At 41.9% G+C, this 58110-nt stretch overlaps 1 protein-coding gene across 1 annotated transcript; it reads left to right on the top strand.

Moving 5' to 3' along the window:
- Positions 1–22101: 22101 nt before the first annotated feature.
- On the top strand, positions 22102–37819 carry gss.L (glutathione synthetase L homeolog; the record flags this gene model as incomplete). The annotated part of the gene is given in 13 exon segments (NM_001087544.1): positions 22102–22138; positions 26531–26666; positions 27230–27375; positions 28935–29010; positions 29177–29316; positions 29405–29521; positions 30012–30092; positions 31086–31163; positions 31451–31517; positions 33098–33292; positions 33999–34080; positions 35205–35394; positions 36689–37819. Coding segments are annotated over 12 exon segments (1425 nt in total). The 5' UTR covers positions 22102–22138; positions 26531–26537.
- Positions 37820–58110: the final 20291 nt, after the last annotated feature.

The raw sequence follows: 58110 nt of genomic DNA, 5'->3' as shown, positions 1-58110 counted from the left end.
CCCGCCAGCACTACGCTATCCGCACCAGGAAGGACCTCCCTCCCTGTGCAGGTAGTGCAGTGCTGGCGGGGGGCATTTTTTAAAAACAAAAACAAACTACTGTTAACCCCAACCGAAATGCGGGCTCTATTAGCTGCACTTTGATTGGGGATAACATTTTTACCCAACAGGTGCCCTTCTGAAAAAATAATATGGAAAATCACTGGGTGGGGGGTGCCAAATGTTAGATACCTACCACTGATTCTAATGACTTACCTGATACGCCAGGCCTGTGCTCATGTTAGCATTAAACTGTACTGTCCCAGAGTTCTTCTGTGCAAGCACTGTGCTACATCCGCATCTTCCGCTTCTTCCTCTTCTTCCAATTTTCTTGGGCAGACACATGACCAGCCAGCTTTTTTGTTACAGGTTAGCTTATAGGCAGAGTCAGACTGGGCCGCACCCTGCGGCTAATGTTATCTTCCTGCCATAACCGTGGCAAAGACACAGTGCAAGTGACCGCAGCGGGGGGTGACCCTGAGGCAGCAGCCACGGTAAGCCCCCCAGTCCAACCCTGCTTCTGGGTAACTGAACATACACATCAGGCACAAAGAAAGAAGAAGCTCTGTGGTGCTCGCTGAGACCCTGGTGCAGTTTTCTGCTAACAGGAGCACTGGCCCGGGGTATCAGGTAAAATTTGGTACCTCCCCAGTAATTTTAATTTTTCTTCTCATTTAAAGACACATCAAAATTTGAGCCTAAAAAACACAAGTGAGATAAAGAAGTGATTTGTGCTTTTTTACTTTCTTTTACCTGTTAATAATAAATCTGCCTCCATGTTTCCATTCTCTTTTCTGTGATTTACATTCACCCAGATCCCCATGAAGTGTATGTTCAGCAGCTGCCAGTGTATCACAAGGCCTACACAGAGTATAATAACCTACACAAGTACATATATCATCTCTAATCTAAGCTTTTGTCATGTCTCAGTTGTCCTCCAGTTCAAAATGATAACAGACAGGAGCCAGATTTTGTTAGATTTACCCCCCAGGGCTGTACAAAAAACTATTTTGTGAAATGACTTTAAAGCTATTACAGGGACAGATCAGAACCCCTTTAGTTTTGTGTATCAGATTTCCCAGTGTATTTTCAGAAAATGCTTGAAGGTGATGACAGGTAAGACAAGACTTTAATTGTGGTGGGAATGTTACAAACTCTCAGACAATAACCCCATTGTACTGGGGCTGCCACCACTCAGGCCTCTGCACATGGCAAATGATTAAACAGTTTCTTTTACCTGGTACAAAAAACGAACCAAAAATTTAAAAAAAATAAGTATTTTTTGCTATGTGATTGTAAAGTTCTTATCCAATTTAGATTTGTTAAAAGGATAAGTAACCTTCTATTTCTAAGAACAGAATATATATAGTAAATATATAAATAGATGCATATTGTAATTATGTTACACAAAATAATTGCATATTTAAATTAGCAATATATTCAGTATAACAATATAATATATAATATATATTTTTCTCTTACTCTTTTCTCTATTTCTCACTCTATCTTTCTTTCTTGTGAGATTAGAGCTCAACACAGTGAAGCGTATTTAGCAATGAGTGAAAGTTAGGGGGTTAGTTACTAAAATCCAAATGTATCTCATATTTTATTTGAAAAAAAAAAACCACAACATAACTCCCATGCTCGATGTGACCTTATTTATTAATAAAATAACAAGAATTAGTTGGATCATGGAAAAAATCAAGAAAATTGAGCGAAAACCTAAATTGTGTGATTTTTTCATGCTTTTCTCCTGAAAAGCCAGATTTTATTTTGCGTTTTTGACGGAAAACCCCAAATTCATTGAATTATCAGGCTAAAAACCATTATACCTTCAAAGTGACTTATACATGACCTCAACAGGTCTAAGATGGGCGATTTTCAGATTCAGGCTTTTTGAAGCATCGGGGTATAATAAATCTCGAAAAATTCAAGATTTTTTTCTGAGTAAAATTCGAGTTTTTGCGCCAAAAAGCCTGACCAGAAAAAATCGAGGTTAAGTAAATAACGCCCTAAGAGTTCACGATTTCATAAATACGCCACTAAAAACCACATTTTTGTTGTGGTGGAGATATTTAAAGAAATTTTTTTTAAATGATTTTTATTTGAGGAGTAATTATACCATCTCCACATTGATCGAATATCACATTTCCACTGCATCAGGACAATTAAGGAAATATGGCGGAAAATATGTGATCCTTATATTGTGAACCTATTGTTACCATTATTGCTCAATCTTCCCAATATAGTCCAGGAGATGGGATGTTTAATACAATTGGTCATAGCAACATGTTATTGCTTTTATTTCTATAACCATTAAGCATAAAAAAAGGAGTAAAGAAAAAGAATTAAACAATAACAGTGGTTATAAGAAAAAAATGGTCACATCAGATACTCTTTATGTCTTTATATGGTTTCCAATATCTCCGAAAAGACTAAGGGGATTATTTACTAAACTCGGAATGCTAAAATCATGAAAAATTCATGATTTTTGTTTTTTATAAAATCACAAATTTTTCGGAATTTATCAAACCACGAAGATGTTAAAGTCAGAATCAGAAAATCCGGCACCTCAGACCTGTCAAGGTTGTATATAAGTAAATGGGAGAAGTCCCAATGATTTTTTGATATGCGCTGGGATTCGTGCAATACCCCAATGTTCTTGGAATTTTTGGGCAAAAATCTGAGTTTTCTGGGGGAAAATCAGAAAAAAACCCTTTAAATCTGATTTTTTTTCCCCGCAAAACAAATATTAGGGAAAATGTAATAATAAATTTGATCGGAGTTTGTAGCAGAAAATATTGAGATAAATTTGGATTTTGATAAATAACCCCCTTAGTTTGGAAGGCCTTTTTATTTGTCACTAGGGGGCAGATTTATTAGGTTCGAATGGTAAATTCAAATTCAAATTTTTTAAAAAATGTTTGTGTCAAAACTCACAAATTCGAATTTAAAAGCACCAACTCGAATATAAATTTGAATGTGAGATTTATCACATCTCGACCATGAAAACAGTTCTGATTCGAATATTCTCCACCTAAAATCAATGGCAGAGGTCAGTTGACCCATTTGAAGATGTTAATAGCCTTCCTGTCATTCAAGTTTTTTTTCGGATTCGATTTGACTTTTCGGGTCAGTAACACTTGTTCGAATTTTATATGTTTGAATTTTTTCTTAAAGGAAAAGGAAAGTCTTCGTGCACTTGGGTGCCAAATGTTAGGTACCCCCAAGTGATTGTATTTACTTATCTGAAACCCCAGGCCGGTGCTCCTATCAGCAGAAAACTGCAAAGGCCCGGGGTTATACCAGTGAGCACCACGGAGCAATCCTCTTCCGTCTTCCTCTTTCTTTGCGCGGCTGCGCATGCACAGTAGAACGAAAAGCTGATCTTTAACTAAAGAGTCAACTATTTTTTCTACTGCGCACACGTTTGCCCCGGAAAAGAAGAAAGAAGAAGCCGGAAAAGAAGCGATCCATGGTGCTCACTGGTATAACGCCCGGCCGGTGCCATATTTATCATGTTAAGGTTACATAATAAATATATGTTTAAATATAACAGTGTACATTTTCTCATAAATCAATATTTAAGTAATATTTTTCCCAGAGTGCTAACAATGCTTCTATTGGTGTATATCATAATGGGACAATACCACTGAAAGTAGATCCTGCGTTAGTAAAGTATGGGCACTCCTGTGCTAGAGGGAAGGGTGTGCCAAAGCTGCCTGTATGCTTCTAGTAGTGTTTCCAGGTCTAGTTCTGATATGTCTACAGTCCATTTTCTTTAGGTTAGCATAGTCTAAGTTGTCCTGTAAAATCCTGTAATTGTGGGATATAGCTCCCTTTGTGAAGTTGACTTTTAGGAGAAAATTGTCTAGGGTGTTGTCCCAGTCTGTGGCTGATAAAAGTCGATTAGTTCTACTAGTGTATGTTTGGGTCTGCAGAAAGGAAAATATATTGCTGACAAGAAGGGGGTGTTTATCTTGTAACAGTGTTAGTGTGAGGGGTTTGAGGTCTCTGGCATTTGTTAGTTGACGTATGGCTGTCACACCTTCCCCCTGCTAACCCTGATATATCATAGGTGTTTGCCCACTCTGAAGGTCTGGGTTGAGTAGGAGGGCTAGGCAAAGAGAGTGGTAGCTATTTAGGTTATGTTGTCGATTTGTGGCGCCGATATTTTGCTGGATAAAATGCAGGGCCGGAACTAGGGGTAGGCAGAAGAGGCACCTGCCTAGGGTGCAACAATAGGGGGGCTATAGGCAGGTACCTTTTATCCCCCTATTCCATTTTCGCAGACCTCTTAAGTATTCACCCTTCCTCCTCTCCCTTCTGCCGCTCCTACGCCCTCACCTCCGTCACTTTCCTCCCCTCCATTGCTCTCCCACCTCAGTTGCCTCCCCTCTGTCTCCCATCCAGCCATCTGTACACAAAGTTGCATTCGGGCGTGGGTACCCGCACATTTGCACATGCACGGGAGAGAGCGGGGGTGGCCAACTGGCCAGGTTGCCTAGGGTGGCCGGCTGGCTTGGCCCGGCCCTGACAAAATGTCATTCAAATGTTATGGGTATGACTAATTCTCCAAAAAATGTTGTACCTATGATGCAAAGATAGCCGTACCCCATTTTAATTGCGTCCTTTTGAAAAATTGTAAGCGGAGGCAGAAACATGTAGGAAAAGCCATCCTATATATACAATACACGCTATGATATCTAAACACAAAAGAAAATCCAATGCAATCCATTCTTGGTTAGGAGATGAAATAAGATCTATTTTTATAGAGGTATCCCACTGGCCCATTGGAAGTTTTATTAAGGCCCTGGTGCTCATAATCTGCTAATAGACAATAGCATTGTTACTGACAGCACCAGATGAGCAACTATTTATACATTCACACACAATCTTCCTTTGTGCATGTCTAAAATGGAATTTCTGTGATTCATATAAAATATATACGTAATATATATATATATATATATATATATATATATATATATATATATATATATATATATATATATATATATATATATATATATATATACAGCCTATTCCTGCTGGCAAAAAAAAGGAAGTAAAACTTCAAAACTTTTCAATGATGCTGAACATTTTGAATAACACTAGCGTAGGTATGGGATCCGTTATCTGGAAACCCATTATCCAGAAAGCTCCAAGTTATGGGACGGACATCTTCCATCTTCCCATTTTAATCAAATCATTTTTAACTTTTTAAAAATGGATTTCCCTTTTATACTTTTTCTCTGTAATAACAAAACAGTACCTTATATTTGAGCCCAACTAATATATAATTTATCCTTTTTAGAGGCAAAATCATTCTATTGGGTTTCATAAACTTTGAGATTTAGCGGACTTAAGGTATGGAGATCCAAATTAAGGAAGGGTCACTTATCTGGAAAACTCACAGCATTCTGGATAACAGGTACCTGACATACTATTTATTTCTATCCTTTACCTGTACTTTAGATTATTCATATTAATTAAGTTCCCCCGAATACCCTACCAGAAAACTCCTGGTATTTTGAATTAAAAATAACATGCAAAATAGGAAAATGTTCATTTCCTTGAGTTACTGGCCACCCTAAGAGGAAAGAAGAGAAGAGCAGACATCTCTGCAGAGGAACTAATTGGACACAATATGCCAGTCATTTAGAACATGGCATTGTGGCTTGCCCTTTATGCCGAGATGTCTATTCTTCTGACAAATGGATGCAGTGGATAGTAAACTGGATCATATATCCAGCTTTCATGTTGTTCCAGACAATGGAATTCTTTTCCCAGTGGGAAGCAAGACAATGGATACAATGGAGCCATGTTTAACTCATTCAGTATCTCTGCTATGTAGGCTGTTAAAATAAATATAGAAAAACCTTATTGAAAGATTTAAAAGAAAAGTATATAAAACCTTGAATAATAAGAAATAAAAGTTTGATGGCACAGACCTGCCTTCTTTCTTTTTGAAGTGAGTGCTGGTTTAGGGTACGGGAGAGAAGGTCCCTAAGTATTAAACGGGCCACACACACGTTGATTCACTCAGTTGGTCAGATGACTAGATAGTTGCCCAATATAGCCACCTTAAAGGAGAACTAAACCCTAAAAATTAATATAGCTAAAAATGACATCTTTTATAATCTGAATTTATTGCACCAGTGTAAAGTTTCAGCTTGTCAATAGCAGCAATGATCCAGGACTTCAAACTTGTCACAGGGGGTCACCATCTTGGAAAGTGTCTGTGACACTCACATGCTCAGTGGGCTCTGAGCAGCTGTTGAGAAGCTAAGCTTAGGGGTTGTCCCAAATTATCAATCAGAAAATTAGGTTGCTCTGTAATATAAACTGATGCTAAAGTGCTCATTATTAAATTCTGATACTAGTTACACTGGTTTCTGTGCCATGTAGTAGTTATCTGTATTAATTACTAATCAGCTTTATATGGTGACATTTATATGATATATATACAGTATTTTGTGTGTAGGTCCCTAATCTCAGTAAGTGACAGCAGCACAGAGCATGTGCAGTGAATCAGCAGAAAAGAAGATGAGGAGCTACTGGGGCATCTTTGGAGACACAGATCTTTAATGCTAAAGGGCTGTGGTTGCCTTGGGCTGGTACAGAAGCCCAAAACATAATGTACAACATTTCTAGAATAATTCTTTAGTTAAGTGGGGCCCCCATGCAGACCTGCCAGGAAAATACCACATCTATGGGCCAATGAGGTCTTCTGCTCATGGTATTTTACAGGCTTCCTTGTCAATTTCTGGGCACCAGTCAGATGTTGGTTAGGAAAGCTAGGAAAGGTCCTGCATATACAAAAAAACAACACTAACCTGCAATATGCCGAGCCCTGACAATCTCAGCTGTCCGGTTGATGTCCTAACTGGCTTTCCTACAAAAATCTAAAGCTCCAAATCCATGCAGACTTCATGACCAAATGTGGCCTTCCATCTGTAATTGTAATAAAATAGATCCGACGATTTCCTTTATCAAAGATGGGGCTCTTGTTTGGGAGTTCCTTCGACAGGGGGGTAACAACCTAATTTGGAACCTGGGATTCCTTTATAATGCATTAATTCTTGTCTCTGTGCCATGGCATAGACACTGATGATTAATATCCACCAGGGGACGGTTACAGCTGCTACGCATGACACACTGTTCCACAAACGGGAAGGCAATACAGACAGAAATGAAACAACACATTGGTTCCATTTTTGCTGCACTTGGGTAGATAAAGATGGGAATAGTCAACTTGCACCTCTCTGGGTGTTTGTAAACTATAACTCAAACTACAACTCCCTCCACTCCCCCCTTGCCAGAACAAGAAACATTTACAAATGCAATTGGAAAACAGTTGGATGCATCGTGTACAAGTTAGACCAGCTAGTGGGTCCCCGCTATTTGTCTTAAAAAAAATATGATGATATGCTTGTAAAAAAGCACTTTGCGCTGCATTTAAAGCACACTCATTTTTGGCCACAACTTGCATCCAATTCATCAAAAGCATGCACAATTGTGTTCATTTTGACATCCACAAAATTGCTTTGAAAAGTACTGAATGATAACTCGAGGTTAGAATTTTTTTTTTTCAAACGATGCCAAATTTTGGGGGATTTTGCTCAAATTTTAAAATGCAAAGAAAGGTATGGATTCAGTATGGAATTTGATCAAATCTATTGTGAAGGATAGAGTACAAGTTCACCCCTAAACTGAACCAGAGATGTTTTTTGTGGTTCATGTTCTCCTATGAGGCACAATAGTTAGTCAGGATTTTTTTATCAGACAGTTGCAAACGTTGCTGTATTTGACATTTGGAGGTAGTAACAAAGATATCTAGTGAGCCATAGGCTAAGATTCCCAGTGTATGCAGAACAGAAAAAAAGCATTGTGTGCCAATCTCTCCCTAACTAGTCTTCAGTTACTGCTCTAGGCCCCCCAATTTGGGAACCACTCAACTAACATAACTATTTAGTAAATTCTTCCAACATCGTTACTAAAGACACACCTAATCCAAAATGTTTGGATTAGGCCAAATACCAAATCCTCTACAATGTTCATTTTGTTGTAAGTCCAGGGCTATGTTTTTAACCGGATCAGACTGCTCCCACCCCCTTTTGCAGTTGGTGCAGGCACAGTAGGGTTTGCATACTACACATGCGCTGATTGCCGATACCTAAGGCCCCAGCCCTGTTGGGTATTCATGCCCTGAACCTTTACACCCAATATGCATAGCTGATTCAGTCATTACTAAGGGGGTTATTTATCAAAGTCCGAATTTATCTCAATATTTTCTGCTACAAATTCCGATCAAATCCGCTTGGGTTCTTGCGCTTATTTATTATTAAATTTTCCCGAAAATTTACTTTGTACGAGAAAAAAAATCAGCTCTTCGCGATTTTTTCCGATTTTTCATCAGATTTTCACGATTTTTTAACAAAAACTCAGATTTTTGCCCGAAAACTCTGAAGACTTCAGGGTATTGCACGAAACCCAACGCACATCAAAAAATCATTGGGACTTCTTCCATTTACTTATATGCAACCTAGACAGGTCTGAGATGCCGGATTTTCTAATTCGGACTTTTCCATCCTCAGGGTTTAATAAATTCCGAAAAATTTGTGATATTTTAAAAGTCGGATTTTATATAAAAAAAATCATGAATTTTTCGTGATTTTTTGCATTCAGAGTTTAGTAAATAACCCTGTAGGTGTTGGTAAGGGGCCCACTGTATTGCTTTCTGTGAGTGCCTATGACACACAACTTAGGGGACATGTAGGGGGGAGACTAAATGCTTCCTCCTGCCCCTTATGTATACAGCACTGCCAACTCAGGCCACACTATATTAATTGGGCTCACACAGCTTTCTGTGCTCCAGTGCAGACCCCTCTGCCAATTTAGAAGAAGCACTTTTAAACTGAGCACACTTCAGTTTTATAGCCCTTGCATTGAACATTCCATCACACAAAGACAATCATAAGGGTTCATTCACTAATGGATCGCAAGCTTATTTTTTGCTCACAATGCACCCTGCCACCTACCTGCTTGCCCATGACAACGTAAGTGCTAGAATGAAGTGCAAAGAGCCTTATTCTCTGTCTTTCTCTAAATATGGCATTGGTTCATGGGCATTCCTTGGCATGTTCCTACTTTGTGTGTCAATCAGTCTAGAGCAAGGCATAGGCATATTGGCAGCATTGGCAGGGCTGGACTGAATTGCACTCTCTACACTAGTGTCCTGGACCCCTGTGCACCCCTCCTCTGACATCATGGATCCTACCTCAACCCCCTCGAGTGCAAAAAGGTGAACACATTAGGGGGGTGGCAGCAGCAAGCTGCATCAGGCAGCGGAGAAGCCAGAATCTTGTGCTCTGCCCAGTGTTGGACTGGGAAACCAGGGGCCCAACCAAAAACCTTTGACCAGGGGCCCACCAATTAATCTTAGACCAGGGGCCCACTCTTAGTACTATTTTTCTTCCTCTCCTCACTCAACCTCTATTCTCCTAGTCTCTTTTCTTTACATACTATAATACTATAATCTATTTTTCCATCTATTTAACCTCTTCTCATAGAAATAGGGAATGGCCATGAAATATGCCAAATGTTTAGTAGCATGAGGGCCCAATGACACCTTGGCCCACTGGAACTTTTCCTGGTATCCCTGTGGCTCTGCCCCCTGACCTCACGCCCAGCCCCTATTGTGCCCATGAGAAGAGGAAATAAGGTGCTCACTGGTGGGACATAGGGGGTTGTGGCTGGGTGGGGAGCTCAGGAAGGTGTGTTGCCCTGTGAAGCGGCAACGCCGATGGGCTCAGGAACACCCAGTCTGACACGGAATAAAAAAAATTTGCTTCCTAACCCATACACTTAGCCAATGTCGGACTGGGCTGGAAAAAACCCGGTGGGCCCCCATCCACTCCTGTGCGGCTGGCAGAGCCGCTTCCTTCCTGGCTTACCCCTCCTGACCGCAGCGTGAATCAGTAAATGAAGGAGGTACACACTGGGGGTAAGGGGGGACAGAGGGGGATTTCCCCCTGGGGGTAGTGGAGGGGGGGGCCGGGCCCTTGGGAGGTTGCAGGTCCTTGATGTGGCAGCCCACACCCCTCCAGTCCAACGCTGCACTTAGCAATTTTTGTCCTTTTAAAGGCTATTATATAGCTATATACAGCTATTATATATTTATATTGTTTAATGCATCCATTTCAGCGCTAAATCCATCTGGGGCATTCCTAACAGCACTGCACTAAATGTTAATGACCCTTTCAGATAAGAACGTTGGCACAGGGGCTGATTTTGGGCATTTTGCCCAGCACTTTTCCTACATTGCATATTCTAACTTACTTTTTTTTACTGGTTACAGAGAAACACAAGCCTCCATTCTCTTCCACTCAGCTGTTGAATTTCACCTGTTGGCTTCTTTATCTACCAATCCCCAAATGTCCGTCAGTGATGTATTTTCATGCCGCTCATAGGCTACCTATGAGTCTTTGATCTCTGGGGATTATGCTCTATAAAATCTGGCACACGTACAGACCGCTGGCACCATTCTACATGTCTTATCTCGCTATTGTTTTTCCATGACTTAATGGGCTTATGAAAGCTGACCTATAACAAGAACCTTATCTCTTGGGCAGCTTTGTTGGTGGATCAAAACTGTAGAACAACTGAGGGTCCAGGAAACAAATGCCTCACATAGCTTTAGTGACATTATGATGTTAGGCTGACAAGTGCACATGCCAGGCTTCGCTTCTTTGTGTCAATGTATGGAGGTGCCTAAGGCACAACTGCTGCCACACAACAAGGATTCTGTGAGCAATGCTGCTGGGATGAGTTGTTGGAGTTACTGGAGACTACAGCAGAGGAGTTAAAAAGAGCAAGTTAAAAAAAGGTGTTATGGGAGCAGAAGGTAAAAGCTGTAGTTATGGAAGTAGTTGGTGCATTTTGGCACAATTCTTTGTAATTGTTGGGTTCAAGGATAAAATCCATATTGGTGGCCACACAATCCTATTGTGTTTATTTAAATGTTTTTTAGTAGACTAAAGGCAGGGGTCCCCAACTTTTTTTTACCCGTGAGCCACATTCAAATGTAAAAAAAGTTGGAGAGCAACACAAGCATGAAAAATGTTCCTTGTGTGCCAAATATGGGCTGTGATTGGCTTATTGGTAGCCTCTATGTGGGCTGGCAGCCTACAGGAGCCTCTGTTTGGCAATACACATGGTTTGTATGCAACTAAAACTTGCCTTCAAGCCAGGAACTCAAAAATAAGCACCTGCTTTAAGGCAACTGAGTGCAACATCCAAGGGGTTGGAGAACAACATGTTGCTCATGAGCCACTGGTTGGGGATCACTGCCTGAAGGTATGGTGCTCCAAACTACGAAAAACTAAAAAATTTTCTCATTATGCCACATAATGCCACCTTCTGGGTGGCGATAAAAACTGCCGGCAATAGTTTTTGGTAAACTGTGCACAAAAGGTTGTGTAATGTGGATGTGATCATAATTAATAATTTGATATGTGTGTCAGAAAATCCGCAATGACAGAAGCGTTTGCAGTTCAGTAAACCAGCGCTGATGTTTTTTCTGATGCCTGTCATTTTCGCCATCAACACCCCTTTAATAAATGGATGCCTATATCTCCACAACACAAACTGTTCTCCTTACTTCTTGCTCTGCCTCTGATAATGCTCTGAGTTCTACCCATTTTGGTTTATATTCGGTTGGGTCAATGGTTTTCAGTGGAGGGGATTAACAACAATTTAAGGGCAATTCAGAGAAAGAGGACGCAAGGGGTCAGGCTTATTCAGATTGATAAATTGCCCCCTGCAGCTGGTCACAGGTGGGTGTGGGGATACTTTCTGTTAGCGCAGCCCGTGTGACTTTCTCTGCCACTTCTGATGGGTGAAACTGATTGTCGCTGTAGTTCATATAGTCATGCCCATGGGCCCCCTGCATGACAGAGGTTGGCAGGTTGGGGTATTTATATTATCACAGCACATCTAGATTGGAATCTTTTTCCTGGTCCCACCAGTGCCTCTGATGTGGCCCTGATTTCATTTTTGCCCAAAGCTGTTTGCATTATTGCATCAATCAGGAGACTTGAAGATTCATTCTTGAGGCACGTGTCAGGGGGAGCAACTAGCCAGTTCTTAGGACAAGCAGTAAGGACAGGGCCTCAATGCAGTCTGCACCTCATACCTCTCTGTACAGTGCACATCTGAATGAGTTCTACGTGCTTCCTCGCGGCTATTCCTCTTGAATAGTGCGCTGACTAACACAGGCAGCATTTCATTCACTGAACAGTCCGCAGGCCTGAGCTATTTGCACAATCCCCCAGCCTTTTATTTGCACACTGCATGAGGCATTGTATTCGAGCCCTTTAATGTTCACCCAGTGACTATTGCAGTTTTTTGTAGATGTAGGCCACCTAGTGGTCATCTGCCTAACAGCATACAATGAAATCCTAAATTATATAAAAAGTTATTGATGAAATTCCCATCAAATAGTTTTTACTTCAACACAGTTGCATCCCCATTGCATGCTATGCTGCCTTCAGGGTCAGACTGGGGGGCCAACCAGGGCTGCTGTCTCCCCCACCCTGCCGCAAAGCCCGATCTAGTCTCCCTGCCCCAACCCCAAGAAAACCCCAGCTGCCCCGTACCCTTTCCTTTCAGTGACTGGGGCAGGCAGAGTGAGGTAGGTTGGAGGCAATGGTGACAGATTTGGGCAGGGAGTGGGTCTGCCCCGGTGGGGTCCACAAGAGCTGGGGCCCACAGGTTTTTTTCCCAGTGTCCTGCCAGCCCAGGATGATCCTGGCTGCCTTTCCCTAGTTCTGGATACGAAAGCACTAGGGATGCACTGAATCCACTATTTTGGATTCGGCCAAATCCCCGAATCCTTCGTGGAAGATTTGGCCGAATACCGAACCGAATCTGCATATGCAAATAAGGAGTGGGAAGGGGAAACATTTTTACTTCCTTGTTTTGCGATTTCCCTCCCCACCTTAAATTTGCATATGCAAATTCGGATTCAGTTAAGCCAGGCAGAAGGATTCGACCGAAAAAGGCCGAATCCTGAACCGAATCCTGGATTCGGTGCATCCCTAGAAAGCACCTGTTAGATACATGCTGCCTACAAACTACATTCAATTAAATGAAACATCTATATCATCCAAAGAATCTGAGTGTGAAGTGAATCACATAGGGGTAAAATACTGGAGAATCTATATTACAAATAAGTGCAGAACAATGTGGGCTACAATATTCAAAATATCTCCAAACATAGATAATGGGACTATCTACATAATCACTGGATTTGCTAAACATTACTGGCAGAGTAGTATTAATATTCTTTGTGTTATTGAAAGTGTCGGACATATAAAATAAGTTATAAGTCACTGTTTTGTTTGCCAACTCAGTAAACACACAGATAGATGGTTACTGCAGCCCTTTATTAGAATTTGATTACAAAATTTGCAATTTAATTAACATGGGATAGTACCCAGGATGTCTTTATCCAGGCACGTTTCAGGGGCTGCTGCCGCCTGAGGCAGCAGCCCCAATGCCGCCCCTCCTCCTGCTCCACTCTTCTAACTACCAGCGTCGGAGCGGGTGGAGGAGGGGCCGCATCGCTAGTGCAGTGAGCGCTATAGCGCTCGCTGCGCTAGAAGAGCCGAATTTCCGTTTTAAAAAACGGAAATTCGGCTCTTAAAGTTACCAGAGGCGGCTTTTTGCCGCCCCTGGTAACTGGCCGCTCCGTGCCGCCTGAGGCAAGATTCTCACCTTGCCTCATGGCCGGAGCGGCCCTGTCTTTATCTTATTTTCTGTCTTAATTTTGGAAATGGATGATAGACACACAAGCAGCTAATATATGTTGTTGAATGTGGGTTACTGAAGGTTTGGGACCCCTGTTGCAGCTAGGGTTGCCGGTATTTTACCGGCCTAGCCAGTAAAACACCTGCCAAGGCCGGGGCCGGTATTACAAAATTACCGGCCCTCCCCTGGAAACGTACATTTTCTCTGTCTTCTGGCCATCACGCAGAGTGGCTCTGCCCCCTTTTGCATCATGGCCCGCAACTCCACTCCCTTTAATAAATAGAATATGTTATAGATAATGTTTTTAAAACGTTATTAAATAAGAGGCTTTTGGCAGAGAGCACAGAATACTCAGCACCTGCATTTTGATACATTTGTAACTATTTAAAATAAGCAGATATACAATTGTAACTATTTAAGATAAACAGGTCTCTTGGGAGACATGAGACTTGCAGCTTAAAGGGCAATTCATCTTCATTTGCAAAATTATAATAACACATAAAACATGGCCCTAAAACCCCCAGAAATGTGTTCAAATGTCCCCTAACCTGCCAAATTTTGTAATATGAATGTGGTATTTAGGGGGTGTGGTCACAAAATGCGCAGCACAGCAGAACTTTGTATCCCTCTTTCTGAATTTCAAATGTTAAGGAGGCATGTACTGTTCCATTAAAGTCCACTCCTGCAATAAGAGAAATTGTATCATACTTACCGTAATTTTCCTTTCCTGGACATACTCCATATCAGAACTCACCGGGATATCACTGCCCCCATGCCCCATCAGAAGGACCCTCCCCAAAGCTTTAAAAGCCACCCCACCCCCTCTATGGCGTCTTTGTTACTAGCTTTAAGACAATCATTGTAGAAGGGATGGGAACGTGCTGATATGGAGTATGTCCAGGAAAGGAAAATTACGGTAAGTATGATGCAATTTTCCCTTTTCCCTAGACATACTCCATATCAGAACTCACCGGGACATAGCAAGCTTAATGCCCAGTTGGGAGGGAACTAGGCTCTAACAGACTCCTGGATAATATTGCAATACTTACTGTTGTGAAGTACAGCACTTAACATGGTATCAGCTCCAGGTGCAGAACCTAGTAATGTACAGGAGACATCTTATAGGATTAGCTGATCTCAACTCCAATCCTAGAGGAAGAGAGCAATGAACAATTATACTTAGTGGAAGAAAATCCTGTTAGGACCCAGTCCTAAAAGAGAACTCACACTGAGACTGACCATCTCATATCCCTATAGGAAAATATACAAAGAGGAAGAAAATCCTGCTAGGACCCAGTCCTAAAAGGGAACTCACCCTGGGACAGACCATCTCACATCACTATAGCGAGAGGTGGATAGTGTCAACCAATTATAGGACCAACATACAGAACTTATTTATGAAGAGGCATACCAAGAACAGATTGAAATGCATCACAATTGGAATATACTGATTATCCTAAGCAGGTATCCAAGTCTCTAAACATATAACCTAGAGAACTAGCAGTTCTGTGCAAAGAATACCATATAAACTAAAATGTTAATTGTGAACAGAACCAAATCTGATAAGATATCAGGTGGGTAACAATATGATAGAAGACCCCAAAGGCTACATAAATATTACCTCATAGGAGAATACTGTAGGCAGAGAACCTGAACATCCCTGTCAGACCTTCAAGAGGCCTATATGTGCTTATGCTAGCCTCTTGACCAGTACACTGTACATCCACACAGTTTGCCAGGGCCCGCTAAAAGGTTACCATTATGCCAAAAAGGTAACCTTACTCTAATTACCCTGTGGATAACCTTTTTCCAGGAAGCTCCCTCATACAGGCATCACAATATCTAGACAAACCGTCCCTAATTTGGGCTGTATCACACATTAATAAGGCAACCATGTTTTGAATGATAACTGCCATAATAAGAGACAAGCAGGACAACCAATGCCTCATTACCACCTGTTCTTTAGGTAAGCACCAAGAACAGTCTAATTGCCCCTGCACCTACATGAATGACATGAGAACAGGAAGGCACATTCCCAGCCAACATAGGCGCTCAGCAGGAACAAAAGTATCCGTCCCCAACTAGGACCAAGGTCACACATGCTCTTCCTAAGCAATGCATTAGTCCCTTATCCTGATGGAACCCACAAAAAACCACTTGTTCCAACCTTCCCAGCTAGAGACACGCTGAATATACTGTACTTCAGGGCAAGGGGTAGACTATTACTCAAGCAATAGCCTGGACTAATCAATTAGGCAGGAAGATATACCCCCAACTCCAGACTATGATTGCAGATCATATCATGTCCACCACTGTGGATGTGACTCTCTTGTCAGGAACACCTTTCATAGAATGGCAACTGTTGCAAATCATGTAAACCCATTCCTTTAATATAAGCATTATGCGGCTCCAAGACGGTAATCTTAACCACACATCCAATACAATTGTAAGCGTAACATCCCTGAACACCACAAGCAACAATAGCTTAGCGAGGGTAATACAAGGGAATGTATATGTGCCCCATTTGTTTGTTGCTACCAGGCAACTTACTCCTGCCAACAACAACAACAGTACAGAATAGTTTCAAGAACAAGCCCCAGCTGTACAGCTATTCTCAAGGCAGAGGAGATGCAACCTAATTAAGATGTGTTTTACAAGCCTTTTAATTCCTTGCTTGTAATACAGAAGATGCCAATGAGACCAGCTGCCACCTGCCAGCCTTTAGGCAAAACCAACAAACATTACTGTACAGCTCAAACTCAGAGAGCCCTGTGGTACAAGTCAAATGCTGTTTACCAAGTGTGTAAACCACCAAGTAGTGACTCTCTGCAGTGCAGAGAAAACCATATTCAGATTAGCATACTGCTAAACTCTAGAATCCCTGCAAAACTCAGAGGAACACAGTTAGGCAGTCTATATAAACATTGGTTATACCACAGTCCAATCATTACTGCAGGCCCAGTGACACTATAGTTCAACTGCAACCTATCACCCTATCCATAGGTTAAGCTGTAGTTATATATCCATCTTGTATATAACAAGGCACAAGAAACATGCAATTGGGTTACAGCTAAACACATCCATACTGTATGGCCTTAGAAAAATTGCAAGGGCCTACAACCCCTGAACTGGTACCAGCCTATAGCGCATACCAACAACAGGACACCATTAACAGTTCATGCTGCAGATTTAGGCATGCTAATACCACAGATTTAAAACACAGTATGGTATTAAAACATAAATATAGCCTGAATGTTAACACAATGTAATACATTCAGATAGGCAGAGTACATACCTCCCAACATTTTGGAAGTAAAAAGAGGGACAAAAATTTTTTTCCACACGTAGCGCAGCAATTTTTTGACCACACACCTTTCTGTGGCCACACCCCCTAATGATCATGTTTGTTTTACAAAATTTGGCAGGTTATGAAAGTTTGAAAATATTTCTCCTTATCTAAACTGTGTTTTTGTGTCTCAAAATTGTTACAAAGTATCTTATTTGCACCTGTTAGCTGTTCTGGGCTCTCTGCTAAAAGCCAATTAAGTGAGAAACTTTGTTTCTTTTTCTGGCTGTTCAGTGCAGAGAAAAGAGGGACTTTCCAGTACAAATGAGGGACTGCGGGTTGAGCTGTCAAAAGAGGGACTGCCCCTCCGAAAAAGGGACAGTTGGGAGGTATGAGAGTACTGATCGTAAATTCTGCCTAGCACACACCCCCTAAGGTCTGGAACCTCCAGAGCATGTCAAAGAACAAGAACAGCAATGTGCAAGATCATAACATTACTCACCTTTTGAGTATTCCAAATACAGGCCTCAAATACCTATTGCATATGGCTTCCTAAAACAACAGCCATATAACCCACCTTGGGCTCCTGTATATTAAAGAAAAGACCCCCAAAGGAGGAGTACTTAGAATAAAACAACAGAGCATACTACCTAGCCTCTGAAGCTATATGCTGGAAGCGAAGGTTTCACCACACCTCTAGTTGGTCACATGATTACATTCAGCAGAGGCTGCTCAGGTATGCCCCAATTAGCCAGAGTGTTCACTACTACAATCTAAATGTGGCCATACACGGGCCGATAAAAGCTGCCCACAGACCGTGTCTGCAGCTTATTTTCCCGTGTATGGGCCCCCCCCCCCCCGATAGAGATCTGGCCAAAAGTCGGGCAGATTTCGATCGGATGGGACGAAAAATCCAGTCGGATCGCGGCCGCATCTATTCGTTGATGTGGTCCTGCAATCCGACCGCCCATTACTATTCGTTAGGATCCGATCATTGGGCCCTAGGGCCCACGTTCGGATCAGCCTGATATTGCCCACCTGGTGGGCATATCAGGGAGAGATCCGCTCGTTTGGGGACATCGCCAAACGAGCGGATCTCTCAGTGTATGGCCACCTTAAGTTGCATAATGACATATACAGTCAATTTGCTACTAACTAGGCACATGACCCATTCTAAGCATGGAGCACATTTGATAGCAAGAAGAAAGGATTCAGGTCATACCCAGTGTAGCAGCAGCAGCAGCCATAACACGACTGAAGCAATTCTTTGGAAGCTCAGGTAGTGAGTAGTTAATCACATATCTACATTCAGGTGAGGCTACTCAGGTATGCATCCAATTAGCCAGTTCCCAGATTATTACCTGACTCTGCACTGTAACATAACATATAACATAATGCAGAGTCATCTGAAAAGTTCAGAGCACTACCCAGATCAGGAGGAATATTCTGGAAGGTCAGGTAGTGTAGTTGATCACATGATTATATTCAGATGATGCTAATCTGGTATGCATCTCATTAGCCAGGTCTGAGAGGTTGCCATTTAACTCTGCACTAGTTACTATAACACTTTCCATAGCAACAATAGTGCTATCAAGTAGACACTTGATAAAGGGTTCTTATAACCAAAACTTGTTGTGTCAATAATGCACATTGCAGTTATTCCGCCTTTGGCCGTATCTTTTCCTATTATACAATACCGAAATAGAGGTAGGAGCCATAACCCAGGACTGGAGATATTCTCTGGAAAACCCCGAGTTTGGCTGACCACATAACATTCAGGTATATTCAGGTGAAAACAGCCAATTGCAATAAAATTGGGCAACTTACCTCTCAGTAGTACACCACACCAGCCCAGCCCAAAGTTTTGACACAGTGGAGTGGGGTGTCAGGCCCTTTTTTTTTTTTACCTCAAGGGCCCCCACACACGTGCACCTCCATGAGTGGAAGAAAGCGGAACACAGCGGAGCGCAGACAAAAAATACCTGCGTGCAAGGGCCCTAATACACAAGTTGTGAGGGAGGCAGTTGGCTCAGAATTCTGACTCCATTCAAGGGGAACCGAACAAAAACAAAATGGAGACTCAAGGGTGCAGGGCCACACACCATTGCCACTGGACGCTTTTAGGCCGGCCAGGAGGGCACACGGAAGGGGGGACAGGCACTTGCCGCTGGATGCCATACAGACAGCCAGGAAGGCACCTGGGATCAAGCACACTGTAACAGCTTTGTCCTACCTTTTCCAGCTGAACAGTGATTGCTGAAGGTCCCAAATATGAGGTAATATGCAGGGGAAAAGATCTCATGGATCAAAAAACCCCAGTCCCTAGGTGCCATTTCCGGTCACCTAATGCTTTCGCAAGGTTAAAAAGCAAACAATATTGCTTTCAATGGAGCAAGGAAAGCAGAAGGAAAAAGAGACGCCATAGAGGGGGTGGGGGTGGCTTTTAAAGCTTTGGGGAGGGTCCTTCTGATGGGGTATGGGGGCAGGGATATCCCGGTGAGTTCTGATATGGAGTATGTCCAGGGGAAAAAAGATTTTTTTGCACCAAAATTAATTGTGCTTCAAGCAATTTACCAAAATAAATACACATGTTCAATGATTTTAAACAGCCTTTTTTTTTTAACTAAAACTATGGGAATTGGAGTCATGGCAGGGAGAAAGAACTACTGATAAAGTAAGGATCATTAATGAATGCAAGTGCAACGAGTAAAGTGCAGTTTTGGTCACCAACTATAATTTTTTTTACCCATAGAGCAGAATTTCTCCCAAATGCTGTTTTTAAAGTGCATTTTCAGGACACCAATTACCATTTTTTTACCCATTAAGCCCCCCCCAAAAAAATTCCAGACTAATTATGGATACATGTTCCATTTATGACAAAACAGGCGCAATTGTGTTCTGATTAGTGATGCACCAATTCCACTATTTCGAATTCAGACGAACCCCGAATCATTCACAATAGATCCGGCAGAATACCGAACCGAATCCTAATTTGCGTATGCAAATTTGCATTGCAAATTAGGGGTGGAAAGGGGAAAACCTTTTTTACTTCCTTGTTTTGTGACAAAAAGTCACGCAATTTCCTTCCCCGCTCCTAATTTGCATATGCAAGTTATGATTCCATTCGGCCGAATCGAATCCTGCTGAAAAAGGCCGAAACCTGAACCGAATCCTGGATTCGGTGCATCCCTAGTTCTGATGAAAACTGGCTGTGTCTAGCATTTTTAGAGTGGGAGTTTCACTTGCAAGGCATGTAATTTAAACAGCACTAGCATCCAATCCAGTGGGTGCAATTCTGAAGCTTCTACTGATTCAAACAGTTTCAAAATGGCAGCAGTTGCAGATCTCCTCGTCTGAAGCCTTGTACAGCACTGCCCCTAACCTCCCACCGGGATCCCGTTGCAGAGGAAGAGGAATGTATGCAGGGGGGGTTTGCAGTTTGGGTGGGGGGCCCAGGTGGTTGAGATTTAGGCATACCTTCCAACATTTTGGAAACAGAAAGAGGGATGAAAAGATTTGCTGCTCTCCATGACGCGTCATTTTTTTGCCCAAACCCATTTCTGTGGCCACCCCCTTGAATTACCATGTTCAGTTTACAAAATTCGGCTGGAAATGAAAGTCTGAACACATTTCTGTGGTTTTTATGTATTATTACAGTTTTGCTAATGAAAGTGAGTTGCCCTTTAAAATGCAACTCACAGTTTGCCCAAGAGACCTGCTTATCTTAAAGGGGAACTCCGGCTTCCAAACCAAAATTTGATAAAGAGGCCCACATAACACAGAAACCCCTAATATATTATATGTTACCTATTTCTTCAAAAAGTATGAATAGATGCCATTTTCTATGCTGAAATCCAGCTGGTTAACAGTTTTTCTCTTTCTGCATAATTAGAAATCCTGGTAGGGAAGGAGGGACTAAACACTGATGTTACAAATTGTAAGAACTTCTCCACAGCTTACAGACAGCATGCAGGAACTACATCAGGGGTCCCCAACCACCGGGCCGCAGCCGGACAGTCCTGAACTGGGCCGCCGAACAATAAACGAGGTGCGCCGAATTGGGCGACGACCCCTCCCTCCCCCCAGTCTTTGGAAAAAAATTGGCTCTTTTTCCTTCCCCAGGCCATAAAAGGTTGGGGACCCCTGAACTACATAACCCACAATGCATTGCACTGTGATGTTCCTTTCCTTATTGAAATCACGTGTGCAGGGAATTGTGGGGTTTGGAGGATGCAGACTAAGGACATATCATAATACATCATATCATAATGTGGCTGTTCAGTGCAGGTGATCAAAGAGAAAGTCGGGACATTTCAGTAACAATCTGGGACTGGGGACTTTCCCCCCGCAAAAAATGGGACAGTTGGGTGGTATGATTTAGGCTGGGGTTGCAGCTGGAACAGGGGGCCTGGAGGGGTCCCTGAAGACGTGGCAGCTCTGGTGGGCATGGATTCCCAGTCTGATTGACAACCATGTGGAGGTGCAGAAGTGCAAACTAACACTTGCATCAGCGTGTGCTCTCTATTACATGTGTAAATAGCCCCTAGTGTTTCAGGTATATTTAGGGAAGCAGTACACGGAATTGTAAGAGACCAAACTACCATTGCATTTGCAAATAATCATATTCATGCTTTGGCTGCATTTCCCATTTAAATCGAGATAATACAAATCACAGGAAGTGATGTGGCCTACTGCTAAGTCATAATATGTTATCAACTAAGCTCAAGCAAACTGTTATTACAAAAGTTTTGTGTAGAAAGCTGCCGGGAGTTCTAGCTCTTTGGCTACACTGACTGCACAGTCATGCTGAGGTAGGACTTCACCAGTACAGCCAATCAGCACTGGTTGAGTGTCTATGCTTTGTCACCCAAGCCTCTTTCTGGCAACCAATTGGAAGTGTCTTTTAGAGAATATCCCTCCCCTCTGTTGAAATCCTTGTGATTGTGAATGTGAGCAGGGAGACGAGAGCGAGCTTGTGAGGGGGCTGCACTTATCACGGTAATGTGTTTATTGATATTTATACTAAAAGAGAATCTATACATTGATATTCATTCAAACACAGTACTGCCGCAACCAATACGTGCTATACGAAAATATTATGCATTTATACTATTGGATAATAACAAGAAAGCATGTGAGCAGGTGACATTTTGGCTGGCACAGATCTAATGGAAGCAAAGACTAAAGAACAGTCTGCCGAGTCTAAAGCTGGCCATACACTATAAGATCCGATTATTTGCCAAACGAGTCGATCTTTCCCCCGATATTCCCACCAACGCAGGGCTGAACAATCGGATTACAACGAGGATCAATGGAATCCGACGAGTCGATCATCGGAAAAATGAAACATTCCCGATAGATATTGTGGCCAGATATCGATCGGGAAGACCCGTCGGAAGCCCACATACACGAGCAGATAAACTGCCGAATTGGTCTAAAGGACCAATATAGGCAGCTTTAATCTGCCCGTGTTTGGCCATCTCAAGGGCATATTTACATACAGCGATTGCAGGTAATTGCACGGAAATGCAATTTTCAAGCGAATACCTAGTATCACTGCATGCGTGAAGGTGCAAGTATAGTTGGGCACCTCATCGTCTGTGGGAGAGGAGATTTCCCACTGTGCAATAAAGCACCCCATGTTTCAGGGCCCTAAGATGACAGTCAGGGCTGGAACCAGGGTTGCCACCTGGCCGGTATTTTAACGACCTGGCCGGTATTTTACCGGCCTGGCCAGTAAAAATGATGGTTGATCCCAATGTTATTAATAGGGTAAAAAGATAAATATATAGGAAGGTTGGTATTTTTTTCCAGAAAAGGTAGCAACCTTAGCTGGAACTAGGGGTAGGCAGAAGAGACATGGGCACAACATAGTGTTGGTGCCAAGCACGTACCTCTTCTTTCACCTACACCTGGTCCGGACCTTGTTCCCCGACCGGCACTTTCCAGCACGCTCCTCCGTGCACGTGCGCAACCCCTTCCCGCATCATCGCTACATTGGGTGCATGCATCGTTACATTGGGTGCATGCACCAGGGAAGGGAAGTGGCCAGCCAAGTTGCCTTGGGCACCCAGTCGGCTTGGCCCAGGCCTGCTGACAGCAGGAGGGCTACAGTAAAGTGTAAGAGCTCCTGTCTTAATAGAGGGCGCGTGTGGTATAGGAGGCTGTTGTACACAGTAGAAAATGTGGTGCTGGAAATTAAATCTAATAGCAGATCTAGTCTATGAAGATTCTCATTCATTCAGGTCATTCAGTATCTAGTAGACTTAAGTAAAAAGGCAACTGGACTCTTCAGCCGGCCACTGACGGAAAGCTAAAGTGTGTGGATCGTCCAGACATTCATTGTACCATGGCGGTCAGTCGTTTAGTCGATCTGTCAGGTTAGAAGATTTCTGTCGGCTAATGATAATATCTCAGCATGTATCGCTTATCTGATGATATCAGTCTGTCACTACTATTTGTTGGACATAACTTTCATACATTCGCCGTCTGTCAATAAATGGCCAGAACATTGTCTGATTTGTTCTTTTTACTACTTCATTTAATCTGAATGGTTAGTTGCAGGCCGGACGTTTGCAAGTCCAATCGTCCGTCGGATCTGATGATGAAATCTGCATGTCCGTGGACAGCTTTAGTTTAGTTTTCTCTACTAGCAGATAATGGAGACACAACAAGAGCTCACAGTCCAGGGAAATGCTGCAGCCCCACAGCTAAATCAGGTTGGGAGCAGAGAGAAAGGGGCAGGACCAGGGAGGGGACTGGGATGCTACTGGGGGGGTTCTATTGCCACACACACAGCACTTCCTGTGGGAGAATGAATGAACAAACACAGTCCTTGCTTCAGCCGAGACACTGAGTGGTGACTCTCTCTGCAGCTCTCCTATCACTGCATTTTTAAGAGGTAAAGTGAGATTTTGTTCCTGTACACTGTACATTTAATGAGGCATATAATACTAGAAGACAAGGATGCTACTGTATGTTCCCTTTAACCTGTTGCACCATTCATGTGCTGTCTATTGTAATAATGTGAGACAAAAGGGAATGATAGCCATGGTGGCAACAAACAGGGATGAATACAGTGCAGGATTAAGAGAGTAATGTACAGGCTGGGGGCAGGGTAGGAGAGTCTTAAGAGATATAGATATATATATTATATCTGTATCGATATAGATACAAATATAATTGTATTTTAAGACAGTGTGTGGACTTTTTTCGTACTATGGCAACCACTAGCTTAATCAATCGGACAGGTTAGAAGATTTCTGTCAGATAATGCAAATATCATGTATTACCTATGCAAATATATCAGTGGGTGACTGTCACTACTATTTCCGGGACATAACTTTTGTACAATTGCTTTCTGCCAAATAATCGTCTGATTTTTCCTACTTAATCCTACAATTTAAATCTGAATGGTTAGTCATAGATTGTTGCATTAAAACAAACGATCGATATCTGAACGTTTGTCGTACAAGGAATGAAATCTGAACGTCTATGGCCAGCTTCAGTGGCAGATTTATGAATACGTGAGATTAGAGTTAATTGCAGAAAAACCTACTTACTTTCTATTCCTTCTTATGGGATTTTTAGAAAAGAATTTATCAATGGATAAAATCTAATTTTCACCCATTGATAAGTGCACTTCTCAAAATCCAATAGGAATGAATAGAAAGTGGGTGAATTTTTCTGTGGATAAAAACCCTTATTGATAAATCTGCCCCCAAGTGTCAGAGTAGGAGAGAAAGAGGCAGACTGGGATTTGAAGTAGGAGAGTATGAATCAGACTGGGATTTAGAGTTGGAGAGTATGAACTAGACTGGGGTTTGGAGTAGGACAGTATGAATTAGATCGGGGTTTGAAGTAGGAGAGCATCAATCAGACTGGGATTTTGAGTAGGAGAGTATTAGACTGGGCTTTGGAGTAGGAGAGTATGAATCAGACTGGGACTTGGAGTAAGAGTGTATAAATCAGACTGGAATTTGGAGTAGGAGAGTACGAATCAGACTGGAATTTGGAGTAGCAGAGTATGAATCAGACTGGGGTTTTGAGAAGGGAGTATGAATTAGACTGGGGTTTGGAGTAGGAGAGTAAGAATCAGACTGGGACTTGGATTAAGAGTGTATAAATCAGACTGGGATTTGGAGTAGGAGAGTATGAATCAGACTGGGGTTTGGAAAAGGGAGTATGAATCAGACTGGGATTTGAAGTAGGAGTGTATGAATCAGACTGGGATTTAGAGTAGGAGAGTATGAATTAGACTGGGGTTTGGAGTAGGAGAGTACACATCAGACTGGGATTTGGAGTAGGAGAGTATGAATTAGACTGGGATTTGGAGTAAGAGTTGTTAAATCAGACTGGGATTTGGAGTAGAAGAGTATGAATTAGACTGGGACTTAAAGTAAGAGTGTATGAATCAGACTGGGATTTGGAGTAGAAGAGTATGAATTAGACTGGGACTTAAAGTAAGAGTGTATGAATCAGACTGGGATTTGGAGTAGAAGAGTAAGGGTAATGGCACACAAAGAGATTTGTCACCAAGGCAAATCTGTGCTTCCTTGCAGGTGACAAATCTTCTCAAAATACCCACGTAAAACACATTACATGTGGTGATCTGAATTTGGAAAACTGCAGAAGAAAGCTACATCCAGCGATCTTAATGTTAGTGATGGGAAAGTTACTCTCAGGAGATTTGTTGGAAAGGGCCCCCTTTGGGGCAGCATACACTCCCAGATCGCCCCTGGGGCTGGGGTAGGAGATTAAGGATCTGACTGGTGGGCTGTCCTAGGAGTATAAGGAACACTTGTTGCGTTAATTGCAGAGATGTCCCATAAGGAGGGATTCACTAGGGTTTCATTTCTTTTGCCTGATGCAAAATATCCTGATTTCAAGCAGCGGGCTTCACATGCAGTTATGCACAAAAGAAAAATTTCTGCCATACTACAGTCTGTTTCTCTAGACTTCTGCTACATTGTTGAGGTGTCATTCTAGGGACCTTTCCAATAGGCATGACTTAAAACACTTCAAATTTGTTTAAACTTATTTGTAAATGCAGTTGCTTTATACCTTTCTGTTCTCTGGTTCTGCTACATCATTTCAGGAGTCACAACCAGCAGTGCAGAAAAACAGCCAGATGCTGCTTGCAATAGCCATTATATTTACAAATAACTCCGTAAAAATATGTAATGAATATATATTTTAGAAAGTTTATTACAATGACATTTTCTTTCTTAAGGTAGAAAACAGTTGCTGGTGTATTTTAGAAAAATGTCTGCCTTAAAGGGGAATCTAATGACTAAGGAAGAGTATTTGTTTGTGTGGGAGTTTTCATTGTCAGTCCCCTTGATACATTCGGATAGTTATTAATGACCTGTCAATGATTTTCTTCTGCAGCATCAGGATGGCTGATCTCTGGGACGATATCTACAATGACACAAAACTGCTGGAGGAGTTGGCACCCATTGCCATTGATGCAGCTTTGCTGCAGGGGGTTTTGATGAGGACAAAAGAGAGCCCAAATTCATCGGACGTAAGCACAATTTAGAATTAAATGGGTATTGGTCTGTCACATGTTGGACATGTCACACAATAAGGCTGTGGCTCATGGCAGTCCTACAGGAAGCTGCAGAGATCAACATTTTAATTTAAAGGACAACTACACCCAGCATAGCCACACAATATATTTCTTATAAAGGACAACCTCAGCTGCAATCGTTTTAAGTCATTTTAAATAAACAAAGCACTGATCTCTCCCCCACCTTTAATGATATTACTTCTGCCACTGAGATAGATATCATAACAGGGGGACTTTAAAGTAGTGAAATTTAAGGCTATCTTACTTTTTTGCAAAATAAAAGCTGCCCTTCAGATGGGGGTATGCTGGAACTGTACATGGTAAGTTGTCTCCCTCTCCCACAACTATCATTGGCTCAAAGCATGTAAGGTTAAAAAGGGCAGGTTGAAAGCATGGAAATTGTAATTACAGTAATGTATAAAAAAAAAAAAAAAAGGTAAAAAAGGTTAATAACAGGGTTTATTCTCCAGGCACTGGACATCATGAAATGATTGTCTTTCTACCTCTTTCCCTCCAAGGTTGTCAGTTTTGCCCCATTTGCCCTTCTCCCATCCCCTGTGCCCAAAGCTCTCTTTGAGCAAGCCAAGTGCGTGCAGGAAGATTTTAACACGTTGGTGGATCGGATCAGCCAGGACACGTCGTTCTTGGAACAGGTTCTTTCCAGGTATATGAACACTAAACGCATAAAACCCACAGAGCTCAGCCAATATTCATGGGTCCGTCTCGTTTGTACAGACAAAGACAATAATAACAAAGCCCTAATTAATCCAATGGCTGGAGGGCAAGTTCAATCAGTAAAGCTGCTTGTGTGTAACAGCCCTTGCAGAGCAGTATTATGTTGGGATGGATACAAAATACACAATTTTCTGTACAGTGAAAGAAAATGTAATTCTAAGCAACTGTCCAGTATATACAGTGGTAATTACAATTGTATATTGACTGTAAATGTAATTGCTGTTGAAAGCAGAATCCATCTGACTGTTATATTCTCTGCACGGCTGATTCTGACTCCTGAAACAATGGTGCAAACCAAGTGATAAACAGAACTGAATCCTGTTACATTATTTTTAGGGATGCACCGAATCCAGGATTCGGTTCGGGATTCAGCCAGGATTCGGCCTTTTTCAGCAGGATTCTGATTCAGCCGAATCCTTGTGCAAGGCCGAACGTAATCTTAATTTGCATATGTAAATTAGGGGCAGGTAGGGAAATCACATGACTTTTTGTCACATAAGAAGATTTTTTTTCCACGTTTTCCTTTCCTGCCCCTAATTTGCATATGAAAATTTAGATTCGGTTAGGTATTCGCCGAATCTTTCACCAAAGATTCAGCCATATCCCAAATAGTGGATTTGGTGCATCCCTAATTATTTTAGGAGTCAAAACCCAGAGGACAGAAAGGGATAAACAAACACTGCATTCAATTGCAATTCTATTTTCATATAATCTTAAAGGAGAAGGAAAGCCCCAATTGATGGGGGGGGGGGTACCAAATTTAAGGGCACCTCCAAGGATTGTAATGACTTACCTGATACCCCAGACTGGTGCTCCTGTTAGCAGAAAACTGTACCAGACTGGGCACTAGTGATCAAGTGATCCTCTGTATCCCTTCTTCTTTCCTCAAAATCCAGCAGTTGACGCCTGCGCAGTAGAATAAAAACTGCTTTTTTTGTTGAAATGCGGCTTTTAACTCTACTGCCTGCCTGAAAAAAGAAGGAAGGAAGAGGATTGCTCACTTACAAGTGCCCTAGGCTGGTACAGTTTTGTGATAACAGGAGCAACAGCCCTGGGTTTCAGTTAAGTCATTACAATCCTTAGGTGGTGCCTTAACATTCGGCTTCCCCCATAAATTGGAACTCTCATTCTCCTTTAAATCTATTGAACATTTTTACATTATACAAAAATCAGTTTTCAGGTGGAGGACCATCTTGTGTGCCCCCTTCCATAGCATTTATGACGCTTTCCATTTCAATTCAATATTGAATAAAATATGCTTTGTGATAAAACACTTTATTTTTAACAATACTTTAAAATAACGTTAGGAGCTGCCCTATTTGTTGCTTTACCAGAGGCATTACTATAATTCTCTACAGCAGCAGCACCCCTAGTGATTACAAATTGATGGTGGTTAAAAAAACAAGCTAACAATCCTGCAGCATATATAACATTTCTAATCTCTAACATTCCAGTGTCAGAACTATCCCTCTTTTTCTTTCTCACCAGCACCATCAAAGTGGATGATTTTATCCGACGGCTATTTGCAATCCACAAGCAAGTTCAGCAAGAAGATTGCATACAGGTAGGCTTTACCCCTGAGCTGATAACATACTAATATATTAATATTTATAATGTGCTCCTGCCAGATAATTATATGACAATACAGGCAAAATGTGGGCATGGGCATAATCCAGCACTGCAACTTTAAAGACATAGTTGCTCCATAATATTGGTGTTTTTTTCCCCAGGAGGTGTTTTTAGGCATCAATCGTTCAGATTACATGTTTGACTGCCGAGATGATGGGACACCTGCTTTAAAACAGATTGAGATAAACACCATTGCTGCTAGTTTTGGTGGCCTTGCTTCCCGGACCCCTGCGGTGCATCAGTAAGACTTTGGGGATAAAAAACAAAAAGCAATTAGAAATATATGTTGTCTTGCATTGGAATATCATGTTGATATCTCTTTTTATTAGACACGTGCTAAAGTTTTTGAGGAAATCGGAAGAATCCAGCAGCATCTTAACCAACGATGCAGTTGAAGGGATTGGTTGGGGCATTGCACATGCCTGGGCACTATATGGCTCAGTCGAGTAAGTGTAACACAAGGCATCATTATGAGTGTTTGGGGGTGTTAAATGGAACCACCACACCAAATGTTCCCAAGATTCCCCTAGATTTATACACAAAGCCTTTCCAAAGAGAAGCAGGCCTTTTAGTGACAGCCGCAAAATCCCAGCACTGGTCAATAAACTGCTTTATAAAAACAAAAACTGCGACTGCAGTGCACCATCTGCAGGGGTTTGTTTGTGATCCCCAACTGTAAGTAGACATGGTGCACCAAAGGGCTGCAAGTTCATACTAATCACGATCCAGTTACCCTTTATTATAAGCAAGTAGCAACTTACAGTTGCTTTGTCCCTATACGTTACTGGGGTGCATTGCCCTGTCCTACTTACTTATATCCACTGCTTTCTTAGAATTCAGGGGGAACTGCTATTTTTAGATTTCAGAGCATCTCTTTCGAATGTATATTTTCTGTCCTGTTTGCCTAACCGCCATATATTCTTCCTTCCCTTTCAGTGCCACGGTTATGTTTCTGGTTGAGAATGAGCAAAGGAACATATTGGATCAACGCTTTATAGAAGCAGAACTGTGCAAAAGGTAAAGCCGGTCATTTCCAAGTTGCCTAATTCAGGTTTATGTTTCCTACCCATATAGGGAAGAGGGTACTGCACCTTAGGTCTTTCATTTATCTGACATGTCAGCTATCGTGTGCAGGGCAGCCATCAGGGGGGTACAGGGGGGAGAGTTGTAGGGGGCCCTGAGGGTAAGGGGGGCCCTGCCACGCCACACTTACTTGATTAGCCGGCCCCCCATCTTTCTGAGAGCTGCTGACTTCGGGAAGGCATGGACGTTTAAGGGGCCCTGGCCACCAATTTTCTTATAATGTGGGGGGGGGCCTGGCCACCAATATTTTTTACTCATGTGGGGTCCTAGCCACCAATATTTTTAAATGGGGCGGCCCTGGCCACAAATGTTTTTTTTATGGGGGGCCCTGACCACCAATATCTTTTTATTTTTCATTAACATGTGGGAACCCTAGCCACCAATATTTTTTTTGTTTTTTTACTGTGTGGTGGGGGGCGGACCTGTGGGGTGGGGAGGGCGGACTCGTAGGTGAGGCTTGCGGTGGGCGCAGCCCAGGGGGCCCAGGAAATGTTGTCGTATGGGGCCCTGCAAATACTGATGGCGGTCCTGATCGTGTGTCCTCAGTGGATTTTTAAGGGGACATTTGTCAGAATTGACAATTTTCCAAACTGCCTGATAGATATGTGGTCAATTTTCAGTGTCGGTTGGACAGCCCATCGGGAAAATACTAACTCAGTCTCGAGGAATCAAATTGGCCTGTGTATGGCCAGCTAAAGTTACACAACATCAAGATCAACCTTCAGCTTGGGGTGAGGGCTTGTACAGGTTTTGTGCCTTAAATACTGTATGTATTCCATCACTGAGCGTTGACCATCCTCCATGCTGTGTTGAAACCACATACTATATGCTAGCCAGTACTTTGATTTCTATTTATTCTGTCATCAAGGATGCAAACTGTGTGCAGGATCTGTAGAACTGAACAAAAAGTTTCTTGTTGTGTTACAGAAATGTCCGTGTGATAAGGAGACGCTTAGCCGACGTGTTTGAGAGAGGAACTCTAGACGAGGAGAGACACCTGTTCATGTAAGTATAACCATCCACGGGGAAAGTGTACAGGCTATTGAATTTGTTTTGTTACTTGAGGGTGTCTGAGGATGTGAGATAAAAGATATAGCTGCTGCTCACAAGCCCTTTGCTCCTCTAATTAATTAAAATGCATCTTTTTTTTAATATATGTTTATACTTTTTATTTATGATAAAGGAAGGATGCACTAAAATGTTATTGTCACAATCCTGCACTGTGGATACTGGAAGAGCAGAAAACCCATTGGCTTCTGAATGGTAATAAACATTGTCTGTTTTTGTTTAAGCGATGGATACGAGGTTGCCGTGGCTTACTTCCGAACTGGTTATGTGCCTCAAGATTATACAGAACAGGTTTGTATTCAGTTTAGGAATGGGGATGCAGGAGGTATGGTCCAATGACATTGACTGCACTGCTGTTTAGAGATGCATGTTGTTGATTTAACGGAGAGCATGGGAACTTAAAATATATAATATATGAATTTCTACAGTTACAGAAAATAAGAATACTATTGAGAAAAAAAGTTAATTTGTCTTGTTCTAAATGGGAATCATGTTATAACAGTATTTCTTTAACTTTTGTTAACTAGAACTAGAGACTGTTATCCGCAGGCACAATCTCTCCCTACTGTGCCACAGTCCCTTCCCAGAGACTATTATCCACTGTTACTATAGGCACCATCTCTCCCTACTATACCTGCTATCCCACAGTCACACTCCCTTCCCAGAGACTATTATCCCACTGTTACTATAGACACCATCTCTCCCTACTATACCTGCTATTCCACAGTCACACTCCCTTCCCAGAGACTATTATCCCACTGTTACTATAGGCACCATCTCTCCCTACTATACCTGCTATCCCACAGTCACACTCCCTTCCCAGAGACTATTATCCCACTGTTACTATAGGCACCATCTCTCCCTACTATACCTGCTATCACACAGTCACAGTCCCTTCCCAGAGACTATTATCCACTGTTACTATAGACACCATCTCTCCCTACTATACCTGCTATCCCACAGTCACACTCCCTTCCCAGAGACTATTATCCCACTGTTACTATAGGCACCATCTCTCCCTACTATACCTGCTATCACACAGTCACACTCCCTTCCCAGAGACTATTATCCCACTGTTACTATAGGCACCATCTCTCCCTACTATACCTGCTATCACACAGTCACAGTCCCTTCCCAGAGACTATTATCCACTGTTACTATAGGCACCATCTCTCCCTACTATACCTGCTATCACACAGTCACAGTCCCTTCCCAGAGACTATTATCCCACTGTTACTATAGGCACCATCTCTCCCTACTATACCTGCTATCCCACAGTCACACTCCCTTCCCAGAGACTATTATCCCACTGTTACTATAGGCACCATCTCTCCCTACTATACCTGCTATCCCACAGTCACAGTCCCTTCCCAGAGACTATTATCCCACTGTTACTATAGGCACCATCTCTCCCTACTATACCTGCTATCACACAGTCACAGTCCCTTCCCAGAGACTATTATCCCACTGTTACTATAGGCACCATCTCTCCCTACTATACCTGCTATCCCACAGTCACAGTCCCTTCCCAGAGACTATTATTCCACTGTTACTATAGACACCATCTCTCCCTACTATACCTGCTATCCCACAGTCACACTCCCTTCCCTGAGACAACAAAAACTGTTTCTGTAGGTGCTGCCACGCTGTCTGCATAGCCAAAAGATTATTTTCTAGTGTGTTATTAATCTTTCCTACAATATTAACCAGTGACCCCTGCTTTGATCTATCCAACACTCAACTCTGGGATTATGGAATTAGACTTGCTGAAGTGGCAGATGGAATGTGGGTCTGTAGCAGTTATTAGAAGTTGTTCAGTTTTGTTGTTAGTAGTTACCTTAGATTTTTACAGAGTTCCCATATTGTTTCAGGATTGGGAGGCACGGCTCATGTTGGAAAGATCCAGAGCTGTAAAATGTCCAGATGTACCAACCCAACTTGTTGGAACAAAAAAGGTCCAGCAGGAACTGAGCCGTCCCCAAATTCTTGAGAAATTTCTTCCAGACAAACCGGAGGCAGTCGCTCGAATAAGAGAAACCTTTACAGGCCTGTACTCCTTGGATATTGTAAGTGGAAATGACTTGGTCTAATAATGACTTATTCAAACACTTACACTTTATAAAATACAGTAGAACTCCAATTTTACATCCCCTGATTTTAAGTTTTCTCTCATTTTACATTGTTGTTTTGTGTTCCCACAATACATATTACATTTCCCTGATTTTCCATCATTTTTTTTCTGGTCCCCTGAAAAACGTAAAATGGGGGTTCTACTGTATATGTTTAGCATTTAAGCAAAAACTTATCCTTTTTTTTTCATTACTGGGATGAAGTTTCTCCTGCTTTTCTTCTAACCTATCACTGTGCTGTACAAGGTTTTTTGTGTATATTGCATGCATGGTACACTGGCTGTCGGTTCATTAGAAACTGCCAGCTGTAAAGCAATTGTGAATAGCTTTGCAAGGAAATAAAACTGGAGCACTGGTATGTAGGGAACATTAACATATTTACTGTATACTCTAATTTAAAGGACTGGAAACAGTCCGTTTACCCCAAACAATATAATGTTCATGCTTAGCGCTTTAGAGTGTCAATCCTCTGCTTTCTATCACGTGATGTCTCTGCTTTCTATCAGATACTAACTTCAGTAGCCATATTGTTGTTCTAAATGATAAGGATAATGTTATTTGCTTCTCAGAAAGCTCTTAAGGAAGCTGCATTGCCAGTGTTAATGGTTATGATGCTGTTTTTCCTTTCTATGTGTGTCCCCAGGGTGAAGAAGGAGATGAGGCAGTGAGAGTTGCTCTTGCTAATCCAGACCAATTTGTGCTGAAACCACAACGGGAAGGAGGAGGTGAGATTTTAATGGCTATAATATACTGTCATGAGATAGATTAAGGACCAGTGGCTTGAGTAATTCCCATCCATTATCTGCATTTACACAGAAGTCTGCAGTGCCAATGACTCTACCATCAGGATTTATTAGTGGATCTTGCACCAGGATCTAAACCCAAAAAATTAATTGATGCAAACTTCTCTTCTTCTCTGGGCACTTTTTCACAATTCTCTAAATATTTTTCATTTATGATACCATTTATTTTTAGCAGTTTTGTGATATTATTAGTTTAAGACTAATACCAGGCTTTTGGCTCAACCGACTAGGGTTAACTGACTCATATGGGAAGTGCATAGACCGTAAGGGTCGCAGACATTGTTGAGATGAAGGCCAGGTGTTAGCAGTTTAAAACTGCGAATCTCTCAGAAACCACTAAAAATTGAAAATGAAGGTAAAATGCAAAAGTGCTCTGAGGAGTCACTTTTGGGCAGTCTGTTTGATAGCGGAGGGAGGAGTGGTGGTCACCAACAGGGAGGGATGGTTGGTGGTGACAGAGCCTGGAGGTAAAGCCCTCCATTGGGCCCTGGGGTCTCTAGTTTGACAAAGTCTTTGTCTCCAAGTTAATGACCGTCCAATCACAAGATAGTTTGGTAGTTGGTAGTTTGGATCTTCATACCTTAAGTCTATTAGAAAATCATGTAGATATTAAATAAACCCAATAGGCTGCTTTTACATCCAATAAGGATTAATTATATCAAGTACAAGCTACTGTTTTATTATTACAGAGAGAAAGGAAATCATTTTTAAAAATTGGGATTATTTGTATAAAATGGAGTCTATGGGAGACAGCCTTTCCGTAATTCTGAGCTTCCTGGACAATGGTTTTCCAGATAACGGATCCCATAATATTTTTAAAGACTTTCCTATACAAGAAAGTCGCCCATCTGGCATCTCCCTTGCGATTTCATAGGAAAATAAACAGACGCGACTTTGCATTCATTGTGAAGATGCAAGAAAATGATCATTGCTTTATTCTTCTAAAGTATAATTGTGGTTATGGATCCCTAATCGATTAGTGAGCCAAACTAGTGGGACTGGGTGAATATTAGAAATAAAATCCAAGCGTTTACCCTTCTCTTAAGGGAATAATTTGTACGGGGAAGAGCTGAAAGAAAAGCTGCAAGAGTGCAAAGACAGCGAGGAACGGACCTCCTACATATTAATGGACAAGATTAATCCCAAGCCGTTGAAGAACTGCCTGCTGAGGGCTGGGGGTCGTGTGCAGATATCGGAGTGTATTAGTGAGCTGGGCATGTTTGGCGTTTATGTCAGGTAAGTGTATGAGTATTCTCCCTGGTGCTTTACACACTCAGTGGGGCAAATTCACTAAGGCGCGAAGCGCCGAACGCTAGCGTTTTTTTAGCTAGCGTTCGGCATTTTCGCTACTGCGCAAATTCACTAACGAACGCTGGCGTAGTTTCGCTAGTGTTACTTCGCAACGTTACGCCAGGCGAATTTTCGCTAGCGACGAAACTACGCAAATTCACTAACTTGCGCAGTGTAGCGAACGCTACCTTTTACGCTAGACTTCCTTCGCCACCTCAGACCTGGCGAAGCGCAATAGAGTAGATAGGGATTGTTTAAAAAAAAGTCAATTTTTTCTAAGTCCCAAAAAACGCTGCCGTGTTTTCTACATGATGGCTGATAGGCTGAAAAAGATCTAAAATTTTTTGGGGCTCCCCTTCCTCCCCCCTACTTTTCCTGACTCATGGCAACTTACCTAGACAGTGGGCACATGTGTAGGGCAAAATAACATTTTTATTGGCTGATTTGAAGGTTTTCTAGGCATTTGTAGTGCAGATACGTGTTCCTCCATTGAAATTTGAATTTCGCGCCGTATGCAAATTAGCCTTCGCTAGCGCAACTTCGCTTTATATAGCGAAACAACGCTAGCGCTACTTCGCAAACTTACGCTACCCCTGTGCGCAACTTCGCATTTTAGTGAATTTGCGGAGCGCTGGCGAAAATTCGCCTGGTGAAGTGCGGCGAAGAGCGGCGAAGTTGCGCCTGGCGCAACTTCTATTCTTAGTGAATTTGCCCCATTGAGCTGCTGCTAAAGTACTTAAAGGAGAAGGAAAGCTACCAAAGCAGTTTATTTCCAATAGATTAGCCACAATAGTGCAAGCTAGAACACTATTTATTCTGCAGAATGTTTTACCATACCTGAGTAAACAGCTCTCTCTGTTTAGGATAGCAGCTGCCATATTAGCTTGGTGTGACATTGCTTCCTGCCTGAGTCTCTCCCTGCTCACTCATAGCTCTGACCTCAGATTACAGCAGGGAAGGTAGGAAGAGGGAGAAGAAAAAAGAGAAGCAAACTGAGCATGCTCAAGCCCCAGCCCTGGAGGTTTAATCTGAAAACAGGAAGTCTAATACAGAAGCCCATGTGTACACAATAGAAGGGTGTATATATATATAGGGAATAAATGTTGTGTTTCTTTTGACAGAGGACTCAGAGCAGCATTACTTTGAGGGTTTACTGGTGTATTTATATAGACCTTTATGATAAAGCTTACTTAGTTTTAACCTTTCCTTCTCCATTAATACAAATATTGATGTTTTGTAGGCACAGGGAACAGATGATCTATAATGATCAAGTGGGTCATCTCCTAAGGACAAAGGCCATAGAACACTCAGATGGAGGTGTAGCTGCAGGAGTGGCAGTCTTGGATAACCCTTACCTGGTATAATGTGGCTTGTGATCTCGGCTACATAATGTGCCTAATACTCCCTCTGCTGAGCATAATCATTACTGCACTATTTAACTGTCTGAGCAAGAGGTTCTGTCTTATTTCAGTGTTCCAGTGAGCTGAATACATGTCCCAGTGCCTTATTAGAGTGGAAGGCATCACTTTGATTAGTTACTTTGCCCATGATGCCAGGATTCTAAGTATGTGAGAGAGTCTTTGTGTGTGTGCAGCTAGAGCCAGGCTCTTTGGGATGTACCATTGAGCGGAACATTCCAAACCATCTTGGAACGGCTACCGAAAAGTAGATTCAGGTGCATTAGATCCCCATAATTGCTGTGGTTTCAATACAAATTAATCAAAGACTGGGTGGACAGACAAAAGGAGTGGGGCGGGGACAGGCAACTTTCAGAAATTGAAATATAGCAAAACTACAACTCCCAGCATTCCTTTAATAGCGCTATAATTAGCCCCATGTCATAAAGTGATAACAATACACTCCAGGCATTTTCTGAGACCTTATTTCTTATTCCCACGTTGAGTCAATAGGAATTATGGTTTAAAAAAAAAAAAAAAAAAATCCAGGACTGGATCATTATGTCCCTGATAACACGTGATTAATTGACATCTCTGCAGCTGAAAAAGGAATGCTGGGATATGTCGTTTTCCGGGATATCTCAAGCGTCAATCCCTGGTGCAGAACCTGGTTCACCTGGTCAGCTTTAGTCTTATTTATTTAGTCCACAATGAAAACATTCTTGTTTCATTATTCAACTGACAACACTAGAGTAACCTGGCAACTTTAGCATGGCAACAACAATTCTTCGCACTTAAACTGGATAGTAGATTGTAAGCGCTAACTAGCAGCGTCCGATTTAACTACCTGTATCAGTCTCTATTGGTGTGTAATGTGTATGATGTATACACCGTTCTGTTGTACAGCCTGTAAAATATGTTGTTGCTTTATATACAGTATGCTTGTTATTAACAATAAATATACTACTGATGCATGATGGCTTTTTTTATTATCTCGCTTTGTTTTACTTTCACTCGGTGATATTCTTCCTGACGTCTAGTGGTTACGATTTCATGTGTTTATTTCTATGTTTCAACGATTTGTTCCGCATTTAAATGAACTTTTAGTAAAATGTAGAGAGTGATAGTCAGTAATAAATTTATTTTTTTATTATTTGTGGTTCGAGTTATTTCTAGGGATGCACCGAATCCAGGATTCGGATTCGTCCGAATCCTTCTGCCTGGCCGAACCGAATTCGAATCCTAATTTGCATATGCAAATTAGGGGCAGGGATGGAAATCACTTGACTTTTTGTAACAAAACAAGGAAGTAAAAAATGTTTCCCCCTTCCCATCCCTAATTTGCATATGCAAATTAGGATTCGGTTCATTATTCTGCCTAATCTTTCCCAAAGGATTCGGGGGTTCGTGGATTCGGTGCATCCCTAGTTATTTCGATTTTTATTCAGCAGCTTTCCTGTTTGCAATCTCAGCAATCGGGTTGTTGGGGTCCAAATTACCCTAGCAACCCTGCATTGATTTAAATACACTAGACTATGAATAGGAGAGGGCCAAATAGAAAGATGAGCAATTAGAAGTAGCAATAATAATACATTTGTAGCCTTACAGAGCATTTGTTTTTAGATGGGGGTCAGTGACCCCCATTTGAAAGCTGGAAAGAGTCAGAAGAAGAAGTCCAATAATTAACAAAAAACTATAAAAAACGAAGGCCAATTGACAAGTTGCTTAGAAGTGGCCATTCTATAACCTAGTAAAAGTTATCTTTACAGTGAACCACCCCTTTAAAGTTGGGGGATAATGTAATTGGCACTTCCAATATGCAAAAATCGTATTTACTATAATTAAGTGAGGTGTACAGTTACAAGTTACAAGTTTGCACCTGTGCAAAAACACCTGCACCATGTCATTGTAGCTTACTGGTTCCCACATTGTGTAGCCCCTTGGGGGTACAGAGTTGTAACTTGGGGTGGGGAGCAGAATGGCAAATTTGCTTTCCTAAAAAAAAGTAGAAATCCTACCTGAATATTCTTGGATCTGTAGCTGAATGGCCGATACATCATTGTTTTCCTACACATGTAGATGGGCTGACTAAATGTTGCTTGAAGCAAAAATAAAATGTGAAGACCTGTGCCCTAGTATACTAATACTATAGTCAGTACTTTGTAGAGCCACCTTTTGTGGCAATTACTGACCAGACTATCTGACCAGAGCCCCTTCCTCCATACATTAGGGGAGTCGCCCACATGCTTTTTGGCAAACTCAAAACGTGCCTCCTTATTTTCAACTTTAAGTAATGGCTTTTTTCTGGCCACTCTTCCATAAAGCCCAGCTCTGTGGAGTGTCCGGCTTATTGTGGTCCTAAGGACAGATACTCCAGTCTCTGCTATGCAACTCTGCAACTCCTTCAGGGTTACCTTGGTCTCTGTGCTGCCTCTCTGATTAATGCCCTCCTTGCCCGGTCTGTGAGTTTTGGTGGGTGGCCCTCTCTTGGCAGGTTTGTTGTGGTACCATGTTGCAGCCTCTCGGGCCTTTCAGAAAAGGTGTGTCTATACGGACAGATCATGTGACACTTAGATTGCACACAGGTGGACTTCATTTCACTAATTAAGTGACTTTTCAAGGTAATTGGTTGCACCAGAATTTAGGGGCTTCGTGGTAAAGAAGGTGAATATATATGCACATGCCAATTTTCAGTTTTTTATTTTTTTTTAATTAATTTTTATATATATTTTTCTCATTTAACTTCACCAACTTAAGGTGGCCAAACACTTTAAGATCCGCTCATTTGGCAAGGTCGCCAAACGAAAGGTTCTTAACCCGATATGCTCATTAACGGCTGGGCAATATCGGATGAATCCGATTGTTCGTCCCTGGGGCCGAACGATCGGATTACAATACTACGAATGGGCTCCGACGGACCACATCAACTAGCTCCTTGATCATACAAAAAAAAAAATCAAACTTGACCGATCGATATCTGGCCGATTTTTGGCCTGATATCGATCGGGAGGACCCATCGGGGGCCCCACACATTGGCAGATAAGATGCTGAATCTTATCGGCAGCTTTAATCTGCCCATGTATGGCCACCTTTAGACTATTTTGTGCAGATCCATCACATAAAATAAGATTAAGAAACATTTAAATAACAGGTTGGAATGTAATAAAATAGGTAAAAGACAAGGGGGGTGAATACGTGTGTGGGGGTGAATACGTGTGCGTGTGTGTAAATTCGTGGTGCACAGCCTTCAGGGGGATTGCCGGATCTCTCCTCATACAGAAAAACACACAGGTAAGGCAGCACTCACTTGATTAGAAAACATGTATTAGATATAAAAATAAAGCATCAGGCTACGTTTCGGGAATGCATCGTACCCTTTATCAAGCCAAACGTTACACATGGTTTACAGGTTTGCAAGGTCAGGTGACTTAAAAAGGAGTTATCAGGAAGTGACATCAGCGTTAAGTATACAGGTGTGACCCCTATAGGTCAAGATTCACATTATATTACATACACATTGCCCTTACCCTTCATGTGTCTAATTTAACCTATGATAGCCAGCATAGTTTACAAATTATACAAACATGATTAATTGACAGGCCCAGTCCAAATTGTGTCTAAATCACATCAGGTTTTTTAGAAACTCATAAAAAGGGAATATAATAAAGGGAAAGATTTCATTCACCCTGAGACAGGGTATATTGCCCACTTGAGGGGCTTCTATACCTGTGTTTCCAAATATGTTGTTTATGTGTTGGTCTGTCCGTGTGGCCTCATCTATGTAGGTGAGACCACGCAGATGATTAAATCACGTATCTCACAACATAGATCTGCTATTAATTTAGGTAATATGAGTCAGCCGGTGTCCAAGCACTTCCTGGAGAAAGGACATAGTGCTGATCAACTCAGATTTATGGTGCTTGAAATGATCCCCCCACTCAAAAATGGAGGTGATTGTGAACTCTGTTTAAAACAGAGAGAGGTGTGGTGGATCCACAAATTAGGATCCTTACAACCCAAAGGATTAAATAGGGATTACGCTCTGTACCTCTTTTTATGAGTTTCCAAAAAACCTGATGTGATTTAGACACAATTTGGACTGGGCCTGTCAATTAATCATTTTTGTATAATTTGTAAACTATGCTGGCTATCATAGGTTAAATTAGACACATGAAGGGTAAGGGCAATGTGTATGTAATATAATGTGAATCTTGACCTATAGGGGTCACACCTGTATACTTAACGCTGATGTCACTTCCTGATAACTCCTTTTTAAGTCACCTGACCTTGCAAACCTGTAAACCATGTGTAACGTTTGGCTTGATAAAGGGCACGATGCATTCCCGAAACGTAGCCTGATGCTTTATTTTTATATCTACTACACGTTTTCTAATCAAGTGAGTGCTGCCTTACCTGTGTGTTTTTATATATATATATATATATATATATATATATATATATATATATATATATATATATGTATATATAAATAAATAATACTTTTACTCTTTGTGCACCTATTAATTGTACAAGGGAACCTTACGCAGAGCACTGTTGGTGTCTAGTGGCAGGTACAGCGACACAGGAAATCTGCAAAAATGCTGTATTGTGGCAAAACAGTGCAATGATATTGGAAGGTTTTTACATGGAGTTCCCCTTTAAAGGAGAACTAAAGCCTAACTAAAGAGGTAGCTAGAAATGTTGTACATTGTTTTTGGTTCTGCGCCAGCCCAAGGCAACCACAGCCCTTTAGCAGTAAAGATCTGTGTCTCCAAAGATGCCCCAGTAGCTCCCCATCTTCTTTTCTGCTAATTCACTGCACATGCTCTGTGCTGCTGTCACTTACTGAGTTTAGGGACCCACTCACAATATACAGTACACATAGAATATAAATATCACAATATAAGGCTGATTAGTAATTAATACAGATAATTATACATGACAGCACAGAAACCAGTGCAACTACCATCAGAATTTAATAATCAGCCCTGTAGCATCATCTTATATTACAGGCCAACCTCATTTTCTGCTGGATAATTGGTGACAACTAGAGATGGCGCGAACTGTTCGCCGGCGAACTTGTTCGCGCGAACATCGGGTGTTCGCGCTCGCCGGAAGTTCGCGAACGTCGCGCGACGTTCGCCATTTTGGGTTCGCCATTGTTGGCGCTTTTTTTTGCCCTCTCACCCCAGACCAGCAGGTACATGGCAGCCAATCAGGAAGCTCTCCCCTGGACCACTCCCCTTCCCTATAAAAACCGAAGCCCTGCAGCGTTTTTTCACTCTGCCTGTGTGTGCTGAAGAGATAGTGTAGGGAGAGAGCTGCTGCCTGTTAGTGATTTCAGGGACAGTTGAAAGTTTGCTGGCTAGTAATCGTTTTGATACTGCTCTGTTATTGGAGGGACAGAAGTCTGCAGGGGTTTGAGGGACATTTAAGCTTAGGTAGCTTTGCTGGCTAGTAATCTACCTTCTACTGCAGTGCTCTGTATGTAGCTGCAGTGGGCAGCTGTCCTGCTTCTGATCTCATCTGCTGACTGCTGCAATAACAGTAGTCCTTGTAAGGACTGCTTTTATTTATTTTTTTGTTGTTTTACTACTACTACTACTACTACTATAAGAGCCCAGTGCTATTAGTCTAGCAGTGTTGGGGAGTGGGACTGGTGTGCTAATCTGCTGCTCCTAGTAGTTCAGCAGCACCAACTTTAATTTTTTTTTTTAATATTCATTTTTTTTTTATTTTACTTTTTTTATTTTACTACCGCTGTAGTAGTGTATAAGTTGACCTTTTAGGCATTATTTGCCCTGTAGGCATTTTTTGCCCAGTGTGTTATTCAACCAACTGCCATCTAGCTGTGTGACCTTGTTCACATTCTGTCTAAATATCCATAATATTACCGTCTCCAGAAAAACCACCGGAGTGACTTTTTTCAAGCAGCCATAATATATTTTACGTAATCCGTATCCATCGCTGTAGTAGTGTATAAGTTGACCTTTTAGGCATTATTTGCCCTGTAGGCATTTTTTGCCCAGTGTGTTATTCAACCAACTGCCATCTAGCTGTGTGACCTTGTTCACATTCTGTCTAAATATCCATAATATTACCGTCTCCAGAAAAAACACCGGAGTGACTTTTTTCAAGCAGCCATAATATATTTTACGTAATCCGTATCCATCGCTGTATTAGTGTATAAATTGACCTTTTAGGCATTATTTGCCCTGTAGGCATTTTTTGCCCAGTGTGTTGCTGTATTAGTGTATAAATTGACCTTTTAGGCATTATTTGCCCTGTAGGCATTTTTTGCCCAGTGTGTTATTCAACCAACTGCCATCTAGCTATGTGACCTTGTTCACATTCTGTCTAAATATCCATAATATTACCGTCTCCAGAAAAAACACCGGAGTGACTTTTTTCAAGCAGCATTCATATATTTTACGTAATCCGTATCCACCGCTGTAGTAGTGTATACGTTGATCTTGTGGGCAGTATTTACACAGTGTTTTCTTCAAACCGCCATCTAGCTGTGTGAGCTTGTTCACATTTTGTCTAAATATTGATAATATTATCGTCTCTAGAAAAACCACTTGAGTTACTTTTTTTCAAGCAGCATTCATATATTTTACGTAATCCGTATCCACCGCTGTAGTAGTGTATACGTTGATCTTGTAGGCATTATTTGCACACTGTTTTCTTCAAACTGCCATCTAGCTGTGTGTATTATCGTTTCCAGAAAAACCAACTGAGTTTTTGTTGTTGTTGTTTTTTTAAAAATAATGCCAGGCAAAGGCAGGCCGCCACGCAGAGGCCGTGCTAGGGGCCGTGCTGCTATGCAATCCTGTGGCCCTAGCAAATTGCCCAGTTTTAAAAAGCCAATGACCCTGAACTCCCAAAATGCTGAAGAGGTAGTTGACTGGCTTACACAGCACACCCCATCCTCTACCGTTTCTAACTTTACCACAACATCCTCCTCATCCTCCACTGCTATGGCCACCCCACGTAACACTTCCTCCACCACCGGTGCCCCTTCTTCACTGGAGTCAGAGGAGTTATTTTCCCATGAGTTTCTTGAACTGAGTAATGCGCAACCATTATTGCCAGAAGAAGATGAAGGAGATGAGGACGTTACACCAGATTTAATTCTGGCAGAGAACACGATAGAGATGGACATAATGAGTGATGAGGAGGAGGTCCCCGCTGCTGCTTCCTTCTGTGATGTGTCAGAAGAAATTGATGCATCTGAGGAGAATGATGATGAGGAGATTGATGTTTTGTGGGTGCCTAGTAGAAGAGAGCAAGAGGAGGGTAGTTCAGATGGAGAGACGGAGAGTCAGAGAGGCAGTAGGAGAATAAGACTTAGAAGAAGCAGGGAGGACAGCCCGCAGGGATCAGTAGGGCAACAACATGTATCGGCACCTGTGTTCAGCCGGCCAACGCACCCGCCATTGCCGCCAACTTCTACTGTTACCGCCAGATCGCACACTTCCAAAAAGTCAGCAGTGTGGGATTTTTTTAATGTGTGTGCCTCTGACAAAAGCATTGTAATTTGCAATGAGTGCAGTCAGAAACTGAGCCTTGGTAAGCCCAACAGCCACATAGGTACAACTTCTATGCGAAGGCACATGAGCGGCAAGCACAAAGCACTTTGGGAGCAACACCTCAAAGGCAACAGGCAAACTAAAAGCCACACTCCTTCTGGTCCAGCATCTTACTGCTCTACCTCTGCTCTCCTTGACCCGTCTGAACCACCCTCCACTCCGCCTTCCACCTTGACCACCTGTTCCCATTCCCAGTCATCTGCCACCAGCCAAGTTTCTGTGAAGGCCATGTTTGAGCGTAAGAAGCCAATGTCTGACTGTCACCCCCTTGCCCGGCGTCTGACAGCTGGCTTGTCTGCACTCTTAGCCCGCCAGCTTTTACCATACCAGCTGGTGGACTCTGAGGCCTTCCGCAAATTTGTAGCAATTGGGACACCGCAGTGGAAGGTACCCAGCCGCAATTTTTTTTCTAAAAAGGGAATACCACACCTGTACCAACATGTGCAGAGCCAAGTTACCGCATCTCTGTCACTTAGTGTTGGGCCAAAGGTCCATATGACTACTGACGCATGGTCCTCCAAGCATGGTCAGGGCAGGTATGTCACCTACACTGCCCACTGGGTGAACTTGGTAATGGCTGGGAAGCAGGGAATGGGTAGCTCAACAACAACAGTGGAGTTGGTGTCACCGCCACGGATTGCACGCGGTTCTGCCACCACCTCTACTCCTCCATCGCTCTCTACCTCGTCTTCTTCCTCTTCTTACTCTGCTGCTGGGTCCTCCTTCTCCTCCTCCACACCTGTGCACCCCCAGCTCCCCCTAGGCTATTCGACGTGCCAGGTACGCCGTTGTCACGCTGTCTTGGGGATGACGTGCCTGGAAAGCAAAAACCATACCGGATCTGTACTCCTGTCATCTCTGCAGTCACAGGCCGATCGGTGGCTGACCCCACACCAACTGCAGATCGGAAAAGTGGTGTGTGACAATGGAAGCAATCTGTTGGCAGCGTTGAGACTGGGCAATTTAACACATGTGCCCTGCATGGCACATGTGTTAAATTTAATAGTCCAACGTTTTGTCTCCAAGTACCCAGGATTCCAGGACGTTCTCACCCAGTCCAGAAAGGTGTCGGCCCATTTCAGACGTTCCTACACAGCCATGGCACGCCTTGCTGACATTCAGCAGCGCTACAACATGCCAGTCAGGCGTTTGATTTCTGACAGCCAGACTCGCTGGAATTCAACGCTCCTTATGTTGGAACGTCTGCTGCAACAACAAAGGGCCGTCAACGAGTACCTTTTTGAACTGGGTGGTAGGACTGGATCTGCAGAGCTGGGGATTTTTTTCCCCCCGTTACTGGGTGCTTATGCGCGATGCCTGCAGGCTCATGCGACCTTTTGAAGAGGTGACAAATATGGTCAGTCGCACCGAAGGCACCATCAGCGACCTAATACCCTTCGCTTTCTTCCTGGAGCGTGCCGTGCGACGAGTGACAGATGAGGCTGTAGACCAGCGTGACGAGGAGCTGGAAGCGCGCGATTTCTGGTCGGAATCACCAGAACGAACCCAGGCACCTGCTGCAACGCAGGGAGAGGTGCCAGAAGTGGAGTCAGAGGAGGAAGGTGGCTTTGTGGAGGAGGAGGAGGAGGACCAACAGGAGCAGGCTTCCCAGGGGGCTAGTGGTGACCTTTTGGGGACCCCTGGTCTTGTACGTGGCTGGGGGGAGGAGACCGTGGATGATGCAGTCCTTGATAATGAGGAAGCGGAGATGGATAGCTCTGCATCCAACCTTGTGAGAATGGGGTCTTTCATGCTGTCATGCCTGTTGAAGGACCCCCGTATCAAGAGGCTTAAGGAGAAGGACCTGTACTGGGTCGCAACGCTACTAGACCCTCGGTACAAGCATAAAGTGTCAGAAATGTTACCAACATACCACAAGTCCGAAAAGATGCGGCATTTACAAACCAGCCTGCAAAACATGTTGTACAATGCTTTTAAGGGTGATGTCACTTCAGGAACTCATCAACATTCCAGGGGCAGAGGTGCCAGTAATCCTGCCACGAGCATACCTGCAAGGACAAAGCCCTTTGGCCAGTCTGTAACGTCAGACATGCAAATGTTTTTCTGTCCAAGGCAGCGCCACAACCCTTCTGGATCCACCCTCAAAGAACGCCTCGACCGGCAGGTAGCGGACTACCTGGCATTAACTGCAGATATCGACACTCTGAGGAGCGATGAACCCCTGGACTACTGGGTGTGCAGGCTTGATCTGTGGCCAGAGCTGTCACAATTTGCCATGAACCTCTTGTCTTGCCCAGCCTCAAGTGTGCTCTCAGAAAGGACCTTCAGTGCAGCAGGAGGGATTGTAACTGAGAAGAGAACTCGCCTAGGTCACAAAAGTGTCGATTACCTGACCTTTATTAAAATGAATGAGGGGTGGATCTCGGAGGGTTACTGCACGCCGGAAGACTTGTTCTGACTTCTATGCAGCTGTCCTTCTCTTCAAGCCTCATGACTCCACACACAGCTGTCCTTTAGCGTCCTCCTCCCTCCGCCACCGTTACAAACTAGGGTGCAAACCCTACTGGTTTAATTTTTTCTGGCCTCTGTGCTTCAGTGGCTGCAACCAAAAAAACTGGGCAAACAATGTCTACAAGGTCAACGTATGGCAAAAAATGACTATTTTCAGCATTTATATGGCATATTTTTTCTGGCAACTGTGCTTCAGTGGCTGCGTCCAAAAAAATGCATATTTTCTGCATTTATATGGCATAATTTTTCTGGCCTCTGTGCTTCAGTGGCTGCAACCAAAAAAATGCATATTTTCAGCATTTATATGGCATAATTTTTCTGGCCTCTGTGCTTCAGTGGCTGCAACCAAAAAAAAATTTATATTTTCAGCATTTATATGGCATAATTTTTCTGGCCTCTGTGCTTCAGTGGCTGCAACCAAAAAAATTTATATTTTCAGCATTTATATGGCATAATTTTTCTGGCAACTGTGCTTCAGTGGCTGCGACCAAAAAAATGCATATTTTCTGCATTTATATGGCATAATTTTTCTGGCCTCTGTGCTTCAGTGGCTGCAACCAAAAAAATGCATATTTTCAGCATTTATATGGCATAATTTTTCTGGCCTCTGTGCTTCAGTGGCTGCAACCAAAAAAATTTATATTTTCAGCATTTATATGGCATAATTTTTCTGGCCTCTGTGCTTCAGTGGCTGCAACCAAAAAAATTTATATTTTCAGCATTTATATGGCATAATTTTTCTGGCAACTGTGCTTCAGTGGCTGCGACCAAAAAAATGACTATTTTCAGCATTTATATGGCATATTTTTTCTGGCCTCTGTGCTTCAGTGGCTGCGGCCAAAAAAACTGGGCAAACAATGCCTACAATAGTCATTTTTTGCCATACGTTGACTCAACGTATATGGCAAAAAATTACTATTTTCAGCATTTATATGGCATATTTTTTCTGGCAACTGTGCTTCAGTGGCTGCGACCAAAAAAACTGGGCAAACAATGCCTACAAGGTCAACGTATGGCAAAAAATGACTATTTTCAGCATTTATATGGCATATTTTTTCTGGCAACTGTGCTTCAGTGGCTGCAACCAAAAAAACTGGGCAAACAATGTCTACAAGGTCAACGTATGGCGAAAAATTACTATTTTCAGCATTTATATGGCATATTTTTTCTGGCAACTGTGCTTCAGTGGCTGCGTCCAAAAAAACTGGGCAAACAATGCCTACAAGGTCAACGTATGGCAGTTGTTTAAAGAGAAAAGTAGATTACTAGCCAGCAAAGCTACCTAAGCTAAAATGTCCCTCAAATCCCTGCAGACTTCTGTCCCTCCAATACAGAGCAGTATCAAGCAGATTACTAGCCAGCAAACTTACTATCATCTGTCCCTGAAATCACTAACAGCTCTCCCCCTACACTATCTCTTCCAAGCACACACAGGCAGATTTTTCAGATACATTTTTGCCCTTGATCCCCCTCTGGCATGCCACTGTCCAGGTCGTTGCACCCTTTAAACAACTTTAAAATCATTTTTCTGGCCAGAAATGTCTTTTTTAGATGTTAAAGTTCGCCTTCCCATTGAAGTCTATGGGGTTCGCGAACCGTTCGCGAACCGCTCGCATTTTTGCGCAAGTTCGCGAATATGTTCGCGAACTTTTTTTCCGACGTTCGCTACATCCCTAGTGACAACCCCTAAGCTTAGCTTCTCAACAGCTGCTCAGAGCCCACTGAGCATGTGAGTGTCACAGACACTTTCCAAGATGGTGACCCCCTGTGACAAGTTTGAAGTCCTGGATCATTGCTGCTATTGACAAGCTGAAACTTTAGGCTGGAGCAATAAGTTCACTATATAAAATGTAATTTTTTGCCATGTGCATTATTACAGTTTAGTTCTCCTTTAAAGTGGTATCAAGGTCCGTTTTTATAGCCCTAATCAACATCTAATACCATCTAAGGAAACATTAATTGGGTCCAATGAATGATTAATCTGATGGAAGCATCACACTACTGTACAACAGCAACTCGTCAATAAACGGCTACTTAGAGCTGGATTTGATTCTCTGCTTCTTTGATATGGGAGAAGGATGATAATGCAGCTCTCCTATCTAATACTTTATACCTTCTCAACTAATGGATTTGTAATGGATGGCATGCGAAAGCATTAAGAATTTACAGCAGGGTCGGACTGGGGGGCCCAGGGCCCCCTCCGACCCCTCGTCCCCCTATATGAGTGCGCATGGATTAACTCGCCTGCGTGAAGGCGCCACATCGCTCCTAATCAGACGGTGCTGCGCAGCGCCTGAAAAAACTTTTTTCCCCTCGAATCTTATCGAGAGTGGGGACTGGCCGGCCCACCTGTTTTTTTCCGGTGTCCCGTCAGGCCAGTCCGAAACTGATTTACAGTGTACAACCAAAGACATTGTATTAAATAGGTGGCATTAAATGGGTTGGTCGCCTTTAAATGAAATTTTAGTACGATGTAGAGAGTGATACAATTTGCAATTCCTTTTATTTATTTAGCTTTTTATTCAGCAGCTCTCCAGTTTGCAATTTCGGCAATCTGGTCGCTACAGTCCAAGTTAACCTAGAAACCATGCCCTTATTTAAATAAGAGACTGGAATAAGAATAGGAGAGGACCTGAATAGAAAGGTGAGAAATAAAGGATAAATCTGTAGCCTTACAGAGCATTTGTTTTTTTAGATGGAGCCAGTGACTCCATATAGCTATGGATCTTCCCAATGTAATACAAGTGGCAGGCAGTTGCATTGATATTGGTGAAGGCCAGCTCAATGCATGTAACTAAACAGAGAAGCTGGGTCCTTTCATCAACTCATTACTGGGACACTGCATCTGGTTTATAAAACTGGATCATTTCTCATATAATTAGCGGAAAGGTCAGGTCTTCTCTAAAAACTTGAAGTAAGAGCCGGCCTCCATCCAGTCCTACAGCTCCACTGCCCCCGACTGGTTGATCAAGGACTCTGTTAGAAAGAAAGAAGAAGGAACCCAGGAAGGACCTAAATATGGCAGCTGCCTTTTCATTTAGTAATGCACAACATACACTTGTGTAGCTTGCATTTCCTTGTATATTTAAAGGGAAATCCGATATTATTATTTCTAAACGACCCTGGCTACAGTAGAATATGATTGAGGCAGGTATTTTTTTTTTTTTTAAAGCAAGTAAAGGTAAAATGATTGCGGAGGTGCAAAGTTGTCAAACAAGCCCTCTGATTCTTGGTCGATTACCTGCTTATCCTGGAGCTCCTCTTCTTCAAAAAACACACCAACCTGGGGTACAGTTTGCAGAGCATCTCACTGCCATCTTTTTTCCTTAGGTTTCTGTACAGTGCATGTACCCTTCTAGAACTGGTACAGGGGACTTCTGGGAGAATGGGGGAAAACAGCACCCTGGCCTCGTTTGCTTTTTGATGGAGAGGGAAGGAAGCATGTAAGCAACCAGAATAAATAGTGCCTTGATTTTACCTTTATTTCCTGCATTAATAACATCCAATAAAGGCTCATGCTCTGCTCTATGAATTTACACCCCTGCACTCGGCTAACCAAAAGAGATAGCGGGGAGCCTATAGCTTTGCTGCTGCTGCTGCCGTATCTAAATGACTAAACTGAAACAGAAACAATGTATTTTGCCAGCATGGTTAAAACAATAAATTTAAAGGGGAACTCCGGCTTCCAAAGCAAAATATGATAAAGAGGCCCACATAACACAGAAACCCCTAATATACCCATCACAGTTATCTGTTTCTCCCAAAAGTATGAATAATATGAAGCCATTTTCTATGCTGAAATCCAGCTGTTTAACAGTTCTTCTCTTTCATCTGAAATTCTGGCAGGGAAGGAGGGACTAAACACTGATGTTACAAATTGTAACAACTTCTCCACAGCTTACAGACAGCATGCAGGAACTACATAACCCACAATGCTTTGCACTGTGATGTTCTGTTCCTTATTGAAATCACATGTGCCGGGAATTGTGGGGTTTGGAGGAAACAGGCTAAAGACAGCTGGCTGCTGATACAAAGTAAAAGTAGTCAGTCAGCTCAGCAAAGTAATCAGACAGATGAGCAGGAGGCTAGGCTTAGGGAAATGTTCCAAACCATTAAAAATCATGAAAGGTCTGCATATTTTTTAATAGATGTATATTGCAAAGTTGCTTAAAGTTATGTTTACTTTTCAAAAAGCTTAAAATATGTTTGTGTGGATTTTCCCTTTAAGGATTATTTAGCGTCTCATACAAAATGTATCCCTTCTTGGTAACCCTTATAAACCAATGAGCAGTTAGCTGCCCTAATATTGTTATACTCATCCACAGGGACATAACTACAGAGAAAGCAGACCCTGGGGGGGGGGGGCAGGATATATACAGGGCCCCACAAGGCCCTAATTAATGAGCAATTTCAAAATATATTGATAAAACAGGACAATCTCTGGATTTGTTGGGGACCCGAAAATTCATTTGCTGCGGGCCAAGTCACATCTAGTTACATATCTGCTCATGGAAACAATGTGCAAGGGAACCCTGTAGAGATCCGTTATCCGGAAACCCGTTATCCAGAAAGCTCCAAATTACCAAAAAAAGTAATCTCCCATAGACTCCATTTTATCCAAATTTTTAAAAACATTTCCTTTTTCTCTGTAATAATAATAAAACAGTAGCTTGTACTTGATCCCAACTAAGATATAATTAATCCTTATTGGAAGCAAAAAGAGCCTATTGGGTTTATTTAATGTTTACGTGATTTTCTACTAGACTTAAGGTATGAAGATCCAAATTATGGAAAGATCTCTTATCCGGAAAACCCCAGGTCCCGAGCATTCTGGATAACATGTCCCATACCTGTACTATAAACCTGCCATTGACCACCCATGTTCCCAACCTATGTCATGGTCATAATGAGGAGATGCTTCTTGGGTAAGAGTTACTAATGAGTTGCTTAGAATTACATTTTCTTCCACTATGGGGGGAAAAACAGGTTTTGGGTGGTGTTCTCCTTTAAAGTGGTACTAAGGTCAACTTTTTCATAATACTAATGAACATCTAATGCCATGATTCGTACTCAGCCGTCTAAAGAAACATTAAATGGAGCCAATGAATGATTAATTTGATGGAAGCATCACTGGCAGGATCCCTGGAGGCACTTCTGTACCACATCAGCTCATCAATAACCTCCTGCTTGGCGCTGGATTAGATTCGGTGCTTCTTGATTCAGGAGGAGGATTCTAAATGGAGCTTTCATATCCGATGTTTTATATCTAATCCACTAATGGGTCTGAAATGGACGGCATTACAATGAAACCATTTAGAATTTCACAGTGTACAACCAAAGACATTTTATTAAAAGGTGACATTAACAAAAATATAGAGATGTATCTGTAGAACAAGTGGTAAGCGGTTGCATTGATATTGGAGTGGGACGGATCAACACATGAATGGTAACTGGGCAGGAAAGCTGGGTCATTAGTGGGACATTGCATCTGGTTTATAAAAGTGGATCATTTGCTCTTTAATTAGAGGGAATATCAGGTCAGGTCCTGTCTAAGTACTTGAGGGAGGAGGCAGCCACCATCCAGTCCTACAGCTTTCCAATGCCCCCTGCTGGCTCGTATCACATTATACCGGCCCAATACTCTCAGGGAGAGCAAGGACTAAAAACATGGCAGCTGTAATGTACAACATACATGTGTGTAGCTTGCTGTTTAAACAGATCTCATAAAACTCCCCCCATCAAAAAAAAGGCTGCCATAAACCACCAGGTGATAACAACACTATTAGGTGCATCAGGCTCCCATAAGCCTGCAAAAGGCAGCCATTCTCCTCCTCTCAAACTGGTCCAGCCATATAAAGAAAATCCATAATTAAGAGACACAGGCATAAAAGAAAGAGAAACGTTGGCAGTGGAGAGCACATGCCTATTCTCACACAATTTCCAGAGTAAACTACTTTTTTTTCCCCTTGGCTATCACACACTGATTCTGTGAACACACAAACACTAATATACAACTTAAAAAACATATCCTAACATCCTTGAAGGCATATTGTCATGGGAAAACTTGTTTTTTTTTTTCAAAAGAGCAAACCGATTTCTTTAAATTCAATTTTGAAATCTGACATGGGGCTAGATATATTGTCAGTTTCCCAGCTGCCCCCAGTCATGGAGCAGCAGTATTAACTGATTGAAAAAAACATGTTTTCCCATGCCCGTATCCCTTTAAAGGACCAGTAACATAAAAAAAACATGTTTTCTACCTAACGAAAAAAAACACCAAGGCAGTTTTAACTTTCAATTTGCAAAGTCTTTATTAAGAAATGAGTTACCGATTCTCTGCCTGCGCTCCTCTTCCGAAACGGTGACAGCGTGACGGATCCATAGTGCGGCGCTTGATTTCTCCTCCCTGGCTATCTCCTATAGAAGGCAGGGAGGAGAAATCCAGAGCCGCACAATGGATCGCCGCCCTGTCGCCGTTTCTGAAGAGGAGCGCAACCAAAGAATCGGTAAGTAATTTCTTGATAAAGACATTGCGAATTGAAAGTTGAAACTGCCTTGGTGTTTTTTTTTTTAAATTTAAAAAAAATAATAAAAAAATATGTCACTGGTCTTTTAAAATCAATCGGAAGACCACAAAGTGTTGCGCTTGTAATTAGGTGCCAATGGGGAGATGCAGTAGGGCCTGAGGGATATGACCAGAATCACTTGGTAGATGCCCTAATATTTATTCCTTTAAAGGGATGGAGCGCTTAAGTAGCATTTGATTCACGGCACACTGCCTTTTTTGTACATGCCAAATCTTTAAGGTTGTGGACAAACAGGAACATAAAACCGCAGAAACTGTGCTGCAAGGTTTTTTTATTCACAACATGTTTCGAGCTAGTGGCTCTTTTTCTTTTCTTTTCTCTGTAATAATAAAACAGTAGCTTGTACTTGATCCCAACTAAGATATAATTAATCCTTATTGGAAGCAAAACCAGCCTATCGGGTTTATTTAATGTTTAAATGATTTTCTAGTAGACTTAAGGTGTGAAGAACCAAATTACAGAAAGATCCATTACCCGAAGAACCTCAGGTCCCGAGCATTCTGGATAACAGGTTCCATACCTGTACTTTGCACATTGCATGGTGTTTTAGCCCTTCTAAGTTTGCTTATAGACTGTACATAGAGATCCCATATAAACTAATGCCAGTGTCAGTATTTCCCTATACTAAGCACAATTCTGCAGGAACAGCCCTCTACATGTGCTTATAGCCTGTACAGAGAGATACCATAAAACTATGCCAGCACACCAGACCATAAATCTATAGCAGTTTTGCCCATAGCACAGTGAGATACCATAAAACTATGTCAGTGTAGGGATTCCCCTGCACTAAGCACAATTCCAGCATGTAGAAATCAGCAATAATTTGGTCATCACATTTCCCTTTTGTTTATTAAAACACACAGGATTTTCCAAGTTTAAAGGGATACTGTCATGGGAACGCATCAGTTAATAGTGCTGCTCCAGCAGAATTCTGCACTGGAATCCATTTTTCAAAAGAGCAAACAGATTTTTTTATATTCAAGTTTGAAATCTGACATGGGGCTAGACATATTGTCAGTTTCCCAGCTGCCCCCAGGCATGTGACTTTGATAAACTTCAGTCACTCTTTACTGCAAGTTGGAGTGATATCACCCCCCTCCCTTTTCCCTCCAGCAGCCTAACAACAGAACAATGGGAAGGTAACCAGATAACAGCTCCCTAACACAAGATAACAGCTGCCTGGTAGATCTAAGAACAGCACTCAATAGTTAAAGCAAAGTCCCACTGAGAAATAGCCTGCCAGAAAGTAGTTCCACCCTAAAGTGCAGGCACAAGTCACATGTCACATGACTGGGGTTAGCTGGGAAACGAACAATATGTCTAACCCCATGTCAGATTTCAAAATTGAATATAAAAAAATCAGTTTGCTCTTTTGAGAATTGGATTTCATTGCAGAATTCTGCTGGAGTAGCACTATTAACTGATGTGTTTTGAAGAAAAAAAACGTTTTCCCATGACAGTATCCCTTTAAGGAGAGCTAGGTTTGCTAAATTGCATGAGTGGAGTTACCAATGAACGTAAAGAACGGATTGGCAGTACTTCTGCAAATAAGCACCTATGTTAACAGATAAACTCCTGCATATTTTTATTCTTTTTTACAATAGTGATTTTGTCCTTTAATTAATCTTTATCATTATCTGCATTTTACTTCGATGAAGGCCTCTCGGTGCTGAAGAGTAGTAAAATAAAAAAAGAAACCCTAAAACATATTTATTATGCCCTAGCACAGTGCTTCCTTATCTAGATTTCTCATCTATCATAGAATTGCTCAGTTATAAAATGATCTTGAATCTCAGCGTAAAGCATGACAAAGGGAATGTTTGCAGCCTAAAACTGCAAATATCCTAGACACCACTAAAATTAATGTAAATTTCAAAGACGCCCTCTGAGTATTTTTACCTTAATTTATTTGTTTATTTGGTTTAGATTCCCTTTGACATCCAAATACAGGTATTGGATCAGCTATCCAGAAAGCTCCAAATTACGGAAAGGTTGTCTCCCATAGACACCATTTTATCCAAATTTTTAAAAATGATTTCCTTTTTCTCTGTAATATTAATTATTAAATATATTGGGTTTATTTAATGTTTATATGATGTTCTAGTAGATTTAAAGTATGAAGATCCAGATTACAGAATGGTCCGTTATCCAGAAAGCCCCAGGTCCCGAGCATTCTGGATAACAGGTCCCATACCTGTAATTGTTTTAATAAGGATATCCAATAATGCCATAAACTTTACAATTAGTACCCACAACAGACCACAAGCATTTGAATGAAGAACACACTCCCTAAGGACATCAACGAATATAACAGAACACAAAGATATATAAAAAAAAACAAGATCAAAATCACTTAAAGGACAAGGAAAGTCACTGGACTTGGAGTGAAGGATTCTTGGGAAGAGGGTGGCTACCCGCATACCTCTCAACATTTTGAAACAAAAATGTTTTTAGCCACGCCTATTTTTGTGGCCACACCCCCTAATTACCATGTTCATTTTACAAAATTTGGCAGGTTATAAAAGTTTGAACATATTTCTGTGTTTTTTTCAGTTATTAGTTTTGCTAATGAAGGTGAATTGCCCTTTAAGCTGTGAGTTTAACTTTTCCCAAGGGACCTGTTATCTTATATTGTTACAATTACTTATTTCCTATCTCAATATTGTTACAAAAGTATCTTATCTTCTACTGTGGCTGTTCTGGGCTCTCTGCCAAAAGCCAATTGAGTGAGAAACATTGTTGCTTTTTCTGGCTGTTCAGTGCAGAGAAAAATTGAACTTTCCAGTACAAAAGAGGGACTGCGGGTTTAGAGGGACTGTCACTCTAAAAACGGGACAGTTGGGAGGTATGTACCCGTCTTGTCATAAACTACCCCAGGCCAGTGTTATCTTTAAAGAAGTGGATCACTGGTCCTGGGTATGAGGTAAACAATTTTTTCTTTAAAGACAAGGAAGTGTTGCAAAAAAATGTAATAGTTATTTTTAGCAGAGCTCTCCCTTTAGTGACATTCACATCAAAAAGTGACACTCCGGGACCAATATGCATCAACTGTATTATAACATATCATGTGTTCCTATACATCTTGTTTTAGAACAAAGCCATCTGATTAGAAGAATCAATATATGGCATCAGAACAGAGTAAAATCCTATCAAAGGATGTAAATTTGATGGAATGTGCTAATCGCCCATTCCAAAATTTGATGCAATATGTGGGTAATGTGCACTGAACCATAGAGATGCTATTATATCTAAAATCCTGTTTATACAAATTTGTAGTGTTTGCCATTTCTATGACAAACTACCTAGTTAGAATCTCAGCCATGGAGCAGGACTGCTACTTATATAGGGTAGCATATTTCATATGTGGCCCCATTAATGTATAAAAGGTCATCAGCAGCAGTCCTGTCCTGCTTTATGGCTGATATTCTAGCTATCTGTATAACAGAGCATTCTGTCACAGTGACACAGATCCTATCTGATACCCATTGTAAGCAGCAATCTTGTCCTGCTTTATGGCTGAGATTCTAGCTATCTTTATAACAGAACTTTCTGTCACAGTGACACAGATCCTATCTGATACCCATTGTAAGCAGCAGTCCTGCCCTGCTTTATGGCTGGGATTCTAGCTATCTTTATAACAGATCATTCTGTCACAGTGACACAGATCCTATCTGATGCCCATTGTAAGCAGCAGTCCTGTTCTGCTTTATGGCTGGGATTCTAGCTATCTGTATAACAGAGCATTCTGTCACAGTGACACAGATCCTATCTGATACCCATTGTAAGCAGCAGTCCTGTCCTGCTTTATGGCTGAGATTCTAGCTATCTTTATAACAGAACATTCTGTCACAGTGACACAGATCCTATCTGATCCCCATTGTAAGCAGCAGTCCTGCCCTGCTTTATGGCTGAGATTCTAGCTATCTTTATAACAGATCATTCTGTCACAGTGACACAGATCCTATCTGATACCCATTGTAAGCAGCAGTCCAGTCCTGCTTTATGGCTGAGATTCTAGCTATCTTTATAACAGAGCATTCTGTCACAGTGACACAGATGAAGACTTACTGCTCTTGTAAAAAGAAAAAGAAAAAAAAAAAAGAAAAAAGAAGGACGGAGGCAACATATTAATTTGAATTCCCTACCACTTTTTGAACATTTACATAAAACATTTTCTACAAAACTATTCTGCTCAGACAGATATCCAAATTCGATGTTTCGATGACAGCTTCCCTTTACGAACACTGATCTTAAGTTGGCAATATCAGGCAATGCCCCCAAAAAGTCCAAAGAGGTAATAGTCGGATATACATTGCATAGCTCCATAAATACACAGTATTATGTAATTCTTTCTTCTTAAAAAAACATTTTTCTCTTTAAGGTGTATTTAATTGAGAGCAAAGTAGTCTGAGATATGTGCCAATGTCCCATTAGTTTTACTTCCAAATCACATTGTTAAAGGGGTGGGTCACTTTTAATTTAACATTTGGTATGTTAAAGAATGGCCAGTTCTAATAAATCAGTGGGTCTTCATTTTATTTAAATAGTTTTTTAATTATTTGCTCTCTTTTTCTGGCTCTTTCCAGCCTCAAATGGGGGTCACTGACCCCTTCT

This window comes from Xenopus laevis, chromosome 9_10L (assembly GCF_017654675.1).
Source record: "Xenopus laevis strain J_2021 chromosome 9_10L, Xenopus_laevis_v10.1, whole genome shotgun sequence".
Classification (NCBI taxonomy): domain Eukaryota; kingdom Metazoa; phylum Chordata; class Amphibia; order Anura; family Pipidae; genus Xenopus; species Xenopus laevis.
The sequence above is the reverse complement of the archived record's forward strand: the minus strand, read 5'-3'. Positions and strand labels throughout refer to the sequence as shown.